Below are 72,089 nucleotides of genomic sequence, written 5' to 3'. Positions count from 1 at the left end.
TTGCATGTCAAATCTGTTTAAATGCTCTATCAAGTCTTGTCTCACACTTCAATAGCAATTTTTAAAGCTATCTACTCCAAATTTTACCACAAGAGAGTTCCAAATTTAAGCTACAACTTACCACAATAAATTTGTACTACTAACACATGAATATGAAGATTGATTTTGCATTAAATTTTATTAAAATGGCCATGTAATTCAAAAATTGAAAATATTATTCTTTTTAGGGTAAATTTTAACAAGTTTTTTCCTTACCCTTACACTAGTTAATGTTTTGTTAAAATCTCACCCTACACATTCCAAATATCATGAAATTTCATAGGGACAAAACCAAGGCGGTTGTGCATCACTTTTCTATTGGACAGGCTGAGAAAAAACGTAGTTTTCATGCACTAACAATTATTTTAATGAAAATAGTTAAAATCTCACATTTTCGATAGTGCTACCCATTATGAAATGTGGCCCGGACCCATCTTGAATTTTTTTGGCACTAGTCACAGTAAATTCGTACTACTAAAACGTGAATATGAGGACTGGTTTCTTGTTAATTTTTTTTAAAAAAGCCTCCTAATTTAAAAATTGAAAATATTCTTCTTTTCAGGTTAAGTTTTAACAAGTTCTTTTCTTACTCTTACACTCTTTAGTTTTCTGTTATAATCTCACCCTTCACTTCTCGAAAAATCGTGAAATTTCACAGGGATGAAGCAAAGACCGTTGTGCGTCACTTTTATAGTGGACACATTGAGAGAAAATGTAGTTTTCAGGCACTTACAATCATTTTAATCAAAATAGTAAAAATCTCACATTTCTGATAGTGGTACTGTAACGCCCTAATGCTAAGGCACGCTACAGTGCTTTTTCAATTATAGTGCAATCTTTGCTAATCAAAGAATTTTCTCGAAAAACGTGTCAAATTAAAACTTTTGCATTAAATAATAAACTTTGAAATATAATAAAATATTTACAAGTGTCGGGATCCCGCTTTCAAACTTTTTAAAATTCTTATTCCAAAATACACAAATTTACAGGTCGCACAGCGACTATCAAAATCTAATTCCCAGATGTCTCGAGACCGAACACTCTAGGTCGCGCTGCTTGACATGTACAATCTCACCCGAGCTCAGGTTCACTCCTGTTCAGCCTTCGCCTTTCCTTTACCTACACATGGAAGCAGAACTGTGAGTCGACAGACTCAGTAAGAAATGCATATAACATATCATATAATTTCCGACCTGTAAATAGGCGCCCATACACCTATTTACAGAGCTTAACAGATGAGTATGAACATTCAATACTAGGGTACAACCACTATACCACATACACAACGTACCTCACTGTACGAGTGTTGGTAGGGTTTATTCCGTACCCTGACTACCACTGAGTGATATACCACACACCTTAGCACTTTCCCGTGCCCGTGTTTGTATCACTGTATCGTACTCAAAACAACAATACTCACTATACCAATGCACTCTGTAATATATTCATACAAGTGTTGGTAGTGCAAATCATAATTTAAGCATGCATATACAAATACATATACACACATTCAGATAATCACATCACATATTATATTCAGTTCTTACCTGTTTTCCGAATTTAAGTGTGCTGGCCGACCTGAACGGAAATCTCGTGCTAGATGGATGCCCTAATCACATTTTGAAATCGGGTAAGTCACATGATTAAAACCCTAATCCCGGGAAACCTAAAACCAAAACCCTAGGTTCTGCTATGCTTTTAATGGGTTATTCTAACTCTGGAAATAGGGAAACACCCATCTGAGGCACTGAAATGGACAAAAATTGAGAAAACAAAGTGTTCGGGAATCCTGCCAAAACCGGCTAGCCGGTTTACACCAGTATTCCCAAAACACTTCATCCTTTGCTCAATTTTCCACCTAATGTTACCAAACTTTCCAGAGTATCTATCCAATGTATTAACAACATAATCCAACCAGTATTTCACAAAAAAACACACCAAATCAATTTATGCCATTAAAGCTCAAAGCTTTGAACTGAATGTTCAAAGTTGCTCAAAACCTAAACTAATCAACAAAACCAGCAGCTAGGACCTAAAATCAACTCAAATAACCTCTAAAATTAGAACCCTAAGCATTTCAAAACCCAACAACCACTAAACCTAGAGATTTCATAATGAAACTAAATTACAACTTCAAGAACTTAAGGGGAAAAGAAACTAGGGTTACCTTGTCTTGATTTCTCTTGAATCCCTTGCTGATAATACAAACATTCAGCAACAAATCCCCCTTAATCTTGCTGATTCAAAAAGAGAGAGTAGAGAAGAAAGAGTTTCTTCAATTTTGATGTTTTCTTTAATTTCCCAAAATGAGATAAATGAGCTTGACAAAGTTTAATTCTTTGCTGAAATAAAATGCTAGGTGTCACATTCTTAGGGTAGCCACCTATCCTTTTCCAAAGGAAATGACTAAAATGCCCTGCCACTTAAAACTTAGGTGCTCCACCAAACTAGGGGTAAAATTGTCAAATCCCATAACCCCGCTCAAACCCGATTATTTATTTTCTTTAAAATATTTCCCACTAAGAAATAAGGTTCTAAACTTACCCATGTGATTAATCTAGCCATCCATCGCATTTTCCGTTGTCGCCGAGCAAAAATTACAAAAATAACATAATTTCACATATAAGCTAAATAATGCCCCTAGAGTTTAATAAAATCTCCAGAATTGAGAAATTATAACTCTAATATTTATTTCTAAATATTGGGGTCCACAATTAAATTAATTCACAAATAATAATAAAATAATAATAATTAGTGCTAATTGCCTTTACTAATCCAAATTACTAAAGCGGTCATTACAGGTACCCCTTTGTGAAATGTGGCCCGGACCTATTTCGAAATTTCTTTTGGCACTAGTCATAATGAATTCGTACTATGAAGAGGTGAATATGAAGATTGGTTTTGCAATAAATTTGGTCAAAATGGCTTGCTAATTAAAAAATTGAAAATATTCTTCTTTTTAGGGTAAATTTTAACAAGTTTTTTCATTACTCTTACACTCGTTAGTGTTCTGCTAAAATCTCACCCTTCACATCTCAAAAAATCGTGAAATTTCATAGGAACGAAGCGAACACTGTTGTGCATGACATTTTCATAGGACACGTTGGGAGAAAATTTAGTTTTCATGCACTTAAAGTCCTTTTAATTGAATTAGTGAAAATCTCACATTTTGTAAATGTGGCCCCTAATCTCAAAGAATTCGTACTACTAAGAGGTGAATATGAAGATTGGTTTGGCATTAAATTTTTTTAAAATGGCCCCTTAATTTAAAAATTGAAAATATTATTCTTTTTAGGGTAAATTTTAGCAAGTTCTTTCCTTACTCTGACACTCGTTAGTGTTCTGTTAAAATCTCACCCTACACAGCTTCAAATATCGAGAATTTTCAGAGGGACGAAGGGAAGACTGTTGTGCATCACTTTTCCAATGGACACGGTGAGAGAAAACGTAGTTTTCATGCACTAACAATTATTTTCATCAAAATAGTAAAAATCTCTCATTTCCGATGGCGGTATCCCTTTGTAAAATGTGGCGTCGACCCATCTTAGATTTTTTTTTGGAACTAGTCACAATGAATTTGTACTACTAAGACGTGAATATGAAGATTTGTTTTGCATTAAATTTTGTTAAATTGGTCACCTAATTCAAAATATAAAAATATTCTTCTTTTCTCGGTAAATTTTAATAAGTTTTTTCATTACCCTTACACTCGTTGGTGTTCTGTTAAAATCTCACCCTACACATCTCGAAAAAATAGTGCAATTTTGTATGGACAAAACAAAGACTGTTGTGCATCACTTTTCTGTTTAACACGTTGAGAGAGAAAGTAGTTTTCATGCACTAACAATCATTTTAATCGAAATAATAAAAATCTCACATTTTCGATAGGGATACCCCTTTGTGAAATGTGGCCCGGACCAATCTTGGAATTTTTTTGGCACTAGTCACAATAAATTAGTACTACTAAGAAGTGAATATAAAGATTTGTTTCGCATTAAATTGTTTAAAAAGGCCCCCTTATTCAAAAATTGAAAATATTATTCTTTTCAGGGCAAATTTTAACAAGTTTTTTCTTACTCTTACACTTCGTTAGTGTTCTGTTAAAATGTCGCCCTACACTTCTCCTAATTTCGTGAAATTTCACAGGGAAAAATCAAATATTGTTGTGCATTACTTTTCTATTTGACAGAAAACGTAATTTTCATGCACTAACAATTATTTTTATTGAAATAGTAAAAAAGTGCAAATTTCCGATAGTGGTACCCCTGGCCCGGATCGATCTCGGAATTTTATTTTGAACTAGTGACAATGAATTCATAGTACAAAGACGTGAATATTGAGATTTATTTCGCATTAAATGTGTTTAAAATGGCCCCCTATTTCAAAAATTAAAAATATTCTTTTTTTCAGGGTAAATTTTAACAAGTTTTTTCCTTACTCTTACACTCGTTAGTTTTCTTTTAAAATCTCACCCTTGACATCTCAAAAAATCGTGAAATTTCATAGGGACCATGCGAGGACCATTGTACATCACTTTTCTATTGGACATGTTGATCAAAAATGTAGTTTTCATGTACTAACAATCATTTTAATCGAAATAGTAAGAATCTCACATTCTTGATAGTGATACCCCTTTGTGAAATGTGGCTCGTACCCATCTCAAAATTTTTTTTGGCACTAGTCATAATGAATTCGTACTACTAAGACGTGAATAAGAAGATTGGTTTCGCGTTGAAATAGTGAAATAGTGAAAATCTCACATTTCTGATACTGGTATCCCTTTGTGAAATGTGGCTCGGACCCATCTCGAAAATTTTTTGAAACTAGGCACAATGAATTCATACTATTCAGACATGAATACGACGATTGGTTTCACGTTAAATTTGGTTAAAATGTCCCTCTAATTCAAAATTTTCAAATATTCTTCTTTTCAGGGTAAATTTTAACGAGTTTTTTCTATACTCTTACACTCGTTAGTGTTCTGTTAAAATCTCACCCTACACATCGCCAAATATCCAAGATTGTTGTGCATTACTTTTATATTTGACTCATTGAGAGAAAACGTAGTTTTCATGCACTAACAAACATTTTAATTGAAATAGTGAAAATCTTAAATTTCCGATAGTTGTACCCCTGGCCTGGACCCATCTCGGTATTTTTTTGGCACTAGTCAAAATGAATTCATACTACTAAGATGTGAATATCGAGATTTGTTTTGCATTAAATTTGGTTAAAATGCCTTAATTATAAAATTGAAAATCTTCTTTTTTTCAGGGTCAATTTTAATAAGTTTTTTCTTACTCTTACATTCGTTAGAATTATGTTAAAATCTCACCCTACTCATCTTGAAAAATTGTGAAATTTCACAGGGAAAAAGCAAAGACCGTTGTGCATCATTTTTCTATTGAACATGTTGAGCTAAAATGTAGTTTTCAAGCATTAACAATCATATTAATCGAAATAGTGAAAAACATCACATTTCTGATAGTGGTACCCCTTTGTGAAATATGGCTCGGACCCACCTCAGATTTTTTTTTTGGGACCAGTCACAATGAATTCGTACTACTAAGACATGAATATGAAGATTGGTTTTGCGTTAAATTTTGTTAAAATGCCCCCTAATTCTTAAATTGAAAATATTCTTCTTTTTAGGGTCAATTTTAACAAGTTTTTTCCTTAATCTTACCCTCGTTAGTGTTCTGTTAAAATCTCACCCTACACGTCTTGAAAAAAATTGTGAAATTTTAGAAGAACGAAGCCAAAATCGTTGTGCATCAATTTTCTATTGGACACGTTGAGAGAAAACATATTTTTCATGCACCAACAATCATTTAAATCGAAATAATGAAAAATATCCCATTTCTGATAAAGGTACCCCTTTGTGAAATGTGGCTCGGACCCTTTGTGAATATGAAGGTGGGTTTGGCGTCAAATTTGGTTAAAATGCCCCCTAATTCAAAAATTGAAAATATTCTTCATTTTAGGTTAAATTTTAACAAGTTTTTTTCCTTACTCTTACGCTCGTTAGTGTTCTATTAAAATCTCACCCTACACATCTCGAAAAATCATGAAAATTCACATAAACAAAGCCAAGACCGTTATGCATCAATTTTTAATTGGACACGTTGAGAGCAAACGTAGTTTTCATGCACTAACAATCGTTTTAATCAAAATAGTGAAAATCTCACATTCTGATAGTGGTACCCCTTTGTGAAATGTGGCCCAGACCCATCTCAAAATTCTTTTGTTACTAGTCACAAAGAATTTGTACTACTAAGACGTGAATATGAAGATTTATTTTGCATTAAATTTGGTTAAAATGGTTCGCTAATTCAAAATATGAAAATATTCTTCTTTACTGGGTAAATTTTAACAAGTTTTTTTCTTACTCTTACACTCATTAGTGTTATGTAAAAATCTCACCCTACACATCTCAAAAAATCGTGAAATTTCACAGGGACAAAATCAAAACTATTGTGCATCACTTTTCTATTTGACATGTTAATAGAAAAAGTAGTTTTCATGCCCTAACAATTATTTTAATGGAAATAGTGAAAATCTAACATTTCTGATATTGGTACCCCTTTGTGAAATGTGGCCCCGGTCCATCTCAGAATAATTTTTGTCAGTAGTCACAAGGAATTCGTACTACTAAAACGTGAATATGAAGATTTGTTTCGAGTTAAATTTTATTAAAATGCCTGCCTAATTCAAAAATTGAAATTATTAATTTTTCCACGGTAAATTTTAAAAAGTTTTTTTCCTTACTCTTACACTCGTTAGTGTTCAGTTAAAATCTCACCCTACACATCTCGGAAAAATTTTGTAATTTTGTATGGACTAAACAAAGACTGTTGTGGATCACTTTTCTGTTTAACACGTTGAGAGAGAAAGTAGTTTTCATGCACTGACAATTATTTTAATTGAAAAAATGAAAATCTCACATTTTCGATAGTGATACCCTTTGTGAAATGTGGCCCGAAGCCATCTTAGAATTTTTTTTGGCACTAGTCACAATAAATTAGTACTACTAAGAAGTGAATATAAAGATTTGTTTCGCGTTAAATTAGTTAAAAAGACCCCCTTATTCAAAAATTAAAAATATAATTCTTTTCAGGGTAAATTTTAACAAGTTTTTTCCTTACTCTTACACTCATTAGTGTTCTCTTAAAATCTTACCCTACACATAATCAGAAATCGTGAAATTTCAAAGGGCGAAAACCAAGACTGTTTTGCATCACTTTTCGTAGTATTCATGCACTAACAATCATTTTAATTGAAATAGTGAAAATCTTATATTTCCGATAGTGCTACCGTTTTGTGAAATATGGCTACGACCCACCTTAGAATTTTTTATAGCACTAGTAAAAATGAATTCATACTGCTAAGATGTGAATATCAAGATAAGTTTCGCCTTAAATTTCGTTAAAATGCCTTAATTATAAAATTGAAAATATTCTTCTTTTCAGGGTAAATTTTAATAAGTTTTTTCTTACTCTTACAGTCGTTAGAATTATGTTAAAATCTCACCCTACACATCTTGAAAAATTGTAAAATTTCTTAGGGAAAAAGCAAAGACCGTTGTGCATCACTTTTCTATTGAACATGTTGAGCAAAAATGTAGTTTTCAAGCACTAACAATCATATTAATCGAAATAGTGAAAAATATCGCATTTCTGATAGTGGTACCCCTTTGTGAAATGTTGTTCGGACCTACCTCAGATTTTTTTTTGGCACCATTCAAAATGAATTCCCACTACTAAGACATGAATATGAAGATTGGTTTTGCGTTAAATTTTGTTAAAAATGCCCCCTAATTCAAAAATTGAAAATATTCTTCTTTTTAGGGTAAATTTTAACAAGTTTTTTCCTTACTCTTAGCCTCGTTAGTGTTCTGTTAAAATCTCACCCTACACATCTAGAAAAAAATTGTGAAATTTTACAAGAACGAAGCCAAGACCGTTGTCCATCAATTTTGTATTGGACACGTTGACAGAAAACATAGTTTTCATGCACCAACAATCATTTAAATCGAAATACTGAAAAATATCCCATTTCTTATAGTGGTACCCCTCTGTGAAATGTGGCTCGGACCCTTTGTGAATATGAAGGTTGGTTTCACGTTAAATTTGGTTAAAATCCCCCTAATTCAAAAATTGAAAATATTCTTCATTTTAGGTTAAATTTTAACAAGTTTTTTTCTTTACTCTTACACTCGTTAATGTTCTATTAAAATGTCACCCTACACATCTCGAAAAATCATGAAATTTCACATAGACAAAGCAAGGACCGTTGTGCATCAATTTTTAATTGGACACGTTGAGAGAAAACGTAGTTTTCATGCACTAACAATCGTTTTAATCAAAATAATGAAAATCTCACATTCTGATAGTGGTACCCCTTTGTGAAATGTGTGCCAGACCCATCTCAAAATTCTTTTGTTACTAGTCACAAAGAATTTGTACTACTAAGACGTGAATATGAAGATTTATTTTGCATTAAATTTGGTTAAAATGGTCTCCTAATTCTTTTCTTACTCTTACACTCATTAGTGTTATGTAAAAATCTCACCCTACACATCTCAAAAAATCGTGAAATTTCACAGGGACAAAATCAAGACTATTATGCATCACTTTTCAGTTTGACACGTTGAGAGAAAAAGTAGTTTTCATGCCGTAACAATTATTTTAATGGAAATAGTGAAAATCTAACATTTCTGATATTGGTACCCCTTTGTGACATGTGGCCCCGACCCATCTCAGAATAATTTTTGTCAGTAGTCTCAAGGAATTCGTACTACTAAGATGTGAATATGAAGGTTTGTTTCGCGTTAAATTTTATTAAAATGCCTGCCTAATTCAAAAATTGAAATTAGTCCTTTTTCCACAATAAATTTTAAAAGTTTTTTTTCCTTACTCTTACACTCGTAAGTGTTCTGTTAAAATCTCACCCTACACATCTCGAAAAAATTGTGCAATTTTGTATCGACAAAAGAAAGACTGTTGTGCATCACTTTTTTGTTTAACACGTTGAGAGAGAAAGTAGTTTTCATGCACTAAAAATTATTTTATTCGAAATAATGAAAATCTCACATTTTCAATAGTGATACCCCTTTGTGAAATGTGGCCCAGACCCATCTTGGAATTTTTTTTGGCACTAGTGACAATAAATTAGTACTACTAAGAAGTGAATATAAAGATTTGTTTCGCATTAAATTTGTTAAAAAGGCCCCCTTATTCAAAAATTAAAAATATTATTCTTTTCAGTGTAAATTTTAACAAGTTTTTTCCTTACTCTTACACTCATTAGTGTTCTCGTAAAATCTTACCCTACACATAATCAAAAATCGTGAAATTTTAAAGGGAGAAAACCAAGAATGTTTTGCATCACTTTTCATAGTATTCATGCGCTAACAATCATTTTAATCGAAATAGTGAAATCCCATATTTCCGATAGTGGTACCGTTTTGTGAAATATGGCTAGGACCCATCTTAGAATTTTTTATAGCACTAGTCACAATGAATTCGTACTATTAAGACGGGAATATGAAGATTGGTTTCGCGTTAAATTTGGTTAAAATGGCCCCCTAATACAAAAATTAAAAATATTCTTCTTTTAAGCGTAAATTTTAACAAGTTTTTTCCGTAGTCTTACACTCGTTAGTGTTCTGTTAAAATCTCACCCTACACATCTCAAAAAAATCGCAAAATTTCACAGGGAAATAGCCAAGTCTTTGATGCACCATTTTTCTACTATTACTGAAAACATAGTTTTCATGCACTAATAATTATTTAAATTAAATAGTAAAATTCTCAAATTTTTGATAGTGGTACCCCTTTGTGAAATGTGGCCCGTAGCCATCTCGAATTTTTTCGCGACAAGTCACAATGAATTCATGCTACTAAGACGTGAATATGAAGATTGGTTTTAAGTTAAATTTGATTAAAATGACCGTCTAATTCAAAATTTTAAAATATTCTTCTTTTCAGGTTAAATTTTAACAAGTTTTTTCCTTACTCGTACACTCGTTAGTTAAAATGTCACCCTACACTTCTCCGAATTTCGTAAAATTTCACAGGGAAAAATCAAAGATTGTTGTGCATTACTTTTCTATTTGAGAGAAAATGTAGTTTTCATGCACTAACAATCATTTTTATTGAAATAGTAAAAATTGCAAATTTCCAATAGTGGTACCCCTGGCCCGGACCGATCTCGGAATTTTATTTTGCACTAGTGACAATGAATTCATACTACTAAGACGTGAATATGAAGATTGATTTCGCATTAAATGTGTTTAAAATGGCCCCCTAGTTCAAAAATTGAAAATATTCTTTTTTTCAGGGTAAATTTTAACAAGTTTTTTCCTTACTCTTACACTCGTTAGTTTTCTTTTAAAATCTCACCCTTCACATCTCAAAAAATCGTGAAATTTCACAAGGACCATGCGAGGACCATTGTGCATCACTTTTCTATTAGACATGTTGGTCAAAAATGTAGTTTTCATGCACTAACAATCATTTTAATCGAAATGGTAAGAATTTCACATTTCTGATAGTGGTACCCCTTTGTGAAATGTGGCTCGTACCCATCTCCAAATTTTTTTTGGCATTAGTCACAATGAATTCGTACTACTAAGACGTAAATATGAAGATTTGTTTCGCGTTAAATTTGGTTAAAATAGCCTCCTAATTCAAAAATTGAAAATATTCTTCTTTTTAGGTTAAATTTTAACAAGTTTTTTCCTTACTCTTACACTCGTTAATGTTCTGTTAAAATCTCATCCTACACATCTCGAAAAACTATGTAATTTTACAAAGACGAAGCCATGACCGTTGTGCATCAATTTTCTGTTAGACACGTAGAGAGAAAACATAGTTTTCATGCACCAACAATCATTTTAATCGTAATAGTGAAAATCTCACATTTCTGATACTGGTACCCCTTTGTGAAATGTGGCCCGGACCCATCTCGAACATTTTTTGCAACTATGCACAATGAATTCATACTAGTCAGACATGACTATGACGATGGGTTTCACGTTACATTTGGTTAAAATGTCCCTCTAATTAAAAATTTTAAAATATTCTTCTTTTTAGGGTAAATTTTAACAAGTTTTTTCCTTACTCTTAAACTCGTCATTGTTCTCTTAAAATCTTACCCTACAAATCACAAATATCCAAGATTGTTGTGCATTAATTTTATATTTGACACATTGAGAGAAAACGTAGTTTTCATGCACTAACAAACATTTTAATTGAAATAGTGAAAATCTTAAATTTCTGATAGTTGTACCTCTGGCCTGGACCCATCTCGGTATTTTTTTTGGCACTAGTCAAAATGAATTCATACTACTAAGATGTGAATATCAAGATTGGTTTCGTGTTAAATTTGGTTTAAATGCCCCCCTTATTATAAAATTGAAAATATTCTTCTTTTCAGGGTAAATTTTATTAAGTTTTTTCTTACTCTTATAGTCGTTAGGATTATGTTAAACTCTCACCCTACACATCTTGAAAAATTGTGGAATTTCACAGGGAAAAAGTAAAGATCGTTGTGCATCACTTTTCTATTAAACATGTTGAGCAAAAATGTAGTTTTCAAGCACTGACAATCATATTAATCGAAATAGTGAAAAATATCACAATTCTGATAGTGGTACCCCTTTGTGAAATGTGGCTCGGACCCATCTCAGGTTTTTTTTTGGCACCAGTCACAATGAATTCGTACTACTAAGACATGAATATGAAGATTGGTTTTGCGTTAAATTTTTTTAAAATGCCTCCCTAATTCAAAAATGGAAAATATTCTTCTTTTTAGGGTAAATTTTAACAAGTTTTGTCCTTACTCTCACACTCGTTAGTGTTCTGTTAAAATCTCACCCTACACGTATAGAAAAAAATTGTGAAATTTTACAAGAACGAAGCCAAGACCGTTGTGCATCAATTTTCTATTTGACACGTTGAGAGAAAACATAGTTTTCATGCACCAACAATCATTTAAATCAAAATAATGAAAAATATCCTAATTCTGATAGTGGCACCCCTTTGTGAAATGTGGCTCAGACCCTTTGTGAATATGAAGGTTAGTTTCGCGTTAAATTTGGTTAAAATGCCCCCTAATTCAAAAATTGAAAATATTCTTCATTTTAGGTTAATGTTCTATTAAAATCTCACCCTACACATCTCGAAAAATCATGAAATTTCAAATAGACAAAGCCAAGACCGTTGTGCATCAATTTTCAATTGGACACGTTGAGAGAAAACATAGTTTTCATGCATTAACATTTGTTTTAATCAAAATGGTGAAAATCTCACATTCCGATAGTGGTACCCCTTTGTGAAATATGGCCTAGACCCATCTCAAAATTCTTTTGTTACTAGTCACAAAGAATTTGTACTACTAAGACGTGAATATGAAGATTTATTTTGCATTAAATTTGGTTAAAATGGTCCCCTAATTCAAAATATGAAAATATTCTTCATTTCTAGGTAAATTTTAACAAGTTTTTTCCTTACTCTTACACTCATTAGTGTTATGTAAAAATCTCACCCTACAAAATCAAGACTATTGTGCATCACTTTTCTGTTTGACACGTTGAGAGAAAAAGTAGTTTTCATGCCCTAACAATTATTTTAATGGAAATAGTAAAAATCTCACATTTCTGATAGTGGTACACTTTTTTGAAATGTGGCCCGAACCCATCTGGGAATATTTTTTGCCACTAGTCACAGTAAATTCATACTTCTAAGATGTGAATATGAAGATTCGATTCGCTTTAAATTTGGTTAAAATGGCCCACTATTTCAAAAATTTAAATTTTCTTCTTTTTAGGGTAAATTTTAACAATTTTTTTTCTTACTCTTACACTCATTAGTTTTCTATTAAAATCTCACCCTACACATCTCGAAAAATCATGAAATTTTATAGGAACGAAGCCAAGACCGTTATGCATCACTTTTCTAATGGGCATGTTGAGAGCAAATGTTGTTTTCATGCACGAACAATCGTTTTAATTGAAATAGTTAAAATCTCACATTTCTGATAGTTGTACCCCTTTGGGAAATGTGGCCCGGACCCATCTTGTAATATTTTTTAACACTAGTCACAATAAATTCGTACTACTAAGACGTGAATATGAAGATTGGTTTCACGTTAAATTTGGTTAAAATGCCCCCTAATTCAAAAATTGAAAATATTCTTCTTTTCAGGGAAATTTTTTAATAACTTTTTCCTTATTCTTACACTGGTTATTGTTCTATTAAAATTTCACCGCACACATCTCAAAATATCGTGAAATTTCACAATGACAACACCAAGAATATTGTGCATCACTTTTCTATTATTCACGTTGAGAGAATAAGTAGTTTTCATGCACTAACAATCATTTTAATCGAAATAATGAAAATCTCACGTTTTCGATAGTGGTACCCCTTTGTGAAATGTGGCCCGGACCCATCTTAAATTTTTTTTGGCACAATTGATAATGAATTCGTACTACTAGAAAGTGAATATGAAGATTATTTTCGTGTTAAATTTGTTAAAATGCCCCCCTTATTCAAAAATTGAAAATATTCTTATTTTCAGGGTAAATTTTAACAAATTTTTTTCTTACTCTTACACTCGTTAGTGTTCCGTTAAAATCTCACCCTACACATCTCGAAAAATCATGAAATTTTACAGGGACGAAGCAAAGACCGTTATGCATCACTTTTCTGTTGGGCATGTTGAGAGCAAACGTTGTTTTCATGCACGAACAATCATTTTAATTGAAATAGTGAAAATCTCACATTTCTGATAGTTGTATCCCTTTGTGAAATGTGGCCCGGACCCATCACGTAATATTTTTTAACACTAGTCACAATAAATTCTTACTACTAAGACGTGAATATGAAGATTGGTTTCACGTTAAATTTAATTAAAATGCTCCCTAATTCAAAAATTGAAAATATTCTTCTTTTTAGGGGAAATTTTAATAAGTTTTTCCTTACTCTTACATTGGTTATTGTTCTATTAAAATTTCACCCTACACATCTCAAAATATCGTGAAATTTCACAATGACAAAACCAAGAATGTTGTGCACCACTTTTCTATTATTCACGTTGAGAGAATAAGTAGTTTTCATGCACTAACAATCATTTTAATCGAAATTGTAAAAATCTCACTTTCCGATAGTGGTACCCCTTTGTGAAATGTGGCCCGGACCCATCTTAGAATTTTTTTTGGCACAATTGATAATGAATTCGTACTACTAGAAAGTGAATATGAATATTATTTTCGCTTTAAATTTGTTAAAATGACCCCCTTATTCAAAAATTGAAAATATTCTTATTTTCAGGGTAAATTTTAACAAGTTTTTTTCCTTACTCTTACACTCGTTAGTGTTCTGTTAAAATCTCAGTGTACACATCTCGAAAAATCTTGAAATATCGTAGGGAGAAAACCAAGACTGTTGTGCATCACGTTTCTGTTTGACTCGTTGAGAGAGAAAGTAGTTTTCATGCACTAACAATCATTTTAATCGAAATAGTTAAAATCTCACATTTCTGATATTGATACCCCTTTGTGTAACGTGGCCCAGACCCATCTCGGATTTTTTTTGGTACTAGTCACAATGAATTAAAACTACTAATTTTGACTTGAGTCTAAAATTGCTATTCTAATTATGACTCATTTTACAAGTTTGTATCCACCTTTGATCCATTTGTTCTTGCTATGACAAGATAACTCTCATAAGTGTAACTCTAATAGTTCACTTTCTCATCTCATAAAATGATATAAAAACTACTGATGAAAAAAAAATTCCAAAACTCCATTCAAAAACTGATGAGTACATTTTCTCCATCATTATCACTATTATTTTTATCATATACACTAAATATGATTAGTTACACATATATTATTATATACCAATAATATATATACCTCTCATGCATAAAATTACAACTCCTAAATATTCTCATATATATATTATGCTAATTAATATATTATGTATGTTACTATCATCTCATATATAACATACACATAATATTAATATACATTACAACTATATATTTACGTATCTCATATATATATTATATGTATTTTAACATGCATAAATATTCTCATCATAAATATATTTTATCATAAGTTCAACATATTTAATATATATAACTCATATACATGTTATATATTATGTATATCTCACATATAATAGCATAAAAAATCTATATATCAACATAGAAAAATATGTTAATATATATAATTTACTATATAAAAAATAGTAAACCACATAATATCACAATGCTCACCCTTGTATTATCACAAGCTAATTTCTTACCATCCATTGAAACAAAGTAGGAAATGATAAGCTTTTGATTGTTGGAAATTATTGTGCTCCAATAGAAATACCAAACCAACAAGATTACAAATCTATGATAAATAATACAAAGGACAAAATCATAAATTAAATAATGTTACAACACTAAACAAAACATACACATAAAATAGAGAATAGAGATGAAGAGAAAAATTATAACTCAATGCAATAAGCTACACATAAAACACTATATAAATAGCATATATATATATATATAAGAGATGTGAGAGCAATCTCAACACCACATACACCACAATTGTATAATAGAATAATCACTAAACTTGAACAAGGTTACACCTTTGTCCAAAAGTTTAGTTCTCCTACCACAAGCACTTAGGAAAAAGGAAAGAATGTAAATAACTTTCTTAATTTATCAAGCTTATAGTTTCTGGCAAGGTGCTCTCTTCGATAGAAACTCACAAAAAAAATATGTCTTCACAAGTGAACCAAAGAGCTCTACTTATAGTGTTTAAGCTCACACACTTTGAAATTGAAACTCATAACCCCTATGGATGTTATGTAACTCATGCAAACACCATAACTCCTATAGCATTAAGAATTACAAATTAAAATGTGTAAGACCTTTTACACACTTAGTATTGGTGATAATTATGGAGGTTATAAAATGTAAGTAACTCCACCTCTATGTTAGAACTTATGTGAATATTAGATGTATGTAACTCTCAATCACATTATATACATTAATCTCATATTAATATATAATGTGTCACATTTTAATATTTTAATCTATCTTACATTATAACTATATAATATAACACATTGGGAGCACCCATGTAAGCATTAAGATCTAGTGAAGTCAGTTCTAACTGCTATCTTTCAACAAATAGGTCGCCATGACCCTAAAATGATGAGACATGAAGTTGAGGATGTCACGTGGACATCCCAGGGCTCTACCTAGGACCGGAAACAATGTTGGGCAACCAAGTTGACGTCCTGTGCGCCATCTCACATTAGTTTTTCTTCCCAGCAACTTCCTATGAGAAATCTGCTTATCCATATTCTTGTGTTAGAATATTTGCTATATATTAGTTGTAAATAATTAGGGTAATTGTATTTGTTGTCCCGGTTTATTCCCAATATATGTGGCAGCTGTCGTGTGTGACATGTGATCAATATAGGCTGGTCACCCGGAGATGAGTTGGAAGTTGGACTAAAGAAACAACAAGTATGGCTCATGATACTAGCTCCCGGACTTGAACAAAAGACCTACCTTCTCCTCTGGGAGTCAAGATATAGATAGGCGTCTCCAGGCCAGAAAGGCTTGAGTTGAATAGTCACTTTGCATTTAATGCATTCTGGGAACGCCTATAAGATGACGTGTTAGACTTCATAAACCTGATTTAGGGCGATTACACGATAATCAAAGGAGCTAGTGACGACTCCATCATGAAGAATCACATCGATCAAGATGGCATGAAGGCCAATCTCACCTAACATCTACGCTGCCTACTACGTAGTTAATGCATGCCCTATTTTGTACCTTTTGGGAACTTGTGCTTGCCCATAGTTGGCTTTTAAAGACAAGTTTCTCCTTTTCTTCTACCCACGAATCTCTATAAATAACCCTGATAAACAATTGAGAAGGGGAGAAAAGAAGAGTAAGGATCACAAAAAATATTCTCTGTAAGAAATACTCTCATTAATAACAGAGACTCGTGGACTACGACTTATTAATGCCCGAACCACGTAAAAATCTCCTGCATTAATTATCCCTAAGCTCTCATTATTATCTTTTAATTAGTAGTCGAAAATCTCAGTCAATATTTTGGTGCTTTCATTGAGAGTTGTGGGAAGCATTGTTTGAAAAATGACAACAAAAGATCTCAGCTACAATGGTGGAAACTCGAAACCACACACGCCAACCTTGTCCGCCCTAGGATCCTTGGAACCCAGAGGACGAAGAAGCAGCCTCACGAGTAAATGTGGGTTCTGAGGAACAAGACGAATCAAACGACGAAGAATATAAAGAAACCCAGAAGGGTCATATGCCTATGATGATGGTAGCTATACCGAGTTACTGGCCCTAAGGCAAAAAGCAACTGATCATGAGGCCGAACTGGCCGCTCAAATGCAAACAATAGTAAATCCAGTAAATCCACATGTTTTGGTGGTACTGGTACTAGTAGTGGTGTCAATACTCATACCCTCCTTCATCCCCAAATTCACTATGACAATAAAAAGCAGTACCTATATCTTCCCCTAGAAAGCATGCATCATCTGAATTACACAATAAATTATTAATAAATCTCTAGATTTATAAAAGGTACCTTTATATACATGTTGTGTTTTGAATTTGAACCCAAACCAATGACCCAACCATTGAAGATGGTGAGTTGTGAGAGAGAGGATACCGATTTAATGATTGGGAAATTGAAAAGTTCTTAATAGTTGCCGACTGGAGTTAGCAGCGAAAGTGGTTGAGGCAGAAAATTGGATCGTGGTTAGTTTGGGTTTCAGGAGAGGGAAAGAGAGCGAGAGAGATAGGTCGGTGGTTCAAAAATAAGAAATTACAAAATACGGTATTTCAAATCTTGTTTATAAAATATAGCGTAGACTAACCCATAAAAATGCAAAGATTGCTAAAACTCCATAACCTTAATAAATTAAAAAAATGTCATAAAAAGGTAAATCCTTAATTTTTTTTCCATAATTTATGCAATTTCTACTACATTTTTTTCCCTTATGTTTGTTTTGCCTCTGAATACACTTTTCTAACAAGTATTTTTACTCTGAATTTTTGAGTACAAATTTCAACTAATTTATTAAATAATAGCAACAATGTTCATTATAAGGTAGCAATAACCACCTGTCCTAGTAACAAATATGTGGGGTTTTTTCTACATCAGCCAACACTATGAACATTAACAACCATATTAAAAACACTATGAACTGTACATATTAAAAACTATTCGAGCTAAGTTATAAAAAGTAAAACAAAAAGGGATTCATGGATATATTCCATAACAAGTAGTGACAATATTGAAAGATTACGTACAAAAGATTTTCAATTATGACCCACACAAAATAAATACATCACCAGATTAGCTGCTCTTAAAAAATTGGATCTTGACCACCCTTTCCTTGCATTGGAAACAGAACCTGCAATTAGCAACCTAAACTATCAGAATTCTAGGCAGTTTAAGATTAAGTATTGTTTAAAATTTATTGTATCAAGGACTTGGTTTTGTTTAGTGTTTAAGCTTCCAACTATTAAGTTACTAATCTTATTACTTAGATCCAATAGTTTTAAAGTGAATGGGATGATGTTTTTTAACACCAATTTCCATGACTCATTGTGTATATATATATATATATATATATATTAATTTCTAGAGCAATAATATATTTTTCTAGTAAGAGAAATGTATATTGATCACAAACAAAATAAATACAAAGGATTAAGATAGTCTCAGGTGAGAACGAGTTTGTTGAACTGGTACAAGGTGAGAGTATGTGAGTGACCGAGTATACGATCAAGTTTGATCACTTGGCCAAGCTAGCCTCAGGGATTGTGCCGATAGATTTCAGTAAAAAGAAAAAGTACTTGGCGGGGTTGAATGCCAAGATCAGGCACGATCTAGTTATCACCACCAACGACACCACGACCTATGCTGAAATGGTTGACAAGGCTCTTCGAGTTGAAAGAACAATAAAGTTTCTGCAAGAAACCTGAGGGGCTCCTAGGGCTGGTGGAACCCCTACTCTCTCTATTTCTAGTCTTGGCAAGGAGAGTGGTGATTCCACTATTGAGCAGAAGAAGAGAACTTTCCCACCTATAGGGAGTTCAGGCAAAGCAAGAAGTTTTGTAGAAATCATGGTAAAGGGGGACGCCAGACCTACTCCTATCCTGAGTGCCCGCGCTGCAAGAAGCATCACCCCGGACCATGTAACCGGTGGGCTTGTTTTCAGTGTGGATCGGTTGGGCACCTCAAGAAAGATTGTCCCCAGCTGAAGAAAGAGGAACCCAAGTCAGAAACTAAGCCTGTACCAGCGCGTGTGTTTGCCATAACTCAGGCGAATGCTGCTGCTAGCCCTTCAGTGGTCACAGGTCAGCTCTTTATTAACGGCCTTACTTATACTGTATTATTTGATTCGAGGGCTACACGCTCATATGTAGCAATGAGAGTACTTAATCAGCTTGGTAGGCCTAGTGATGTTTTTGAAATGGGATTTGGAACCCTGTTGCCTAATAGGGAATTAATTATTTCAAGAGAGTGGGTTAAATCTGTGTTAATCAGAATTGAAGGTAGAGAACTAAGTGCTGATCTAGTGGAGTTACCTTTGACCGAGTTTGATATTATACTCGAAATGGACTTTTTGTCCAAATACTCTGCCAGTATTGATTACAAACAGAAAATGGTAATTTTCCAACCAGAGAATGAGGAATCATTTGTTTTTTTTTTTTTGGTTCGGTTCAAGGTTCTTGTGTCTCAAGAATTTTAGCGCTGAAGGCTAGGGATTTACTACACAGTGGGTGTGTAGGATTTCTAGCAGTTGTAATTAATTCTAGAAAACTTGTGTTACTCGGACCTGAGGAGGTTAAAGTGGATAAGGAATTCCTGGATGTGTTTTCAAAAGAATTACCAGGACTACCACCACAATGGGAGATAGATTTTATTATTGACTTGATACATGGGGCAAAACCTGTGTCAAAGGAACCCTACCGTATGGCTCCTGTAGAATTAAAAGAGCTGAAGATACAACTTCAGGGGATGCTGGATCTAGGATTCACTCGACCTAGTGTGTCGCCTTGGGGAGCTCCAGTATTATTTGTAAAGAAGAAGGATGAGACTGTGCCCATGTGTATTGACGATCGGGAGCTGAACAAGTTAACAATTAAAAACAAGTACCCTTTGCCTGGAATTGACGATTTGTTTGATCAACTTCAGGGTAAGATGATATTCTCGAAGTTTGATTTGAGATCTAGTTATCATCAATTGAGAATCCGGGAAGAAGACATACCGAAGATAGCTTTCTGGACTAGGTATGCGATTATGAGTTCCTAGTTATATCGTTCGGGTTAATGCTTCGGCACCCTTTATGGATCTCATGAATAGGGTATTCAAAAATTTCCTCGATAACTTTGTAATTATGTTTATCGATGATATTCTTGTGTACTCTCGATCGGAAGCAGAACATGAGCAGCATCATCGTATGGTGTTGCAGCGGCTTAGAGATCATAAAATCTATGCAAAATTCAAAAAGTGTGAGTTTTTGCTGTCACAAGTGTCTTTTCTGGGACACATTGTCGCAAAAGAAGGGATTATGGTAGACCCAGGGAAGAATGAAGTAGTGAAGAACTGGCCTAGACCGAAAACGGTTACTGAGGTACGAAGTTTCCTCAGTTTAGCGGGCTACTATCCACGATTCGTAGAAGGATTCTCCAAGATTGCAATGTCGTTGTCTGAGTTAACCAGAAAGAATCAGCAGTTTGTGTGGTCAGATAAATGTGAGAAAAGCTTCCAAGAGTTGAAACAACGGTTGATTACAGCTCCAGTTTTAACTCTACCATCTAATCAAGAGAAGTTTGTGGTGTATTGTGATGCATCCAGACAGGGTTTGGGCTATGTGTTCATGCAAGTAGACAAGGTCATAGCCTATGCCTCATGTCAACTGAAAGATTACGAGCGGCATTATCAAACACATGACTTGGAACATGCAGCAGTGGTGTTTCCCTTGAAGATTTGGCGACACTACTTATATGGCGACACTACTTATATGCAGATCCCAAACGCCAGGATATTATATTTCAGCCAGGAGATCATGCTTTCCTGCGTGTATCACCAATGAAAGGAATCAGGCGCTTTAGAATAAAAGGCAAGCAAGTCCTAGGTTTATAGGACACTTTAAAATACTTGAGAAGGTTGGACAGGTTGCTTACCGGTTAGCCTTGCCTCAAGCATTGTCAGCTGTGCACAATGTATTTCATGCCTCAATGTTGAGGAAGTACGTATCTGATCCAATGCATATCTTGAGTTATGAGGCATTGAAGTTACAACCAGACCTGTCTTATGATGAACAACAAGTGCAAATTCTGGATAGAAAGGAGAAAGTTCTTCGAAACAAAACTATAGCATTGGTTAAGGTACTCTGGAGGAATAGCAAAGTGAAAGAGGCCACTTGGGAGCTGGAGTTTGATATGAGGACTCAACATCCAGAGCTATTCAGGTTAGATTTCGAGGATGAAATCCTTTTAACGGAGGGATAATTGTAAAGATCGCTTAAGATCAATATATTGGATTATTAAATAATTATGGTTAATTATGATATTGAGCTATTAATTATGATTTACATGTTTGTGGAGATTTATTTAAATTCAGAATGTATTAATTATGCTATATGTGAATTTCTCAATTTTCTATGTTTGTGTTCGGTAGCAGTGGAAGACGACGTTGGGCCATTAGAGAGTCACGTTTCTTTATGGTTTAGAATATTATAGATAGCGAGGCATTGTGGTTAGGCATTGAAAATATAGGGTAATTGACGGGGTTTGGAAATTTACTGAATTCCCCTTATAAGGCATGTTTTGTTTTATGTCAAAGGGCATATTAGTCTTTTTCTATGGACTTTTGTCTTTTGTGGACATAAATGAGCTGATTTTAGGTTATATTTAATAATGCTTAATTCATAATTTTCCTAAAGCAACTAAGTAATAGAAAGTGGAAGAAAAACCTAGAAGAGTCTCACCTATCCTCTCTCTTTCTGTCGAGCTATCAAAGACCAGCAAGGAGCTGAATTTTTCTTAGTTTAATCTAGTGAATCTTGTTGATTTAGTGTACTTCAAACCAAGGTATACAATTTAACCTCTTTCCTTTCTATTTTCTTTAACTCAAGTTAGGTTTAGGTGTATGATTTTGGGGAATTAGGGTTCTATGGTATTGAAGGTGTTTAATTTTGTATTTTGAAGTTATGTTAGAGCTATTGGAGGTATTTTGAGCTGGGTTTGGTGCTTGAATTGTGTTTGGGTGAAATTTGAGTTTAAGAACTCAAATCTTGCCCTTTAATGGTGTTTTCAATTTTTGAGCCATTTATTGTGTTTTATTGTTTGAATTAGTTGTGTTGGAGTGTATACAAGCATTCTGGAGAATATTGAGAAGTTTGGGGTTGATTTGAAGTGTTGGGGACATTTTTAGTGGTTCCTGCACTGAATCGGTTGAGCGGTTCAGGGGAACCTGTAGCAACCGGTCGACCAGTTGGTCCCCAGGAAACCCCATCAAACTGGAATTCTGGTTGGGGAACCAGTTTACAAGTTAGGACAGTTTTGCCAACCCTAGTTTTTCGCATTTTTGTGATCTTTATGGTATTGCCATCCTATTCATCGATAGGGATATTTCTAGTTTTGATTTTAAGTCCCCGAAAAGTATTTTAGTGTGTCTCTCAACAGAGTTACAAATGTTGTGATATAGGGCCCTGTAAAATGTCGAGCTGCAATTACACTCAGGCTGAAAGGCACACCTGAGCACAGAAACGAGGTAAGATAGCATAAATATATATGTGAATGTATGGATGTTAGTAATTGTTTGCACCACTAACACTAACAAAAAAAGTAGTTTTAAGGGTGTTAGTGCAGTGTAGGGTTCTAGGGTAGTTATAGTGTTACCAACACGAGTACCAGGGGGTACGTCATGCATGTGGTACAACACTCACTAACTCCCGGAAGTACAATAATGGCCCTACCAACACAAGTACGGAGTTGGTACTCTAGTGCATATGGTACAGTGGTCGTACTTCTATTGAGAACGTTCTTAACCATTTGGTGAGCTTAACAATTAGGCTCACGACAGATTAAGCATAAAGTCGGCATAATATTGCTTATATATATGTTATGCATATCTTATTGAGTCTGTCGACTCATTAGTTTGCTACTTTGTGTAGGTAAGGGTAAAGCTAAGCTGGAGGAGCAGTGAGTTGGAGCTTGGCAAGCATTGTACATATCGCAGCAGTGCAACATGGAGGGTTTCGGTCTTTTAACATTTTGAGTTGTATTTTGTAGTTGCCCTGTAAAATCATGGTTGTCCTGTGATTTTGTACTGTGTATAAAAAAAAATTGTGTAACTTTATATACAATATATGTATTTTAAACAAGTGGTTTTAAACTCGGGATCCCGATTTACGAGGTTATATAATTATATTATAATTGAATTATTTTTCGAATTAGCAAGTTTTAAAAGCCGGGCGTTACAAACACACAGTAACTCATCAATCGACTTGGTCTTTTTCACAAGATCTGATGATGTTGGGTCTCATTTCTTCTTGATCTTCGTTGCCTTGGTCGTCTTCATCCCCAACGCCTTCAATTTGGTCACTGGAGCCTTGGAGCCTTCGTTGACTTAGTAGTTCTAGTCGATTTTCTCAGTAGTGGCCTCCTCGCCATGGCTAAGCTCCAGCCGAGGAGAGCAAATTTGAACATAAATAAACCATCTCAAATGTTGCTAAGGTGGAATGACTATTTGGAACACCTCCAAACAAAGTAAAGTTCCATGTAGAAAATTACTCAATATGAAGGGAAAAACTAAATTGTGGTTTTCGAAGGAATAATGTATGTTGGCTACAACAATAATATAAAATACATAGACAAAAAGAATCAAATGCTAGACATAATGATGTCAAAAGATGCTAGTTGTTGAAAAAAGGTTTTGTTCATTAGCTTGAAAGATTGAAGATAATACATTTTAAGATACTGATGTTCAAATAACTGAACACTCAACTTAGATCACCAAAAAAAGTCTGCTCCACTGGGAATATTAATAGGGAACTAACATCTGATAAATGAACTCCAAAGTTGAACATAGACCATAATTGAATATTCACCTTGCCAAAAGATTAACTACTTGAACTAAAAGATAAAAGGTAAAGGGCAACAGAAATTTGTCTGGTTCAAATTTATAGAAGGATCAGAATCCATAAATGTTCCTCTAATAGCTACACTTACTGAAATGATAAATTTTAACGAACTCCGGTTGAGGATTTAAGTGTTGAACACATGGGATGCACTAAGCCTGATAAAGAGTATATCCCACCAACGAAAAGCCCATGATTCTTTAAGAAAATCATAATTAAGAAAAGTTGCAATAATGGATAATTTGTCCTAAACGGAATGTCCTCATAATTGATAAAATAATAATAAAAATAATGTTAACTATAACAAGTATCAACTATGAGGAAATGGAAAACAGAGTCACATGACATACTCACAAGGTGAAGCTACTGCCGACGCACGCACACAACCTATGTCAACTAACCTCTAACCAAATAGACCCTAACATCAAATGGCCCCATACCCCTAATCTCCACATGGTGGTCATTGACTTTTTTTAAAGTTTTTGTAGGAAGACTGAGCAATTAAGCAATTAGGAGAAAATGAAGTGAAAAACAGCGTGGGAAACGAAGAAAAAACAAGTGAGAAGATAGAGTTTATATGATGTTAATTAGTTTTCATGCAATTACGGTCCCACATAGTTTAAGATTTTATATATATCAGTGGTACTAGACTGCACACGATATTATGGAATGGGATATTTTAGGATATCACTATTGACTAATGTACAACTTGACTTTACACCCATTCAGAGTAAAGCTTCTAACTTGGACCTTTTTTTTTAAGTGCTCAGTTACAAGCTACAAACCTAGAGAGGTAAACATCATTCACTAATTACCCATTTGAGTTAGTTTCAATTTTCTAATAATATTTCAGACATTAAAACAATATTTTAATAATATAGGAATGCACAGTTTTTTTATAGAGACGGTCTCATGGAATAATGGGGTGAGAATTTTCCATCTAAATGGAGCACAGGGCAAGAACAGAAACCACACTCACTGGCCCCGAGGACCTGGGACCTGTATTTTTTCTTATATTTTTAGTAATATATTATAATTCATAATTTATGTTTGCTTGTTTAAGTATATTAATATCTTTTTATAAATTTTAAGTTATGTTTTGGATAATAACTAATTTATTAAATAATAATTAATGTGTAATATGTTTTCATTTAATTTAATATTTTTATATATTTAAATTTTTATTATAAATTTTATTTTTTATTAGGAGATTTACCATCTTCTCTCCGCCCCCAACCTCAATAAAGAATAAGCAGAGATTGAATTAAAATCTTTAATGGAAATGAGGATGGCCGCTAATTACTCAGTGGGTCCCTAAATATAGACCCGTCAATCATGCATGGTCATAATAGCAGTTGTAAAAGATAAATAAATAAAGATTGTTTACTAATTCTATGTATATAACATCTCTATTACAAGTCTATAACAATAACAAAGAAAGTAAATCATTTGAGATCTGATGTAAAAAAAGAGGTATATATATTTCACTAAGCCAGTAACTAAAACCCAAATAGTTCCACATGCTCTTTCTCAAGCAAAAATAATGACAATATATTTATTTTAATCTTGTAACAAACTACAATAACCAAAGTTCTGTGACTTGTAAAATAATTTTCCTAATCCTTACTTGGAAAAGTTGGGATACTTTGTTCACTCCTGAAGAAATTTTGTGGATCGACAGCAGTCTTCACCTTCACCAACCTATCAAAATTCTGACCAAAGTACTTGACTCCATAAACCTTTCCTTGTTCATAGCTGTCTTTAACAAAGTTATTAACACCAATATCTAAGTCCCTGTAATTCAAGAAAGCACTTCTGGGATTTTTGGACACAAATGGAGTCATGTAACTGAAAAGTCTCCTGACCTCAGTAGTATAATTCTTCTGTAACTCTACACTAGGGTCGTTCCAATTCACCGAGTACTGAATCTTAAACAAGTTCCCAGCTCTGTGTGGGAAAGGAGTCTCAGAAGGTGAGAATTCGTTCATTTTCCCACCATATGGATTGAAAACAAACCCAGTTTTGCCTAACTCGATCATCTTCTTCCATATCCATTCAAGCCCATCTTTAGAAATCGGAGTCTGAACATAATCAGATTTTCTCAGGCCAAAACTAGCTTTGTTAAGATTTCGATCGAGGAGCACATTTGGTGAGGTTCCAACATCAAAATTAGCCCACCAAAGAACAGAATCTATCCAACTCATTTCCATACAATCCTTCTTCTTTAAACCCAACAGAGGAAACTCCTTACCCAATAACGACACCAATTCATTTGCATTTCCAAGATACTCAGTTATGATCGAAATTCTAATCGTTTTAGTACCTTTCTTCACTTTGGAACTGATGGGTTGTACCAACATTCTCATGAAAAGGTTGTCGTCTGTCGTGGGCGCCACTTGTTGCCACTGAGAAACGACATCAGTCACGTTCTGGCCTTGGTCCAATATTTTCTCCACTCTGAAAACCGTAACGGTTTCAGGAACTGGAACTAATTTCAAAGTGTACGACAAAACGACACCGAAACTCCCAGCCCCACCTCCTCGAATGGCCCAGAAAAGGTCTTCCCCCATTGATTTTCTGTCAAGAATATCTCCATTAACGTTGACTATCTGAGCGTCTAGGACGTAATCAACGGCCAACCCATACTTCCTTATCATGTTCCCGTACCCACCGCCGGTGATGTGGCCACCGGCACCGACCGTGGGGCATATTCCGGCAGGGAAACCGAGGACTTTACTCTTCTCCCAGACTCTGTAGTAGAGTTCGCCGAGTGTGGCCCCTGCTTGAACCAAGACCGTCTGGTCGGCAACGTTGACGGAGATCGATCGGAGTTGAAACATGTCGAGAATGACGAACTTTTCGTCGGAGACGTAAGATCTTCCGGCGTAATCATGGCCACCACTTCGGGTTTTGAGTTGGAGGCCAATCTGTTTGGTACAGAGCACCGTGGCTTGCACGTGCGACACGTGCGTGGCCGTAACAATGAGAAGGGGTTTGTTGGTGGAGGAGGTGTTGTAGAGGGCGTTTCGAATGTAGTTTTGGAGAACTGAGTTGTAGGACGAGTTGGATTGGGAGTAAACTGAGTCGGAAACTCGGTCGCTGAGTTGTGTATGATTCTCTAAACAATTGAGGAAAGTAGTGTAGAGAGAATCTGAGGCTGTTGATAAGGCAAAGACACTAAGAACCAAAAGGATAGGAATTTGAAGCATTCTTGGTTTCCCCATTTTAGCCCTTTTTGGTCAGTTTTGGGAGTTTGTGATGTTTTTTTGGTTCTATATTGGAGTGGTTTATATAAAGGACAATTGGGCATCTATGTTTATTAGGTTTTATTTTTCTTTTGAGTACATAGGTTTCTTAATTAACTTTTCTATGTTCAAAGTTTTTGACTCAAAATTTTCAATGAACCTTCCTTGTCGATTGTAATCCACTAATCATTTCCTACTTTTCTTACAATGCTTTAATGGCATGTTTACTAATAAGTAATGGGAATCAATAGTAAGGTAATCATTCCCTTACATTTGTTTACTTACATTATTAAAATTAAGAAAGGGAGAACTTGATTAAATAAAGGAGAAAAGAAAGGGAGAACTTCCCCCACCAATTTTATAAGGAATGCCATTAAGGGTAATGGATTTTAATTATTTTTATTTTATTTTTTAATATTAAATATATAATGACAATTTTATCCTTTAAAATATGTCTTACAAAATAACTACCATATAATATAGTTTAACTCAAAAGGGTAATTTAGTCAATTTAAGCATTCCGATTACGTTTCCTAATAAAGTAAACAAGATAAATCACTGTCATTCCATTTCCAAAAAAATTTAGTAAACAACATATTACAAATATTGATTCCGATTATTTTTCATTTATTCCGTTACATTTCTCCTTTAATTTATTCCGATTCTGAATACTGTATAGTAAACGTGCCATAAGAGAATATTATTATGCATGTGCTGCCATCATCTTAAACATCATCACGGAATGAAAGTGAGAAAAGAAAAACCAAATAAGAAGAAAAATTAACTTGAATTGATTTATATTTTTTTTACTCATAATGGTAATAACTACATATTAATGTTTCGTTCTCATCCTATTAATTGTTTTTTTTTTTTTTTTTTTTTGTAAGGGTTCTTATATCCTACTAATTATTTACTAACAAGTGGTACTCAATTATTCAAAGTATATTTGATAATTTTATTTTCTTTCCTTGCATTAAATTTTTAAATAGTATTTACATATTATATTTTTATATATTTGTTATTTAAATAAAAAATATGAGAAAGAAAGAAAAGATCAAGAATAAAAAAAACAAATATAATGAAAAATAATGTATAGCTACGTTTAAAGAAAAATATTGTTACTTGACACTAAATATACTCAACATCACTATGAGATAGTACATTACTACTAATTAGTCATTTTTTATAATAGCAACTATATTGAAATAAGTAAGATTCAAGATTATATTACACTAATACTAATAGGAAGAAAAATACATTACTAATACATTTTAATTTTAGTGTAATTTAAAGTGTTTTTATTGGGGTGCTCTTTCGATTAGGCATCAACTAAACAGCTCTTGACTCTTTTTGCAATAAAATAAACAAATTTAATAACTGGTTGACCTGTTCAAGAAGCGGTCGTACTCGGTTGTACTATGCTTCATTTTTCTTTATTGTTTTTAGCAACTATGTTTCATTTGCTTATTAAGTTATCACTTCATATTTAATATTAAAAGCTTAATATTTTATATTAAAAATATTTATAGCAATACTACTTGAATTATACTATTTGTTAAATAATTTTTCTTTTTTTTTTCCTAATTTCTTTTTCTTTTTCTTTCTTTTTTTTATTGAAAATGTGTAACATATATTGAGAATTCATTAAGCTCTCTGTTCTTGAAAATTTGGAATGTTACCTTTCTAAACTGAACTTTTTGTTTATCTAGCCTTAATGCATCTTTCCTACATTGTGTGCTCTAACATTTACATCTCGAGTAATATGATTGACAGCTTCATCAAGGGTATAAGATAAAAAAGTTTTGATACAGTTGATAACATCCAAAAGAGTAGATAAATTTGTATAGAAAGAATTTAACCAATAAACTACTTTTAGAATTTGTCTCAATTTTCTCAATGGGCATCTTCACTTGAGAACACCACTAAGCTAAGGCTTTAGCCATAGTCGAATCCATGGTGTCAATCATTGGGATAGCACATCCAAAAACTACATTACTAACTGAGTCATGAACGAGAGCAATTCTAAGGTTGTGGTCAATTTGCTAAACGGAAAGGAGTCTTGCTGGAGGCTTGTCATTTATGCCTCATTTTGTAAAAGTTCTTTTTCTCTTTTTGTGAGTTATATTTTGACTAATATTAGTAGAACTTATAATTTCGCTGCACAGAATATGGCTAGGTCGGCATTTACCTTTAAGCGGTATGGAGGGATCCCTGTCTCCTCTATTCCGACTAATTTATTTTGTAATCACCACGAGATCTAACTCCTATTATTAATACACGCTCATTTTAGAAAAAAAAAAAAAGAAAAAGATTATTACTTATCTAGATAAGGCAGGATATGAGGGATATTAAACGTGATGTTCATGTCTTACTACACAAAAGTCAAAACAATGGGCACCGTACCTTTAGTTGACCAGGTCCAACCTGGACCATTACGCGTTCTGTTATAATTTTATCATAGAGAGATCACTCACTTTTTTCTTTTTTATTTTTGAAAGGAGAGGTCCCTATATATAATTACCAAAATATCTAATATGTACAACAAAATCAAATGTCTTAAACAGCTTCTTTGAAAAAAGAAAAATTAAATATTAAAATAAGAGTGATAACTATAATCTCTTATTATTTTTTCATCAAATTTCATATAGAAAATTTCATGTTGAAATAGTTCTTTTAAATTTTTTTTATAGTGGTATTATTTATAGTTATAATATCATCCTTGTAAATTTTTAAAAAATTCTGAATAGTTTACAATACTTAAAAGTAGATATCTTGATATTCAAATTTACTAAGTGAATTCAAAAAACTTCAAATCTATTTTCGACACTATCAACTATTTAAAATTTTTCAAAAATTTATAAGGATGATGTTGTAAGCAAAACGAACACCGTCATGAAAAAAAATTTTAAAAAAAATAATACCAGTATGTGTTTTTGGGTACGAATATTAACTAAAAAATCGTAATTAATAAGAAATTGACAGTAGCACTCCTTTTACTATAAAATAAGCAGACCAAGTGTACAATATATATTTTAATCCGTAATTTTTTGTTGACTTGTCACTAATTAATGTGTTTTATCACTAAGGTACAAAATAATAATAATAAAAGATTAATATATATATATATATATTTGAAGGAAAGGAGAGAGTAATAGTTGAATCATGTAAAAATTTGTGTTTGCTTGTGATAGAGACATCACTAGCCATGGGTTACTATTAAAGATTGAGCATTGCTATTAGACACCAGTGGTGCCTAGTACTTTCTTGATATGTCGCGTTGCGATTGGCTAGCGATACTCCTTAAAAGCTATTATATTAAACTCTATAAGACCCGATACTTAGTTGGACTAATAGCGATATTGACACATAAGAGGGTGCTAGGCACCATTGGTTCCCTTTAGCATTTCTCTTAAAGATTAGTTTTCTTTTTTTTTTTTTTATTGTATAAGCTGATTAGAGTCGGTTGTTTTAATGCTACTAAAGTGACTTTTATTCCTAAAATTCCCAACTCAAAGAAAGTGTCCCAATTTAGACCAATCTCCCTGTGCAATGTTATCTATAAGGTAATCTCCAAAATTATTGCGAACAAAATTAGAGTGATCCTCCCGAGACTGATTTGCCCTACCCAAGCTGCTTTTGTTCCAGATAGGAGCATTCAGGATAATAATGTCTTAATCCAGAAGATAATCCACTCTTTCAAGAAAAAAAAAAGGGAGAGAAGGCTTTTTCGCAATTAAAACTGACCTGGTTAAAGCATATGACAAGTTAAGCTGGTCATTTATCAACCATGTTCTTTGCAGCTTCAGGGCCCCTGAGAAGTTCTGCCAGTGGGTTTGTCAGTGCCTCACTACGACATATTTCAACCTTTTCCTTAATGGTAGAAAGATTAGTAGTTTATTCCCTGAGTGTGGCATACGTCAAGGAGATCCCCTTTCTCCATACATTTTTATCTGTGCTGCAAAACTTCTTTCCCGTATTCTTGAGAATGCCTTGAGTTGCGGAACCATTAAAGGTATCAAGTTGAGCAGAGATGGCCCAAGACTATCCCACCTTTTCTTTGCAGACGATCTGATTTTGGTGGGAAGGGAAAATTTGGACGAAGCTAAGGGGTTGTCGCAGTGTTTAGAGAAATTCTGCAATTGGTCGGGTCAAAGAATTAATAAGCTCAAAACGTCCATCTTCTTCAGCGGTAACATGAGCAACGGTATGAAAAGGGGTATCAAACAGGCTCTGGGGCTTAACTGTGTGATGGGTAATATAAATTATCAGGGACTCCCGCTGTTTAGATCTCGCCAAAAGGATGTCGATTTCAATTTTATTCTGGATAACCTGGTAAATAAGTTGCATGGGTGGAAACTAGAATCGCTTTCTAAGACAGGTCGTGCCACTTTGATCAAATCTGTAGGGTTTGCCTTGCTAGTTTATACGATGTAGACGACAAAGCTCTCAAAAAAACTCTCCTCTAGAATTGATGAGATGGTAAGAGATTTTTGGTGGGGCTATGAGCAAGGTAATCGAGAAATCTGCCTAAAGGCCTGGGATCATCTGTGCTTGCCCAAGTCTCATGGTTGTCTTAGTTTCAGAAAATCCTTAGAAATGAACCAAGCCCTCTTAGCCAAATGGGGCTGGGATCTTCCCAATGATGAGCAGTCGTTGTGCTATAATGTGCTTAGAGCCAAATACCTTCGGGGTAGACAGTTCTTTGATTGTGCGTTAAGAATTTTGACTCCTGGTTTTGGAAGAATGTGGTGAGTACAAAAGAGATTTTGAAGAAAGGGGCTTGCAAGCTTATAGTTATGAGGGATACGAGCATTTGGAACGACCCTTATATTATCCATGGGAGAGATTTCTACCCTAGGCCCATGCACAATCCCCAGGGGGAGATTGAACTTGTGGAAGATTTACTTTTACCTGACGGGAATTGGGACATCCGGAAGCTTAATGATCTCTTTGACAAGGAAACAATTGATTTTATATTGAGCGATGGTAAATCGAGTGGTCAGGGTAAGGATAGATGGGTCTGGACTAAAGAATCTAGTGGTGTGATCTCAACTAAGTTGTCGTACCTCATCCAAGCCTTGGGACGGGCTCCTTTGTGTAATGTTGCTCCGACTTTAGTCATAATAAAACTAAGCGGTCATTACACCTGATGTTGAGTGAGAGCTGTAAGTCGGTATGAATATTATTTAGAAAGGAACATTAGAAGATAATCAAATAAATCTTAGAAAGGACCTATATGTTGAGAAGGATGGTGTTTTAGCCCTTTAGGCTGCACGTACTCAAATTTCAAGATTTGAATCAATATTAGAAATTTACATCTGAGATGGTAATTACTCTGGGTGAAATAGTTATTCTAGAGAAGTATAATAACCTATCTAAAATTTTCTAGACTTTGCGAGTAAAGCTAATGACTAAATTACTTTTAAGCCTTTTTTTTAAAAAAAAAAAAAAAAAAAAAAAAAACTACCTTTAAGCCTACTAGAAAGTTATTCAAGAAAGTTCTATACTGACTTTTACTCTATTCCCGTTACATCTTGATAACATAGATATACTTGTCAAAATTTGATATCCCCAGAGGGTAATACATATAGATTGGTAAATTTTACAAAATCATAATACAAGTTAATACAAATAATTTGTTATGTATTAAATAATTCAATATAAATTGTATTAAAATTTATTGTCATAATAATTAATACAATATAATATTTTATCCAAACATAGTGTTACTTATTACTTAACACAATACGACTCTTTTACAACATACCAAATGAGCCCTAAAAACAAAACTATGAAAGATAATAAGGTAATGTTCTAGTACGTCTTATTTATTACTGTCGTTGAATTTATAAAAAAAAAATTATCGCACATATTATAATTAAATGGGTTAGTTCATAAAATAATATTAAGAATTTAAATTAAAAAAAATTATAAATATTATGCTAAAAGGGTATTTTTAAATATTTTAATTAAAAAATTTATTTATTTTTAGTATATAATTAATTATTATCAATTTAATTTAAAAAATTAAATTTTTATCTATTAACAATGTTAGAGCATCTCCAATAGCGGTTGTAAGACAATAGTCGTATGAATTTTTTTTTTTTATCTAAAAAATTATTAACTTAATGTAATGTGAGATGATGGTGGACAACTTTTAGATTTTTTTAAAGAAAATTTGACAAATCTTATTTGAATGATAGAAAAAATAAAAAAAAATATGTATATTTTTTAGAATGATATGTATATTTGCCAACTATTAATGTTTGCATTGAAATGCTCTTATAGCCAAACATAAAAGTTACATATGTAAATAATCACCCATGTATATAAGATATGCTAAATATTGGGCAAAAGTTATGGTATTCATCTTGTTCCCCAACTAGTATAATGCTCTATTGTAAAGTTTTTCTATAAGCTTTTGCAGGAGAAATTAGAACAGGGATACTCTGTTCACTCTTAAAGAAGTTCTCTGGATCAACTGCACTCTTCACCTTCACCAGCCTATCAAAATTGTTGCCAAAGTATTTCACTCCATAAACCTTTCCTTCCTCATAGCTATTCTTACCAAAGTTATTGATACCAATGTCCAAGTCCCTATAATTCAAGAAAGCAGACCTTGGATTTTGGGACACATATGGAGTCATAAAACTATAAAGACTCCTTATCTCTTCCAAATATTTGCTCTCGGCTTGAGCCTCGTCTTCTTTCCAACCTACTGAGTATTGAACCTTAAAAAGATTCCCAGCTCGATGAGGAAAAGGAGTCTCCGTCGAAGGAACCTTGTTCATTTTTCCTCCATAAGGATTGAAAACCAGTCCTACTTTGCCTGGAGTCATCTTTTTCCAAATCGATTCCAACACAGTTGCAGATATTTCTTTCTGAACGTAATCCGACTTTCTTATGCCGAAAATCGCCGAGTTAACATTCCGATCCAGCAAAACTTCGGGGGTAGCAGTGTCGTTTTTCAATTTAAGCCACCAAAGAACGGAATTGATCCAACTCAATTCCTTACAATCCTCCTTCTTCAATCCCAACAGTGGAAACTCTTTTCCCATAACAGAAACGAGTGTGTCAGCATTGCCGAGATATTGGGCAACGATGGTTACTTTCATTGTCTTCTCTCCTTTTGTGACAGTAGAAGTAGATGGTTGTACGAGCATTCTCATGAAAAGGCCTTCATCTGTGGTTGGGGCAACCTTTTGCCATTGGACAACGAAATCAGTCATGCTATCATTCTTGTTTTCTAAGGTCCTTTCAGCGTTGAAAACAGTCACGGTTTCCGGAACCTGTAAAGAAATTAATTTGAATTTAATACAAGCTAGCAATATGCTTCATTTTAAATTCAAAACATTACCTGAACGAGCTTGATCTTGTAAGACAAAATGACACCAAAACTGGCTCCGCCACCACCTCGGATGGCCCAGAAAAGATCTTCCCCCATTTGTTTTCTGTCAAGAATGTTACCTTTGGCGTCCACTATTTTAGCATCAATGACATAGTCACTAGCCAAGCCATATTTTCTAATCATATTACCATAACCTCCACCACTGATGTGTCCGCCTGCGCCAACAGTCGGGCATATTCCGGCCGGGAAGCCAAGTACCTTGCTTTTGTTCCAAATGTTGTAGTAAAGCTCACCGAGCGTAGCGCCGGCCTGAACCCAAGCCGATTGATCAGCAACATCCACGGTGACTGATCGGAGCTGGAACATGTCAAGGATGACAAATGGGACGGTAGAGGTGTACGATACGCCGGCATAGTCATGTCCGCCGCTTCGAGTTTTGAGGCGGAGGCTAGTGGCTTTGGTGCATAACACGGCAGCGGCCACGTCGGACTCGGTGGCGGGGGTGATGATGAGGGAAGGCTTTAAGGTAGAGGAAGTGTTGAAACGAGAGTTTCTAATGTAGGCTCGGAGAACAGAGGTGTAGGAAGGGTTGGCTTCGTTATAGATTATGTCCTTCACCTTAATGCTTTTTGTGCTATTTTGCATACATTGAAGGAATGGTAAGTAATATGATTCATTTGCTGGTGTTGATCCTGCTAACAATGAAGATGAATAAAAAATGTTAAGAAGAACAAAAATCAAAGTTAGAGGAATCATTTTGATAATCTCTATATGATAATTAGGTGGAGGACAAGCCAACCCAACCCCTTAATATTGGACAGTTAATAGTTTCATGATTTTACAGGTTTATATATAAACATAAATTTTTTCTTATTTTTGGTAAGGATTACAGATACACAAGCTATATAAAGTAAAGGGTGAGATAATTGTGGACCTTTCCTCACAAACTGCCAGGGATAGATATATATCTATATATATTTATGGTGTACTAAATTTGTATAATATACCAAATTTGGTACAAAAGATTTATTGTGTCAAATTTAATACACAATTAATACATATCTTTTTTATATAATATTGTTATTTTATATAATGGGTCCCTTAAATACACTTTTTCTAATTAACATATTTAATAATAATCAATAATAATTACTTTTTATGTGTATATTTAAAGCACAATTATATGCTAAATATAGTATTTACCCATTTTTTTTCATACCAAATTTATGATATCTTTTATATGGGAGATGTCTTAAATATTACAGATTGCGGAAATGGATAATTAACTGATAATTGTCATGAAATAAAATTGGTAAGTAATGAAGTTCTTTTAGTGCTCTGCGGTAGTTGCACAGTTATATGTTTTTTCCAACTTCATCTTCTAAAGTTTTGTATGTACAATATAATTCTTCACTGGAATTGGATTGTTAAACTAAATTTCCACTTAAGGCAACTAAACATTACTTTTTATATATAAATTGAAATTGAATATAATTTTTAATTGAAATTGGATTGCTAAAAGAAAAAAATCATTCAAAATACGTGATAGAGAAAAGATGTAAAATCATTAGAGTTTCCTTGAAAAGGGGAATTACCCTATATAATTTTCTTTTAATTTTTTTTTTTTTTTTCAAATTTACAGTTTGGATTTCTAAAGAGGTTACAGCGCTAGTTGGAATAAGGTTTCTATATGATTTTTTTGTTGCGATTTAGGTTGCAGCACTAGTTGCAATAGGGATTTCTATGTAGAATTCCGTAAAAATATATAAAAAAAAAACCCTTTTGAAGTGCAAAAATAAAAAAGCTCTTTATTAAAATAGGTGAGTAAAATAATCTAATTCAAAATTTATTAAAAAGGCATAAATACATAAATTGTAGGATACAGATACAGATACGAGAAGATGACCAGATTTTTTATTATTATAAATTGGGATATTAACTTCAACTAAATTATATGATTTGTGATACTTAATTCTATAAATTAATTTTTTAACGGCAAAATTTATCAAACATACATTTTGTTTTGCTCTATATACTTTCATTCAAAAAAAAAATTTAAGTGCTAAGTAAGACATGTTACAATATCCACAAATACAATGTGATATATTTGTAGTGGTAAACGTAACATTAATTATTTAAATATAAATAAAAATATGAATGTAATAACTCATTTAAAAATTAAATTTTTTATTTTTTTTTCTCTTCATTTTCTTTCACTGTAACCATCTTCACCCATTTTCTCTCAACACTACCTCCAAACACCCACCACCAGTCTTCATTGGAACCACCACACCAGCCCCAACTAAACCCACTACCACCACCACAACTTAACATATTTTTCATATCCAAATCATACCAAAAATTAACACAAAATCAACCTATTTTGAAACCACATTTACCTCAATCTATTTTCAAATTTTTTTCTTCACCTTCTTCATCTTCTTCCAACCACCTACACACCAGAACAACAACTAATTTTTAGATCCAAATCACCAAAAAAAACATGCACCAAAGATCAAACAAATAAATAAAAAGAGAACAATTGAATAAACAATAAACAAAAACCATATCAAGGAATTAAAGAAAAAAAATCAGATATGGCCTTGTGAGATGCTCAAAGTTGACGCCTGGGACCAATGTAGTTGGGTTTTCGAAGAGGCTCTTGAGTGGTTTTCGAGCAGGCTCTTAAGTGGTTCTACTTTAATTTTAATTTTAATAGAATATCCTATTAATTAATAGAATATCCTATTAATTGACATTTTTTATTAATTTTATAATATTATTATATATATTTAAAAAAAAATTATGTAGATATTTTATTTAAAGAAATTTTAATTTAAATTTAAACTATTTAAAATGTTATAAATATTTTTAATCATATTTTAAAATTTATTGGATTAACTTTGAATTAAAATAAAAAAAATTATACAAATATTTTATATAAAGAAATTTAAATTTATAATATTATAAATATTTTTAACCATATTTTTAACTTTATTATTATTTATTTTATATTTTAAATTGAAATATTTGTAATAAAGAACTAATTGCTTTCCATTTTAGTTGTGGTAAACCGATTTACACACCATATTTTTCATAAAGTTTGGGAATAAAAAATTTTTATATCAAATTTACAAATACACTCAAATTTGGTTATGTGAGTTTTGGTTAAGAATATGATAAATTACAATATATGCATTTTCAAATACGTTACCTAATTAAAAAAATTTAAAAATTTAAAAACTCACTAGAAAAAACTGTTACCTTTAGTGACAACTTCTTAGTCACAACATAAATTTTTTGTGACTAAATGTGACTTTTAGTCACAATAAAAAATTATTTGTGACTAAAACATTCCATTTAGACACAATTTTAGTTTTAGTCTCAACAAGTATTGTGACTAAAAACACATTTAGTCACAACAAATTTTAATTTGTGACTAATACCTTTAGTCACGGACCTTTTAGTCACAACATAAGATAATAATTTATAATTAGTCACAACTTTATTATTTTTAGTCACAAATTTTATTGTGACTAAAAATAAGAATTTTTGAAATGAGTACGTATATATATAATTATATCCAAATGACACACCAATGCAACAATAGCTAATTTTTTTTCTTAAAGATCAAAATCTCAAATCCCATTTAAAAATTAAAAAAAAAAATACATTACCTAATTAAAAAAAATTAAACATGCATGTATTGCACTTAACATCAACTAATTGAACCTAATTAAAAATCCTAATTATACGTGTGTTGCCCCTAATTTTTTCCAATATACGTGGACCAACCAAACAAGGACACGTGGATCAAGCAATGTACAATCCAAAATATTTGCTAAGTCTTTGTGCTATAAGGTGGCTTCCAGGACGTAGCTCCCGGAGAAGGCATATGGAACCCCATATGCTCCTGGAAGCTCGAAGTAACGTTAAGGCATCTCCGTGACGTGTCAGGTTTTTCCTGAGCAATCAAGTCGCATTTAATGCCGCATGGGAGGAAGCGTGTTGGGACTGCTACACGCAATAAAGTCTGACGGCACAACCTCCAACCAGCAGCTACAAAGTAATGATCATTTAAGTCTAGCGACGGCTACACTGTGAAGAGTCACATCAGTCAAAAGACAATAAGGACATTCCACATAAAAACCCTACAGCACCTAGGAATTTGACCATGCAATACCCATGGTATATTCATTGGGAATGCCCAACTTTATGGATACTTACAGATACGCTTGTAAGGATAATTCTGGGGATCACCCCACCAAAAACACTATAAATACCCCCTCAAAGCTCATTAAATGGGATCGAGAATCTTGGGCTGCATAAGAGCAAGTAGAGTAAATACTCACCAAGAACATTCTCTGTATTTATAAGAGTGAAACACTCCCCAAATACATTCTCTGTATTAAATACATCCATAAATAACAAAGACTCGTGGACTAAGGCTCATTAACGCCCCAACCACGTAAAAATTCTTCTCTAATTTTCTTACAGCTCTCTAATTTTATAATATTTTATTAGTTGCCGAAAACCTCGGTCAACATTTTGGTGCTTTCATTGAGAGCTGAAGAAAGCTACTGTAAACGAACACTTGACTTCACAAACATGGTGGAGACTAGAAGTACTCGTCTGCCTCGCCCTCTAGAAGATGCTCAAGACCCAAATGAGGAAGATGTAGCCTCTAGAGCAGCTGAGGGTTCCGAGAAAGAAAAAGGAATTCCAGATGATGACTACGAGGGACACCTCGATGAGTATGCCTACGACGAAGGTAGTTACTCGGAGTTGGTGCTTCGCAGACAAAAAGCTATCGATCACGAAGCCGAGATCGAAGCTCAGAAAGCACAAAACCAAAAAATGCAAGAAGTGATTCTGGCCATGCAAAAAGCCATGGAGGCGGCTGGCATTCACGTGCATCCCAAGGCAATGACTGCTGGACTTGGCAAGGAACTAGAGACGTCCTCGCCTAGCCCTATAAGGTACCCTACTGAAGGGAACCAAACAAAAAACCCTACCTCTACCCCAGGGCGAAAGAAAAAGGCGCAGGATCCGCGAAAGGTCCGCTCAGATTTCCCTAAAGGGAAAGGTCCGCAGAGGGGTGTTGGAAGTTATTTTACCAGGATCTTAGATCTACTCACAAGTATGTTGATTTAACAACCTAAATATGAACTTCTAAAACGATAGGAAATTAAACACATAAGAGTATCAGAAATCTTACAATGATTGCAGCGGAATATATGTCTCTTCCCACTCAGATCTCTAACCCTTGATTCCTTTCTGTAGCAGAGTATAATCAAGATCTGAGCCCGATAGTCCTTCTTTGTTGTTTTCGAATTCTACACAGCCTTCCTCACTATGATTGAGGTATTACTTGATGTGTGTGGGCACTACTCTAGCACTTATACTTTCGAAACAGTGAAGGAAGAGAGAGAGAGGGTGGCGGCTCAGAGAGAATTTTCTGAGAGAAAATTCTTTCAGAATAATGTTGTGAAAACGTTGTACAGTTGTGTTCAACTCTGAAGCCTTTGCCTTCTATTTATAGAAGACCACCCAGGGCTATGATTGACATTTGGAATTGAAAAAATCAAAGAGAAAAGGAAGCTAAGTGGCCGGCCTAGGCATTGTGGAAACAAGGCTTGCCACTTTTCCAACTTTCCTTTTCCTACATTGATAGTTTCCTGTTTTGTCAAAAACTGCCAATTCCTTTGTTCAACCACATAAATGTCAAATCTAATTATTTAATAATTAAAATTAATTATCAAATAATATATTGTCATTTATTTTATTAATAATGAAACTAATTAAAGTTTCCTAATTAATAAATATGCCCTTCAAAATCTCTATTTACTGTTTTGCCCTTAATAAGTGATAAATTCTCAAATAGACAAGTCTATCTTGAGAATTTTTAATTGATTAATTAAAATCAATTAAATGAGTCTTACAAGTAATATCATCTCAACTAGTGAGGGGAATATGGGTCTATATATCCGAGCTTCCAATAAGCAGATCTAGAATTTACCACTTAAATTCACTGACTTATTAATTCTTCGTTGAATCCACACATAGAACTCAGAATTGCACTCTCAGTATATAGAATGCTCTATATGTTCCACCATATAGACACATTATTAGTTATCCATTGTTATAATCCTAATGTGATCAATGATCCTCTATATGGATGATTTACACTGTAAAGGGACTAAATTACCGTAACACCCTACAATGTATTTTATCCTTAAAACACTTAACCTTGTATAAATGATATTTCAACTAAGTGAAATGAGTACTCAATCATTTATCTCGTTTGGTTAAGCTCGAAGGAAATCACCCTTTGCTTACTATTCGCCAGATAGAAGCTATAGATTCCATATTTATGTTAGCGCTCCCACTCAATCGCACTACCGTGTTCCCAAAATGTATGTATTGCCCAGACTAAAGATTAGGCTTAACTAACAAATCAAAGAACACGAATAATACTCTTGAAATTGAGCCTAACCATATCAGGATTTCGATCATGTGATCTAGGATCAACTCATGATATTGAATTGAATAGATATTTACGGTAAGTTTCAAAATCTAATTCAAAGTTCAATATCGGTCCATTCCAATGCATACTCCACGCATCCAACCTGAGCTTTACTTTAACCTATGTTCTGGAAAGAACATAACATTTTTCCAAATGTAAGTAAACTCTGTTGTAGATTGTCATATCAGTAAAACCCAGTGTTCTGATAAATCTAGGAATACTTTATTCACATAGTCATGTTTACTTTCCACTGTGTTGACAACACAATAAACATGATCAAGTATGTGAAAAGGGGTTTGGATGAATTTATAAATCAAATAGACAAGTAATTGATTAAGTGAACCAAAACATACACAAGTGAATGAAAAATTACTTCTGTTACTTTATTGATATTGAATAATCTGGATTACATTGAAACAGAGTTTTATTTAGGGCATAAAACCCAACAAACTCCCACTTGCACTAATATAAAACAAATCAGTACATTTCAATTAATCCTAAATTCTGATGGTGCTTTTCGAATGAAGTTACTGCCAAGACTTTGGTGAATGGATTAGCTAAGTTATCCTGCGTATCCACTTTCTCCACCAGTACATCCCCTCTTGCCACATATTCTCTGATAATTTGATACTTTCTTTCTATATGCTTACTTCTCTTGTGGTTCCGAGGTTCCTTACTGTTGGCTATAGCTCCAGTGTTATCACAAAGCAGGATTAGAGGCCTTTCCATTCCAGGAATTACACCGAGACTGGTGAAGAACTTCCTAAGCCAGACAACCTCTTTAGCTGCTTCAGCCGCAGCTATGTATTCTGCCTCCATGGTAGAATCCAAAATCGCAGTTTGTTTAGCACTTCACCAAACCACTGCTCCACCCCCAAGAGTAAACACCATCCCAGATGTAGATTTCCTGTCTTCAAGACATCCCTGGAAATCTGAGTCTGTATAGCCTAAGGGATTTAAAGCACCACCCTTGTAGACTAATACATAATCTCTTGTACTCTTTAAGTATTTCAAAATATACTTAACAGCATTCCAATGTACCTGTCCTGGATTTGACTGATACCTGCTCACGATTCCAACTGCATAGCAGATGTCAGGTCTAGTGCATAGCATAGCATACATTAGACTTCCAACTGCAGAAGCATAAGGAATTTTTGCCATGTCTTCTATGTCTTGAGGATCAGTAGGACACTGTTCCTTAGATAGACGGATACCATGTCTAGAGGGCATGTTTGCCCCATTGGTATTGGTCATGGAAAATCTCTCTAGAACTTTGTCAATGTAAGCTGTTTGAGAGAGAGCAAGGGATCTGTTCTTTCGGTTTCTGACAACCTGAATACCAAGAACATAGGCTGCCTCACCCAAGTCTTTCATGTCGAATTGAGTGTCAAGCCATTCTTGATGTGAGTCATTTTCTTGACATTGTTTCCAATGATCAAAATGTCATCAACATAAAGGACCAGGAATACTACTACTTGGTTTTCCTTGAGTTGGTAAACACAAGGTTCATCTTCATTCTGATGAAAGCCGTAGGTTTTGATGATCTCATCAAACATTTTATTCCATGAGCGAGAAGCTTGCTTAAGTCCATATATGGACCTATTTAATTTGCAAACTTTATTCTCCTGCCCAGGAAGAACATAACCTTCTGGTTGCTCCATATAGATGGTTTCTTCAAGAAGCCCATTAAGAAAGGCTGTCTTGACATCCATTTGCCAAATTTCATAATCTAAAGCGGCAGCTATGGAGAGAAGAATTCGGATGGATTTGAGCATGGCAACCGGACTAAAAGTTTCCTCATAGTCCACACCTTCTCTTTGGGTATAACCCTTGGCGACCAGTCTAGCTTTGAAAGTTTCGACTTCGCCTCCAGCACCTCTTTTCTTCTTGTAGACCCATTTACATCCAATTGACGAAAATCATCAGGTGGTTCTACATATTCCCAGACTTTGTTCTTTTTCATGGAATCCATTTCTGAATCCATACCGGCTGACCATCGCTTCCGTTGCGGACTTGCCATTGCCTGTTTATAGGTTAATGGGTCGTCATCAATTCCATCACCAACGACCATATTGATTTAACCATCCAAGCCATAACGAGATGGTTTTGTAGAAACCCTCCCACTACGACGAGGAGCGGTGACCTTCTGAACAGGAGCTTTAGTAGTAGTTTTCTCAGTTGCTACAACTGAGGGAGTGGGATGTTCCTCTTCTTGAGTAGAAGAAGATGGTACATTTGAAGGAACAGTATCTGTGAGCATTTCCTCTAATACAATTTCACTTTTCGGTTTGTTGTCTTTCATATAGTTATCTTCAAGGAAAGTAGCATTTGTAGAAACAAACACTTTGTTATCCTTGTGACTATAGAAAAGTCCACCCCTAGTCTCTTTAGAATTTCCGACAAACATGCAAACTTCAGTTCGCGATTCCAGTTTGCCTTCTTTCTTTCTTAAGACGTGAGCAGGGCACCCCCAAATCCTATAATGGCGCAAACTAGGTGTGCGACCATTCCATAGTTCAACGGGTGTCTTAGGGACTGCTTTAGATGGAACAACATTTAAAATGTCGTTTGCCATTTGAATAGCATAACCCCAGAAGGACGTAGACAGAGTTGAATAACTCAGCATAGACCTAACCAGTTCTAAGAGAGTGCGATTTCTTCTTTCTGCAACTCTATTCTGCTGTGGAGTGCTTGGGGCAGTATATTGGGATTCAATTTCAAGTTCAATTAAATGATCTTTGAACTGCATATCCATATATTCTCCACCCCTATCAGTTCGCAAGATCTTTAATGTTTTACCTAATTGGTTTTGAGCCAAAGCATGAAATTCCTGAAACTTTTCAAATGTTTCAGATTTCTTTTGCATTAGGTAAAGAAAACTATATCTAGAGAAATCGTCAATGAAAGTGACGAAATACTCATAACCTCCTCTGGCTTTTACATTCAGCGGTCCGCAAACATCTGAATGTACTAACCCTAGGGGTTCTTTGGCACGCTCTCCCTTCGCAGAGAAAGAACGTTTGGTCATTTTTCCTTCTAGGCAAGACTCGTAGACTGGCAGTTCCCCTAAGACGACATTTTTCAATTGACCGTCTTTGGTTAGCCTATTGAGTCTATCAAAACCTATATGACCTAAACGTAAATGCCATAGATAAGTTTGATCATCATTATCAATCTCTTTTCTCTTAAGGCTTCTAGGTTTAGCTACATTGAAAAGTTCAGTATTTAGTGAGATTTGAGTATCAGGTCTTAAAACATAAAGCCCTCGTTCCATGTTTGCAACACATATATGAAATCCATTACGAGAAATTGAACAATTTGAACTCGAAAAATTCAATATATAAAATTGTGTCTGTAAACATGAAACGCTAATCAAGTTTCTACTAAAATTGGGAATATATAAAACATTCTCTAAAAGTAAAAACTTCTTAGAATTAAACTTGATTCGGGCTGTTCCTCTTGCTTTAACTGATACCAACTCCCCATTTCCAACTTTAAGCTTTAACTCATCTGGGTGAAGATTCTCCCAAGTTTCAAGCAGCTGCAATGAAGAACATACATTGTTAGTAGATCCAGAATCAACAATCCAGGTGGATTTGTCGTTCTCTAAAACACATGATTCAAATACAAAAGCATCACCTTCGTTTAAATTGTCTAGAAGCCTGGGACATTGTTCTTCTTTATGTCCCTTTCCATTACAATTCGCACATAGAACATGATGTCTGATAATTGTACTTGAAGGAGCAGCTTTGTTAGAGCCCTCATGCTTAATCTTCTTCCTCTGATTAAAGCTTGCAATACCAGGAGGTCCCATTGCAATCAGATTTCGCTCATGGGCCCTTAACTCAGACTCGAGTTTGTCCATGTCGGAGGAGTTAGGATTGTTCAATAAATAATATAGAACAAAACTGTTATACTCCTGAGGAAGACTATAAAGTATGAGTCTAACCCATTGTTCCTTTGATAAATCAATTCCTAGTAGATTTGCCTTTTGGAATTTCAGATTCATCAACAATAGGTGCGAGTTAATGCAACTACCAGGATGCATTTTCACACTATTGAGTTCTTTTGCAAAGATACTAACTAGGAGTGGATCGGGATGAGGGTTATTCATATTGGCACTACAACATATCAATAAACAGAAGTAAGGTTTTGGTTCTATAAATTCAAACACAGGTTCAGAAAACAAATAATCACATATGTTATAAAAATACTAAATCTAACATAGTTTATTTTCCAAGGTTTCCAACGAACTGATACAGTGTCCTGTTTAGGCGAGAGTCAAAGCATCATCCATTGAATAGAGTTGTCAATTCATCTAAAATGTCAAACATTCTAGCAACCTTTTATTCGATCAAGATTGGAATCCAGCGTTGTCCCGTTTAGGTGAGAGTCAAGGCAATTCTATCTTATGAGCTTCTACTATTGTTTCGCATTCTTGTAAGTCTTATACAGTCGCCACCATTACGGTGGTCATGAACCATATAAAAATAAACTTATAAGAATACTTATCTTTCGAGATTAAACGGCGCTAACTTGCTAATGAACGTTCCTCCATTAGGGAGGATTACTCACTAAAACAATAGCTATGTAAAACCAACAATGGAGATTGAATTTCTCTTGATTAAAGCTCATTATTTAACAATGTATTTTGTTTAATCATTTATATTCCATATCTCAATAATGAAATATTACAAATTAAAGTAAAAACTTTAATTAAATTTCAAAAATGGAATAATTTTGAAAAATATATTATTTAAGTTGTTTAGAAAAATCTAAATACCCAACTTAAATATTCTTCAATCAATGACTTAAATAAATATTACCAATTAAGTAGTAACCACTTAATTTAGAAGATATTCCATTTTAAGTTCCCATATTTATAAAATATCAACTTAAAAAATATCTAAAGAATCTTAATAACCAATTCCTAAAATTCCTCAACTTAATTTATAATAGGAAATTCAAAAATATTCAAATCTAAGTTGATTTGATAGATTTAACTAAATCTCAACTTAAATAGGAATATTTAATGAAATTATAAAATTAAGATTCAGAAAGAATTTATATGGTTATAATTCCATATTTAATTAAAAAACAAGAAAAATACATATAGCTTTCCAGAATATAACTATTCAAACTATGTTTTTCTTAAATTAATTTCAAGGAAGAATGAAATTAATTATGTTGCTAATCAATTTTTTATTAGGTCAAACTAATATAATTAACCTAGCACAGTTATCCAAATCAGGCAAATGGGTCTTCACAATTTGGGTTGTTCATGTGAGGGGGGGCTGGGTCCAGTATGTCGTACCCACTTCTAAGGCTCCCAACTCTCACACAAGGCCCAAAAGAAAGGAATTTAACCTTAAAATGAATAACTGTAATTAATTGAATAGGCTCACTACTAAATGAGCCTAAATAAAATCTATCAGTTATGATATTTTATTTAGCAACAACAACCTATATGTATCTATAATAGAAATTAAACATATAGGCTCACACAGGCATACAAATTTGGATGGATCCTATCATGTTACTAGGTCATACACAGATGAAAGAAGTTTGTAAAAATTACCTGTTACAAATTATTTACTTGATCTATCATCAATTGAACCATTGGTTAAAATTAGATCATTGGATCTATCATCAAGTTAACCAAGGCAATTTAGATCAAGCAATAATAGGTTTTAGAAAACTTACAAACAATCTAAAACACATACTCCTGCAACAAGGTTAGATTTGGATAGTTGGATGTAGGATTTATTTAATTTTAAACATTTATTTCGAAAATAAAATTAAAATTAAACCTACCATTTTGAAAAATTAGGTTTTGGGTAACCTAAATGTCATTTCAAAATTAAATTGCTAACTTTCCTTTTAAATTTCATGTTATTTAATAAATTAAATAATAAAATAGAAAATGGTAAATACATACCCTTTTCTTGTTTTACAATTTAATTTAATTAAAAAATAACAAAATTTAAAAGTTAACAAAAATACCTTATTTCCTCTTTTAAAATTATCATGATTATTTTGATCTTATTTTAATTAAGGTCAAGTTACCAAAAAAAATAATATCTGACCTTAAAAAAAATAAAATAATCAAATTTTAAAGGAAATAAGAAAAGAGGTAAGCAAAACTTGATTTTTCCTATTTTCAAAATCAAATTACAGTAATATCTAAAATTAATTTTAAAAAATAAAATTAATTTATTTCTGATAATTAGATTTGAAATTTGAAAAACAAAAATCAACATTCAAAACTACACAAAAAATCGGAATTTAATTCCATGAAATAGCATGAAAAATCGAAAAAATTGGAAAATTGGATGAACTGTACAGATGGCATGCCATGCATGCCCATCCGCGCGCGTTTCAGGGGGTGCATGGCCGAGAAATCACGGCGCAGGAAGGCTGCAGGCAGCCATTCCGCGCGCTTGATGAGGTTGCTCGTCACCCCGATTTTTCCAATTTTCAAAAATTCATAACTAATTCAAATTAAATCGAAATCGAGTTCTGTAAAAAAGTAAATTGCTTAGAATTTTCCAAACTATCCAACAAAAATAATTACAGAATCAGAACAGTAACCATTTTTCCCAGAATTCACAAACAACAATCAAACATCAATATGACACTCAAAGCAACATGATATCATCCAAAAAACAAGCAAATCGTTTTAAGTCCAAATTTCTTGCAAGAAAATCAATTACCATGGCTCTGGTACCAATTGTTGGAAGTTATTTTACTAGGATCTTAGATCTACTCACAAGTATGTTGATTTAACAACCTAAATATGAACTTCTAAAACGATAGGAAATTAAACACATAAGAGTATCAGAAATCTTACAATGATTGCAGCGGAATATATGTCTCCTCCCACTCAGATCTCTAACCCTTGATTCCTTTCTGCAGCAGAGTATAATCAAGATCTGAGCCCGATAGTCCTTCTTTGATGTTTCTGAAATCTACACAGCCTTCCTCACTATGATTGAGGTATTACTTGATGTGTGTGGGCACTACTCTAGCACTTATACTTTTCGAAACAGTGAAGGAAGAGAGAGAGAGGGTGGCGGCTCAGAGAGAATTTTCTGAGAGAAAATTATTTCAGAATAATGTTGTGAAAAGGTTGTACAGTTGTGTTCAACTCTGAAGCCTTTGCCTTCTATTTATAGAAGACCACCCAGGGCTATGATTGACATTTGGAATTGAAAAAATCAAAGAGAAAAGGAAGCTAAGTGGCCGGCCTAGGCATTGTGGAAACAAGGCTTGCCACTTTTCCAACTTTCCTTTTCCTACATTGATAGTTTCCTGTTTTGTCAAAAACTGCCAATTCCTTTGTTCAACCACATAAATGTCAAATCTAATTATTTAATAATTAAAATTAATTATCAAATAATATATTGTCATTTATTTTATTAATAATGAAACTAATTAAAGTTTCCTAATTAATAAATATGCCCTTCAAAATCTCTATTTACTGTTTTGCCCTTAATAAGTGATAAATTCTCAAATAGACAAGTCTATCTTGAGAATTTTTAATTGATTAATTAAAATCAATTAAATGAGTCGTACAAGTAATATCATCTCAACTAGTGAGGGGAATATGGGTCTATATATCCGAGCTTCCAATAAGCAGATCTAGAATTTACCACTTAAATTCACCGACTTATTAATTCTTCGTTGAATCCACACATAGAACTCAGAATTGCACTCTCAGTATATAGAATGCTCTATATGTTCCACCTGTTGGGTTTTATGCCCTAAATAAAACTCTTTACAATCTGATTAGTTATCAATATAAGAAATTTGAAGTGATTGATGTTTGCATGAATTTTACATGTTAATGGTTTAATATGTTTAATATGTTTATTACATTCATACACACAAAATCAGTTAAATCCAGATCATATGTTTATTCACAATTACAGTATCGTCAACACAGTGGAATGTGATTGTGATCATATGAATCAAAAGTTTTGGTCCCTGTTTCATCAGTGTTATTGGATTTACACTAATGTGATAATCATCGATGATGTGTACTTACACTTGGAGTAAGTGTTATGTTCTTTCCAGGACATTAGTAAAGTATACTAGTTTTCGAATGTATGGAGTATACATTGGACTGGACCGATATTGCAACTAAGTTAAGATATTACAAACTTACCGTTATACATATCTTTCCAAGTCAATATCAGTAGTTGATCTTAAGATTAAAAGAATCTAAATCCTGATATGCTTAGGCTCAACTCAGGAGTGCTATTCATGTTCTTAGATTTATTTGTTAAGCCTACTTTCGGGTTAGGGTGATACGTATATTTTGGGAACATGATAGTATGATCGAGTAGGAGTGCTGAACATAAATATGGAATCTATAGCTTCTACTGGTGTATAGAAGTCAAGTGATGATTCCCTTCGAGCTTAGCAAATAGAAGTAAATGGATGAGCTCTTGTTTAACTGACTAATTATTAGATCACTAAACACCATTTACAGGTAGCTAAGTGTTTTAAGGGGCAAAATACATTGAGGGGTGAGAACGGTAAAGAAATCCCATCTCGATGTAGATCATCTATATAGAGGATCTTTAAATCACAATAAGATTATAACAATGGTTAAATGAGATAGTATATTGATATCGTGGAACATACAATATGCTCTATATAAGTCTGAGAGTGCAATTCTAAGTTCTAAGAGTGGATTCAACGAAGAATTAATAAGTAGGAATTTACTTGGTAAATTTGGTTCACTTATTGGAAGCTCAGCATATAGATCCATGGTCCCCATTCTAGTTGAGAACATTCTGCTTGTAAGACTCATTAATTGATTCGTGATTGATCAATTATAATTCTAAAGTTAGACTATGTCTAATTTTATGAATTTTCACTAAGCAGGGGTGAAATTGTAAGGAAAAGAGTTTTCTAGGTTTATTTATTTATTAATAGACTTTATATGTCTAATTAATAATTAAATTAAATGACAATATTATTTAATAATGTATTTTAGTTATTAAATAATTAGTTTTGGCATTTAAAAGGTTAGAATTGGAAAATTGGCATTTTTGAGAAAATAAAGATAAAATTTGATAAAATTGCAAAATTAAGTAAGGCCCAATAACACCATATGGCCGGCCACTTAATGATGATTTTTCAAATTATTATTTTCATTATTTTAATGCCAAATAATTCTAAACCTAGACCTAGTAGTTGCCTATAAATAGAAAGTGATGGCTCAGTCAAATCATAAGTTTTCATTTAGCTTTCTGACAGAAATTTCTCTCTTCAGAAAACTGAGCCTTCCCACTTTCTAGCCTTGGCCGAAATACCTCTCTCTCTTTTCCCTTCATCTTTTTCGTGACCCTAGTGAAAGAGTAAGTGCCCACACACAGCAAGCAGTAACTCAATCATAGATTGGAAGACTGTGAAGGATCAAAACTTGAAGAAGAAGGACATTCGGGCTCAGATCTTGATTATACTCTGCTACAGAAAGGAATCAAGGGTTAGAGATCTGAGTGGAAGGAGACATTTATTCCGCTACATCAATGTAAGGTTTTCTTAACTTTATATGTGTTTATTTTATCGTTTTAGAAAGTTCATATTTAGGATGTTAATAAACATACTTGTGAGTAGATCTAAGATCCTGGTAAAATAATTCCCAACACCACCATATAGACACATTATTAGTTATCCATTGTTATAATCCTAATGTGATCAATGATCCTCTATATGGATGATTTACACTGTAAAGGGACTAAATTACCGTAACACCCTACAATGTATTTTATCCTTAAAACACTTAACCCTGTATAAATGATATTTCAACTAAGTGAAATGAGTACTCAATCATTTATCTCGTTTGGTTAAGCTCGAAGGAAATCACCCTTTGCTTACTATTCGCCAGATAGAAGCTATAGATTCCATATTTATGTTAGCGCTCCCACTCAATCGCACTACCGTGTTCCAAAAATGTATGTATTGCCCAAACTAAAGATTAGGCTTAACTAACAAATCAAAGAACACGAATAATACTCTTGAAATTGAGCCTAACCATATCAGGATTTCGATCATGTGATCTAGGATCAACTTATGATATTGAATTGAATAGATATTTACGGTAAGTTTCAAAATCTAATTCAAAGTTCAATATCGGTCCATTCCAATGCATACTCCATGCATCTAACCCGAGCTTTACTTTAACCTATGTTCTGGAAAGAACATAACATTTCTCCAAATGTAAGTAAACTCTGTTGTAGATTGTCATATCAGTAAAACCAAGTGTTCTGATAAATCTAGGAATACTTTATTCACATAGTCATGTTTACTTTACACTGTGTTGACAACACAATAAACATGATCAAGTATGTGAAAAGGGGTTTGGATGAATTTATAAATCAAATAGACAAGTAATTGATTAAGTGAACCAAAACATACACAAGTGAATGAAAAATTACTTCTGTTACTTTATTGATATTGAATAATCTGGATTACATTGAAACAGAGTTTTATTTAGGGCATAAAACCCAACAAGGGGTAAGCCCCAAAAAGGGAGCTTTGGCCCTCAGGATCGAGAGGACTGAAAAAGCGTTTCCGTGCACCAAGAGCCCGGGGGTAGAGGAAGAAGAGGACAGAGGTGTCCTCCCGTTGATCTGAGGAATCAAATCAATGGGAACCAAGGTGACCTCCGGGATCACCTTGACCAAAAAAGATACGGACCCGCGGTCTCCACGGGTACGTTAAATGAAGGAATTATGGCGGAACTCGCCGTACTTCGAAAAGACATTGCCCGAGTCTCCCGAAGGCAGAAAGGGGACGACTCCGACTCAGATAGCGAGGACCGGGAACCATGTGCTAAGCACATCCTGGAGGCGGAACTCCCTAAGAACTTCAAGATGCCCGAAATGGCAGCTTATACCGGGAACTCTGATCCTAGCGACCACTTATCACGGTTCAACTGTGTCATGACGGTCATGAGAGTAAGCAATGACGCCAAATGTCTGTGCTTCCCACTTACTCTAAGTGGGTCCGCGGAGGAATGGTTCAAGAAGTTGGAACCAGGATCCGTGGGCTGTTGCAACAAGCTACAGACCAATTTCAGGAGACAGTTTGTCGCCGCAAGAAAGGTCAACTTGGAGGTTAGTGCCTTGACTAATATCAAGCAACTGCCCACTGAGACCTTGAAAAACTATATAAAGAGGTTCCGAGAGGAAGCCTCGAAAACCCAAAAAGTTGACGACGGACAACAGCTTGCGCTTCTCCAAGCAGGCATCCGTACGGGGACTCCTTTCTGGAATGAACTACAGCAAGAAGGAGCTGCTAGCCTTTAGGACTTCCAGAAGAGAGTCCAAAAATATATCAACCTCGAAGAAGCCCAAATAGTGGCTTATGGAGGATACTATCCCACCGGGATAGCAGGGTACATGCCCGGAGTATCGCCCTCGGGTACTGCCCCGACCGCAACTCCACAAACAAGCGGCATACAATTCTCTGCCACCCCCGGATACAGCCAGGGACAGGCCTTGGCGCCAGCGTCATCCCATTTCGGCAACCCGTCCGGAATGAATGGACAAACTCCTTCGCACTCTGCTCTGACTGCTAGCCTGGCAGGCCCTTCCCAGGGCTCGAGGAGTAAAAGGTCCTCCAAGAGCAGCACCGGGACAGGGGAGAAGCGCCAGAAAAGGGGGTACACTCCCCAGTACACCCAATACACGGAGCTGTCGGACTCCCAAGAGCGTGTGTACTTTGCTACTAGGCAAAATACGCACTACCGAAGACCACAACCATTGTACAAGGATAGCTCCCGGAGAGATCCGAGCAAAAGATGCGAGTACCACAACGACATTGGTCATAGCACTAATGAATGCAAGAATCTCAAGGACGAGATTGAAAACCTAATCTGGTTGGGCCACCTCTATGAGTGGATCAAAAATAAGCTGCCTCACCTTAATCCGAACCAGGCGACTGTGGGTGTGCCTCAGGGAACACTGGGGAGTACAGCAGGAGCGTTAGCTCCAACTGCTCCCGCGGGCGACGCCCAGCACATCCCGGGTCTGCCGCCCAAACCTAACGGGAGGGTAGCCATGATCTCCGGAGGTCCCCATATCGGAGGAACTACTCGCAAGGAGCTCAAACAATACGCAGGGGTCGTAAAACACAATGAGGTTTGGGAGGTTACTCAACTCCCAGCTCAAAGGCCCCCACTTATTGGCCAACCCATCACGTTCACGGAAGAAGACGCCAAGACGGTGTGCTTCCCTCATCATGACCCATTGGTCATAGAGACCCCCATCGCTAATAAAGTGGTGGCCAAAGTCTTAATTGACAATGGAAATTCCATGAACCTACTCTTCAAGGAGGCCTTCACCGCAATAGGCTTGACGGACCGAGACCTCTCGCCCAGTGGGTCCCAACTCACAGGGTTTAATGGGACAACACTTATCCCAATGGGAAAAGTAAGGCTCCTAGTCACCTTGTGCCCGGACACCCCCAGAGCACATTTAAATACTGCACTTTCGTGGTGGTGGACTGTCCAACTACTTACAACGCGATCCTCGGCCGACCGGACTTGGTAGATTTTGGCGCAGTCACATCCATTCGGCACCTGTGCCTGAAGTTCCCTACCCAGGAAGCTGGGATCGGGACGGTGAGAGGAAACCAGGGGGAAGCAAGGCAATGTTACAATGTCGCAACCCACCTGCCCGTACTGATGGTCCGAGAATCCATTGAGCCAGAAGTGGCTGAAGAAGATGAGTTAAACCCCCGTGTGGGGTCCGAAAGAATTGTGGAACCAATGGAGGATGTCGAGGAATTATCAGTGTGCGACCTCGACTCCACCAAAGTACTCCGGCTGGGAAAGAACCTAGATCTGGAGGAAAAAGAGAAAATAATAAAAACAATGAAGGGCGCCATCGACATCTTTGCATGGCGCCAAGAAGACATGACTGGCATAAGCCCTCATGTCATCACCCACGTACTCAACGTCAATCTGGACATGCCGCCAGTCCAGCAAAAGCGACGCCCGCTCGACTCGGTGAAAGCTGAGGCTCTGGAGAAAGAGGTGGATAAACTTTTGACCAACGACATGATCCGCGACGTATACTATCCGGAGTGGCTAGCCAATCCGGTCCTGGTACCCAAGCCGAACGGGACTTGGCGAGTTTGTATAGATTTCACTGATCTAAACAAAGCTTGTACGAAGGACTGCTTTCCGCTCCCCAGGATCGACCAGATGGTAGACGCCACTTCTGGATTCAAGCTACTATCCTTCATGGACGCCTATGCTGGGTACAATCAAATAAAGATGCATACGGCAGACCAGGAGTGCACTAGCTTCAGGACCGATAATGGGGTATACTGCTACCTAGTCATGCCCTTCGGACTGAACAACGCCGGAGCAACCTACCAGAGAATGGTCAACCGGATGTTCAAAGGCCTCCTGGGACGAAATATGGAGGTTTATGTAGATGACATGCTCGTCAAGTCCAAAGCATGCAACAGCCATGCAAGCGACTTAGAGGAATGTTTCAAAGTAGTCCGGAAATACGGCATGAAGCTCAACCCAAAGAAATGCACCTTTGGGGTCAAGTCAGGGAAGTTCCTGGGCTTCATCGTCAGCTACAGGGGGATTAAGGCAAACCCGGAAAAAATCCAGGCTCTCCTGAGCATGCCATCCCCCAGAAAGCATAAAGATGTGCAGAGCCTGACCGGAAAGGTAGCTGCCCTAAGCCGCTTCATCTCACGGTCCACGGACAAGTGCATACCCTTCTTCAACATACTGAAGAAGTGTCAAAAGTTTGAATGGTCGAACGAGTGCGAGGAGGCATTCAAAAAACTAGAAGAGCACATGGCCAAGCCTCCTATCCTGTCAAAACCCGTTCTCGGAGAAGACCTATTTCTATATTTGGCTGTCTTCGAACACGCGGTCAGCGCTGCCCTAGTCCGGGAAGAAGAGAAAACTCAGCATCCTGTGTACTATGTCAGTAAGCGCATGATAGGAGCCGAAATGAGGTACCCCACCATCGAAAAGCTGGTCTTTTGCCTCCTGATGGCCTCGAGGAAATTGAGGCCATACTTCCAAGCACATCCGATCAAGATACTAACCAACCACCCGCTCCGTCAAGTCCTCCAAAAACCTGAAGCATCCGGAAGGCTCCTCAAGTGGGCAATGGAGCTAAGTCAATTTGACTTGCACCACATGCCCCGAATTTCTATAAAAGGCCAAGCCTTGGCGGACTTCATTACTGAATGCAACGAAGCCGAGGCAACCGCGAATATGTCGGTACCGCCAATCCCCACATGGAGAGTATTTGTGGACGGAGCCTCCAATGAAAATGGATCCGGAGCCGGAGTGGCGATGATATCACCAACCGGACTGCGACTCCAGGCGGCCTTACGGTTCAACTTCGCAGCTTCAAACAATGAGGCCGAATATGAAGCCCTAATAGCAAGGCTGAAATTAGCAAAAGTTGTAGGAGCCAAAAGAGTGGAAGTCTATAGTGATTCCCAACTGGTCGTAAACCAGATATCGGGAGAATACCAAACACGCGGCGAGCGAATGGCCGCGTATGTAACAATAGTCCGGGAGCTGCTCCACGAGTTCACGGACTACAAAATAGAAAGGATCCCCCGGGAAAAGGGTGCTCACGCGGACTGTCTGGCTAAGTTAGCTTCAGATAGCGAAATCGAAGAGTTGGGGGTAGTACCAGTGGAACGCTTGGCAGAGCCAAGCATCAAAATAAAAGAGGCCACAATAACGGTTGGGCAAGAACCCAGCTGGATGGTCCCCATCATAAAATACATAACAAAAGGTGAGTTGTCCCAAGAAAGGGCACTGTCTCGGAAGATTCAGTACCAGGCTCATCGTTATGTAATGATGGATCAAATTCTCTACCGAAGAGGACTCAGCATGCCTTATTTAAGGTGTGTATCGGACCCTGAAGCTAGACAAATCATGCTAGAGGTCCACGAAGGGTTCTGTGGAGATCATACGAGAGGACCCAGTCTCTCAAAGAAAATATTGAGACAGGGATACTTCTGGCCAACAATGAAAAAATATTGTATAGACTACGTCCAAAAGTGTGATTCGTGTCAAAGGTTCACGAACATACCGAGAGCTCCTCCAAATGAAATCACCCTGATGACTAGTCCCTGGCCCTTCGCGATATGGGGAATAGATCTTATTGGGTCCTTGCCAACAGGAAAAGGAGGAGTAAAGTATGCAATAGTAGCAGTAGACTACTTCACCAAATGGACGGAGGCTGAGCCCATGAAGACCATAACTGCTAAAAAAGCACTAGACTTTGTTATCAAAAACATAGTGTGTCGATATGGCCTGCCTCACAAAATAGTCTCTGACAATGGAAAACAATTCGATTGCGAAGAATTTACTGACTTCTGCAACCAACACGGAGTAGTGAAAAGCTTCTCCGCGGTGGCCAGACCTCAAACAAACGGTCAAGCGGAAGCAGTCAACAAAATCCTAAAGGTCACCCTGAAGAAAAAGCTGCTAGCCTGCAAAAAAAACTGGCCTGAAGAGTTGCCAAGAGTGTTATGGGCCTACCGGACGACCCCCAGAACCACGACCAGTCACTCGCCTTTTTCAATGGCGTACAGTTGTGAAACCATGGTCCCGGTAGAAATGTTATTCCCGTCCCACAGGAGAACGACTTACGATCCAGTCGCAAATCAGGCTTTGCTTCAAGAAGCCCTGGATCAAGTTGAAGAACTCCGGGTGGAATCTCAAATACGGATGGCAGCTTATCAAAAGAAGGTGACCAAGTATTTTAACTCCAAAGTTAAAAACAGAAAGTTCGCTATTGGGGATATGGTCTTAAGAAGAGTCTTCCCAGCCACCCAAGAACCCGGAGTGGGGGTACTTGGGCCAAATTGGGAAGGACCATATGAAATCGAGGACGAAATCAGCTCAGGCACTTACAAGCTAAAAAGAATGGATGGAACCATTGTGCCAAGGGCCTGGAATGCTGATCACCTCAAAAAATATTACCAATAGCCAAGAATGTAACTTAGACTTTGTTTAAAGAATTTGTACCGTCTAAATGTATACAGCCTACGCATGTTAAATAAAACTGAGTGCCTTAAAAACAAAGTTTCTATGCCACTCAGGGGGGTACTAGGGTATACCGCACGGACAGACAAAAAACAAACTAAGTAAAATATCCTGACCCAAAGGGCAGGTCAAAAAGAGTATGCACAAAAATAAAAAAGCATAAGTATAAACATCCTGATCCGAAGGACAGGTCCAAAAGAGAAATATGTGCATCAAAAAAGATCACGTATAAATATCCTAGCCCTAAAGGGCAGGTCAAAATATATACAAATAGCCCGGGGACAGGCCTTAGAAATTGTCTCCCCTTTAAATAAAACAGCTCTGTAAGATATTGTCTTAAATAAAAGAAAAATAGCTGTAAATAAACATATATAAAGAAAAAAAAAAGAAGTAAGTGAAATCCTGGTTGTACTGGGTCAAACTCGGAGCGGCCAAATCGATGCGCGGAGGGAGACGAGGTCCGATGCGTGCCTCCACCATGCATCAAGCTTTTTCTTCTTCTCCCAGAATTTGGCGATCATCTCCTCAGGTTTGGGGTAGAAGGTAAGCTTGATGTTCTGGTCGTTTGTAGACCAAGCCATGAAGACGCCATCGTCAAAACGCTTGGTGCACCGGCTGCAGGAGACGGGGGAAAGAAGCTCATCCCTTTTTGCCTTCTTTGAGGCTTGTTCCTTGAAGTCCCTGAGCTCCTTCAGCTCTGCGGCCAGGGTGGCCCTGGATTCTAAGTTTTCCTGGTGAGTTTCCTCTAAGGACCTCACCTTGGCAGCCATCTCATCCAAGGCTTCCCTGGCCTCCCGAAGCTCCCACCTGGCCTTCGCGGTGGCTTCACCTTCCGTCCTCAGCTCCTCCTGGTGTCTGGCCTCCAGCCTATCTCTCCGTAGGGCCTCCTCCCGGATCATTGCCTCCGCCTGCGCTTCCCTCCGCTTAGCCTCTTCCTCATTAGCTTTGGCAGCGGCCTCCCGGCGCTCAGCAGCCTCCTGATAAAGCTGCCTCTCAGCAGTAAGATCTTGAAGAATCTTCCTGACTTCGTCCATGTCCCCAAAATCGGACAGAACTAAGCCATGGTTGATTATGTTCTCGGAGAGACGGCCGGCTTCAGCAGCAAGCTAAAAAATAATGCAAGTATAAGTAAGAATCTCCAGAAAAGAAAACAATAAGGGGAAAGGCAAACTACAAAACACTTACCACAGTGAGGGAGTGGCTGAGATCCTGGACTTGGTAGATGGAGTTCAAGGATGCACAAGCAGCGAACCGCTTAGGTGCACAACGGGTAAGCTGGGACGCAAACTCGCCAGTCATCTCCGCAACAAAGGGAGCTAAGGTGGGCCCAAGGAAGCGACCGAACCAGTTCGACAGGGGGTCCAAATTTAGGTCCCACAGATTCTGGTATTCCGGGTTGTTGAGAGTGTTTTGCATCTCAACTCGCAAGACCCTCCTAAGGGCTTCCACCTCAGCATACCCCCGGGAGTATTCGTCCATGTCGTAGTTGTGTTTAGCTATCCGGAGCTCCTGTCTCGCCTCATCTCCAGGAACCGGAGTCAGCACAATATTGGGAGGGGCAGTATGTTCTTCCATGGGAGAGACCCTGCCATCGAGACCGTGGGCCGGAGTATCAGCTCTCCGTGGCCGTTTGGGCTCCTCCTGGGCAATCATTTTACATTTACGTTTGCGAATCAGAGCAATTTCTTGCTCTTCTTCACCTCCTTCAACTTCCTCAGGAAGAGCCCGGTGCCCTCCTGCACCTTCTTCAACTTCCTCAGAAAAGTTCCATTGCTTTTCTTGACCTTCTCCCGGGAGCACCTCCTCGTCATCCACTAAGTCAATAGTGTCTGGAGGAGCACTGGAAGAAATCTTTAGAGGGGGGGCCATCTGGGAAGAAGTAAAGGGAGGAGGAGCCTCAGGAGTGTGAACCCCGGCAAGTTCGGCTAAAATGGCGTCCATGGAAGCACCTGCTACAACAAAAGAAAGAAAGCAAGTGTTAGAACATCCGTGGGAAACCACCAACACTCAGATATGACAAGCAAGCTAGTCCTACCCTGACTCTCTAATTCGGCCCTAGCAAAGTTCCGAATTTTGATGCTGGCAGCATCATCTCCGAGATAGCTGTCTGAAGGCCGGAACCAGCTGGATGTAATATAAGCTGAAGGGCCTAAGGGAACGGGCTCCGGAGGACCAGAACCCATCCGGGACCGACCTAGGAAATCTCCTAAGTTGGAAAAATAAAACTCCTTCAAATGGTCTCCCCACCGGGTCGAGGGCATCCTAAACCTATAAAGACGCTCATCGAACCCTACAGGCCTAAGACTGGCATACTCGCCAACAGAAGGGACATAATGAACTGCTAAAGGAGACTTACCACCGGAGCCGAAAGTGCTGGCACCAGGAGCCCCAGTGTTCGGCTCCTGAGCTGAAGGCTGTGGCCTGGGAGCCCTTCTCTCCGCTGAGTCCCCAATATGAAGGGGCTTCCCGGCGATCGCCTGGCGAAGTGGCCTCCCGGAAGCTGCCTGGGCCTTAGAGTATGCCTTCTCGTGAGCCTTCCGGTAGAGATATTCCTGATACTTCTTATCGGCAGTGGCGATGATCTCATCCCAGAAGGTTTTCTCCGCGACCGGCGCCCTCACGTTGGGACAGATAACCCGGGAAAGGTTAGAGTCCTCCACGGATTGGTGCGGAAGGATGATTTTTGCCTTCCTGCAGTTCTCCGTAGTGACCAGGCCCCCGACGTCAAGATCAGCCCGGTCATAGGGGGGAAAGGCCTGGGCTCTCCGAAGAAAGACCTGAGTAGGTGCAGTCCGTTCGTAAGGAGGAATCCTGACCCACTCAGTGAGGAGCTCCGGATGGTCCACTGCCCGGAACTCAGAGGAGAAGAAAAAACGATGGCGATACTCCTTAGCATGAGTTTGCCTATTATACGGGACCACCCCTTCATTGGCAGGGTGGGCCCGGAACCCATAAAAACTGTCCTTAAGTTTGTCCCCCTTCTTGGGGACGGAAACAAGTTCGAAAAATACAATATTTCCGCCGGGCGGGGAGAGCCCCATCCCCGGGCGGAATAAAAAATAAATAAGCCTGAAAGTAGGCGGTATGCTTGGGGAATAAGTTGGTATGGCGCAAGGCCGACAAAAACTAAGAAATTAACAAAATAATCTTGGAGAGGAAGCATGGCCCCGGCCATCAAATGCGTTTGACTCCAGGCCCCAAAGTCGCCGTAGTTATGATTGGGCATCTCCGCGTCACGAGGTGGCCGGTGGTAGGTCCCTGATGTGGAAGGCTTGATTCCAGCTACCTCCACGATGTTCTCCAACTGATGGGGACAAGTTAGAGTGGAGTGAAGCTCGGCCGCCTCCCATCCGGTCGCCCGAGACTTGTACCCCTCCTGGGCAACAGGACCTAGGGAGACCTCCTCGAGGGTAGCCAGGCGGTTACCGCTCTTCTTAGATGATTTTCAGCCAGAAGCAGACATGTTTCGATTCTGTAAAAAGAGTTAAGATTCCAGCAGTTAGGCCCCATACCAAACCCTAAACCAAGAGAAAGGGAATGGGGGTCCCCTAACCGCTGGAAAGAGGCCCCCTCCGGACACTGGTCATACAGGAAACCCTAGGAGGATTCCTGTTGCGATATTTTTGCACACGCAAGTGTACGTATCGTTTAAAGTAGTAGACTCACTAGGAGTGAGGTCGATCCCACAGGGAGTGTAGTTAAGTACGTTAAAATTAAACTTTTACTTCTATTTGGTTAAATAAAAAATAAAGAAAGAATTAAGAATAAGAAACTAGTAAGAAACAATTATACAAGAAAATTTAAAGTTAATAAAAACTAGGGTGTCGATTTCAATTGTTTCTATTGAATATGGTCTAATATGATTATTTCCCTAATATTAATTCCAATGCAATAGCAGGTTTACTAAGGTAATTTATAGTCTTCTCAGATATATAAACCTCAATTACATGCAAACTTTCTACTCTCGTGATAAATTTAACATGCAACAGGCATTAAACACAGAAACAATATAAGCTATCTAAACCATATAGGTACTCTCGTCCTATATCGAAATTCAGTTCTATTCTACTATAGCATATTTGACACTCACTTCTCAGATCTCGCATCAAAATCATAGACAGTTAATTGGTGATCAGGCAATTAAAAGTAATTAAGCACAAATAAAATAGAATACATAGAAATTAGGGGGAAAATTAATCATATTAAAACCATAAACAATGTTAAACAATATCCATCTAACCCTAATTAAAGTGTTTAGCTACACATGTTCATGAGAGCACAATCACACATATTAACTTTAAGAAAAGAGATAAAAATAGAGAAGAGAAGAATGCTGAAAACCCTCTGAAGAATGCCTCCAATATTGCAGTTGATATCTCCACTTTCCATCTGTATTCTCTCTGTTTTTCTCTCTAAAATTGCTTGATGAAATCAACTCTCTTCTTCCCTTTATATAGGCATTGAAGGCCTAAAAATATGGAAAAAAACGCAATATTTAAATTCCCACTCGAATTTAAATTTTTGGGAAACCTCAAACGAGATATTTTTTTCTGCTGCGTCCACTGATAGTATTTGGACCATAACTCTCTCAATATTGCTCGAAATTGAACGAATCAAGATGTTCCGGAAAGATAAAAGAGAGATCTAGAACTTTCATGTTTTGACTTTTTCCAAAATCCAATCAGAAAACCGTCGAATTCAGGCTTGAAGTTTCGGCTTCCACAATTTTCTCTATTTTAAATATCATGATATTTTTTATCTTTTTCCCATCTTTTTCTCTGATATTTTTCTAATCTTCTTCTATTTTAAATCTGTAAAAATAAAAGATAACAAGCGTAAAAATGCTCCAAACACGATTAAAACTTAATTAAAAATATACTAAACTTAATCTAAAATTAATACTAAAAATAACCTAACAAATTCCCCCAAACTAAGCTTTTACTCGTCCTCGAGTAAAACACTAAATAAACATTAAACAAGTCAATCTCCAAAACATGAGTAATTTTCAAGTAGGTTCAATAATATGATTATGAAAAAATTCACTTATACATACAATCCAGAATTTCAGTTCAATTACACCCTTGACATATTTCAATTTATTTTCATTTAGCTCATCAAACCATAGAATGCAATTAACTAACAATTAAACCACTTTATGTATGCCAATTACAATCATCAATCCACTAACCAAAAATTCCATATGCTTGCAATACTTACTATTCTCCACTAATATAGATTAATGCACAACCAAGAATCAGAAGGTCTTTCTAGGCTTGTAATGTTAGGCTTAGGGTAAAGGTAGTTGAAATGGTCATTTAGGCTTTACTATACCATAAGCTTCTCCAATCATGTCACCCACAATATTTTTCACACAATCCCAATACCCTTTTTTCTAATTACATGAGAGATATATTCTTCAACAAGGGTGCAACAACTTTATATTTATCTTTTTTTTTTTTCTAGATTTGACACTAGTTGTCAGATTTTTCTTTCTTTTCTCCTTTTTTTCAAGTTGTTGTCAATCAATTTTTTTTTTTTTTTTTTTTTTTTTTATATTCTCTCAATTTTCACACTTTTTCCACACACATACAACAAACTTCCCATCCAAATTCCCCCAAACTAAAGATCTACTTATGGTATGATTAGGGTCAAATTGTGGATATTCATGGGTTTATCTTTTTATGCTCAATATGTGTAAAACAAAGAATAGGTTAAGGCTCAAAAAAAAGGTAACTAGGATAAAAATTACAAGGATGGCTTGAAAGGTACAATCGATCCAAAAAATTGCCTAAATCACTTTCCTAATCATGCATAATTTATTATTTCGCCTCAAATAGCAAGCAAGCAAGTTCTAGAATTTTCCAAACAACTTTCCACATTCCACAATCAACATGCATAAAACAATTCAATTACTAGCAAATTACCTAATATGATTCCATGCTCAAAATTGAAATTAGTCAAGAATGTAATATCACCAAGCACACGGATTTTTCGAAAATAAGTGAACTTTTTAAATCATGCTATCTACCTACTTTTAAATTGGCTCACATTAAGAAAATTGACTCAAAACAATTAAAACTAAAAACTAAAAATTAAAAGACATAAAACTTAAAAAAAAAACTCAAAATAAAAATTAAGTCACTGCTCCCCCCAAACTAAAGTGACACATTGTCCCCAATGTGACATTAAAGAAAAAAGAAAGGAAACTTACCTGGGTGCCACATCAATAAGCGGTTGACGCCCATAATAAGCGTCATGCAAGACAACTTGAAAATTGTTGTTGTACTTGCCTTCAAGCTTGGCAAGTGATGAGTTTGAATCAAAGTCAGTACCAACAACACAAGACTTTGGATGATGAGCTTGGGGAGAAGCCTTTCGTAGCTCGCAGAGGATGTAATATGGTGTTGATGAAATATATAGATTTATTGGTGGTTTATTAGTCAATATCATTGATGAAGTCGAATCGGTTGATGCCATGTTCTTCCTCATCCCCCAATGTCACAGTATCTACTCTTTCATCTAACAAACCTTCTTCTTGTTGCTCACTCTCCACGTGGCTATTCATACCCTCACTTGTGATTTCATATTCAATGAGTTCCTCTTCACAAGGATCTTGATCTTCAATTGTAGGCTCATTATCTTCCTTGTACTCAACTAATGACCCTTCTTCATTGTAGCAATAACTCTCATAACTTTCATCATTGGAATTATTACATTCTGAATCATGAGCCATTGAATTATCACATAAGGATCTCACCATGTCAGTTAAGCGATTAATCTCTCCTGGAAGTGATTGCATAAGTGCTAGTAGTTGTTCCTCTTTTTCAGATTGTTGAGATGAATTTGGGCAATAAGGTGGGTATTGGTGACTCCAACCCTGAAGTGATGGATCCCAATGCCAGTCGTAATCAAAATCTGCCATATTATTCAATAGATCTATTATGCCATAGCCTCTCATTAATAGAGGCGCTCCAGTGACCTCTGCTCCATAATTAACCCAGCTTTTTGTTTCATCATTAAGTCCATTATAAAATAGCCACGTAAAACACCCACTTGAGAAAGTGGGATAACATCTCTCTCCATACTCTTTAAATCTCCTCCAAGCAGAATAGAATGGCTCATTGTGTTGTTGGGCAAAATCCTCAAGGTATAGCATCTGGATTTACCTTGCAGGTCAAGCTCATCAATAAAACATTAGTAAAATAAAATAAAACTAAATTAGTACTAAAAAGATAAAAATTTGAAACAACAAAATTAATACTAAAACTAAAAAGAAAAACCAAATTAGAAAAAAATTTAATTTTTAATAATATTAACTATCACTCCCCGGCAACGGCGCCAAAAACTTGTTGCTATATTTTTAAACACTACGCAAGTATACGCAATCAAGTAGTAAATCTCACACAGGTGAGGTCGATCCCACAGGGAATTGGATTAAGTACCACTAAATTATACTTATGATTCTATTCGGTAAATCAAAAGCAATTATGATTTAAAAACAGTAAAATATGAAAGAAATTCAGAAAACTTAATAACACAATTTAAAGTTAAGCAAGATGAGACAATAGGGAGGAGAATCCTGTTGTTGTTTACCCAAATCGTTAATGATTAATTACTATCCTATTCTTGCAGTGAATGACAGATTATGAAATAACCTAGCTCCTTTCAGATCTTCTAGATTCTAAATCACATGTTATCTAATTAATTCCTTAATTAAACTAACATGAAATCAGCATTAAGCAATAATCTACTCGTCACATAAGTCATGCAAATACTTTCGTTTCACATAGAACATTGATTATCTTAATTTTAGCATTCTCAATTCTCACTTTTCAGATTTTGAATTGAGATCATAGAACATGCACAAGGTGATCAATCTTAAACATGAAATTAAGAACAAATTAAGATAATTTCACACGCAAGAATTGAGGAATGGTAATTAAACATTAACTAGGCAAAACATTAAACAACAATCATCATCCTCCCTAAATGGGAAATTTAGTTCAGAAATAAATCCATAACCATTCCTATGACAATATTCAACATAAATAAATTAAAGAGGAATAAAGAAAAGAACTGTTGGTGGATGAATTCTGGATCTTCACTTGAATCTCTATGCTCTTCCTGCCGCTCTCAGCTGTGTTTTAGGGTTCCCAATCGCTCTCTCTGACTTCCAATCGCAGTTTTCTATTTATACTTGAAATTTAGGGTTCGATGGACGAAATTGCCCCTGGTCCGTACGGGATCTCGCCGCGGCCAAGCTTCCTCTCGCCGCGGCGAGAATTTGCCAATTTTAGGTGCTTTCTGTAAGTCGAATCTCGCCGCGGCGAGCCTCTTCATCGCCGCGGCCAGATATGCAAAAACTCAGAAATTAAGTTTTTCTTCGGCTCAGCACGTCTTTCAATGAATTTCTGCACCCGAAACCTCTTTTACTCCAAAGAACCTGAAAACATAGAAAACAAGCGTAATTCCGTCCCAACACAGCTAAAAATGCACATAAATTGGATCCAAAACATAGGCTAAAAATAGCCTAACAATTCCCTGGACAAGAGTCGGGTGCAATAAATTCACAGAAGACGGTATTACCCACTAAAGAAAGAGAAAAGGAAAAAAATAGAAAGAAAACAGTCTGTCCTATGCCCTAAAGCGACCATTATACGAAGAACGTATGGTCTTCTACAAAAAATAACGACAAATGCGTGACAACAGTAATCCTATCACTAGAGCAGTAAACTCAAACCGATTATATGAAGGATCTAAACATTTGCATTCCCAGAAACTTCGAATACAAACCCAGAAAAGAACAAACAGATAAGTAACAGCATGGCATGCATATTAATAATGAAGCAAAGGGTGCAAAGAACTTACAATGAAGTGTTGAGACTGGGGGTCCTGCTGTGAATCAAATGAAGACAAGAAGGACTGACAGTAACAACGAAGAAGAACTGGAGAAAATTGCAAAGTGTTTAAAGGTGTTTTTCTGGGTCTGAGAATTTTTTCTCTCTGGAAAATTTGAGCAAAGTTGGCAAGAAATGGGAAGTAACCGAAATGAAGGAAAGGTGGTGGCTTTTATAGGCAAAGCTGCATGAGGAACATGCGTCATCACCTACCAATCGAACGGTGGGGGAAGCGCACGATTCGAATTCTCAGAAATAACCGAACCAGATTGGTTTGAAATTAAGGCGGTGGAAACGTTTGAGTATCCGTCTGACACCATTAATGCGCCGTATCAATCAATGGGCGTGAAACGAATCGACCTCTGCAAAAATTGAATCGCTGCATTAAAGGCCATCATAAAATACACCCTCACGCGCTCAAAGCTCGTGTCAGGAAACAGAGGAGTCAACCGGAAGCACTTGAGCAAGCCTTGTTTTATTTTTTCAAATAAACAAGGCTTGGGGGGTAAATGTTGCCCCTAATTTTTCCCAATATACGTGGACCAACCAAACAAGGACACGTGGATCAAGCATTGTACAATCCAAAATATTTGCTAAGTCTTTGTGCTGTAAGGTGGCTTCCAGGACGTAGCTCCCGGAGAAGGCATATGGAACCCCATATGCTCCCGGAAGCTCGAAGTAACGTTAAGGCATCTCCGTGACGTGTCAGGTTTCTCCTGAGGAATCAAGTCGCATTTAATGCCACATGGGAGGAAGCGTGTTGGGACTGCTACACGCAATAAAGTCTGACGGCACAACCTCCAACCAGCAGCTACAAAGTAATGATCATTTAAGTCTAGCGACGGCTACACTGTGAAGAGTCACATCAGTCAAAAGACAATAAGGACATTCCACATAAAAACCCTACAGCACCTAGGGATTTGACCATGCATTACCTATGGTATATTCATTCGGAATGCCCAACTTTATGGATACTTACAGATACGCTTGTAAGGATAATTCTGGGGATCACCCCACCAAAAACACTATAAATACCCCCTCAAAGCTCATTAAATGGGATCGAGAATCTTGGGCTGCATAAGAGCAAGTAGAGTAAATACTCACCAAGAACATTCTCTGTATTTATAAGAGTGAAACACTCCCCAAATACATTCTCTGTATTAAATACATCCATAAATAACAAAGACTCGTGGACTAAGGCTCATTAACGCCCCAACCACGTAAAAATCCTTCTCTAATTTTCTTACAGCTCTCTAATTTTATAATATTTTATTAGTCGCCGAAAACCTCGGTCAACAACGTGCATTGACGTAACATCAATCTATTATATATATAAAGTAACGGCCAGTTTCAGTTTATTTGGTCGGTTTGTTACCCAAAAAAAACTGACCATCCAATGGCGATGTAAATCGTTGGTGGTTTTTTCACTTTTTTAGTTTTGGCAGTTTTGGTTTTAGCGGTGTTCGGTAGGTCGATATGAACGATTTTTTCGATTTTCTAAATTTTATGCTCAGCCCTAGCTGATAGGACGTTGGCTGTGTGACTTTGTTTAGGCTTTTGGAAAAGAAATAGAGAGAGAACATGCTAAGAAAATGAAATGAAAAAGGGGGAAAATTATTTTGTAAGTTATTATTTATTTTTTGTAATTTTTAAATGATTTTATTATTTTTATATTTAAATAATTAATATTATGTGCACTACTAAACCATGCTAGGTGTGTACCTATGTACATTGTGGCATGTCATGCTTGACACTTAACGAATATTTTTGGATGGAAGTGTATAAGCAAAACATAATGTGAGTTTGGTAGGTTTTCCCATCAAAAAAACTAGTTTATGAGGTTAAATGTCACAAATCATATAGTTCATGTAGTTTTGCTGCTAATATCCCTTATAAAAATTTGGATAATTTGCGACCAAACTCCTTGGACTTTTAAGTTTGGTATAATCTAACTCCTATACTAGATAAAATTGTCATTATAAATTTAATTTTACAAAATAAAATAAAAATAAATAAAAGCCATTACTTTTAAATATGACATTCCTTAGAAAATTGGTGGGGAAATTCTGCCTTTCTTTTCTCTCTTATTCAATCAAGTTTTTATTTCTTTTAAAATCTTATAAATTAAATAAACAAATATAGGGGATGACTCCCTTACTATAATTCTCATTGTTTAACAGTTAACATGCCATGCAACCAAATAAAAGAATAAAATGAAAATTGTTTCATTTTTATTCTATTACCTTTACCTCTAATCAAACGCTGCCTAAATTTCTCTTTTGTAATAATTATGTGAACCGCTTAGTTCACAATGTTGCAAAAGTGTGGCGGCTGGACTATGCTTGTGCTTTGTACCTTTTAATGAAAAATTCATTCAATTTAAAAAAAAAAAAAAGGATTTTACTAATATTCTTATTCTTTGTAATTGTTTTAGGGTACTAATTTCCATTTTTATAAATACATAAAAAATTCAACCAGGAAGTTCAAGTGTGATTTTTACAAGTACTAATCACTGAGCTATTTTACCCGTCCAAGCAGCTAACGGTGGAATACTTTGTTCATACTTGAAAAAGTTGCCCGGATCTACCTCAGTCTTAACTTGTACTAACCTATCGAAATTCCCTTTAAAATACTTGGTTCCCCATCTACTAGCTTGTGAATAATTTGCATTATATCCAACTCCATTGGTTCCTAAATCAACATCTCTGTAATTCAGATAAGAACACCTTGGTGATTTTGACACATAAGGTGTCATATGGTCATAAAGCTTTCTAATCCGATCAATATTTTGATCTAAAGTCTCACTATCTTCCTCTTTCCATTGGACTGAGTATTGGATTTTGTACTTGTTTCCTGCTCTGTGAGGAAATGGAGTTTCAAGCTCAGATATTTCACTCATTTTCCCACCATAAGGATTGAACGTTAGTGCTGGTTTTTTCAATTCTATCATTTTTTTCCATAGCCCTTCAAGGGCATCTCTTTGAATTGGCTCTTGAACATAATCTGATTTTTTCTTGAGAAACTTCTCTGACTTAGGTTGCCTCTCAAGTAAAACATTCATGGAAGTTCCAATTGGATAATTTGACCAAAAGAGAACCGATTCAATCCAACTCATTTCGATGTAGTCTTCTGGCTTCAGACCCAATTTGGGAAACTTTTTCTCCATCAAAATACCAATTTGTTCTTTATTACCAAGAAATAAGGCCACAAATTTGGCTTTAACTGTCTTCTGGGTTTTCTTGTTTACTGGCATCAAAACCACTCTAATGAACATTTCATGGAGCAATTGATCTGCAACATCTTGCCATTGCAGAACCATGTCTGTAGCACCTTCTTCCAAGGTCCTTACAACTCTAAATACAGTTACTTTTTCAGGCACAGAAACCAACTTGATTTTCCATGAAACAATCACTCCAAAACTAGCTCCACCTCCACCTCTAATAGCCCAGAAAAGATCTTCTCCCATGTCTGCTCTGTTTAAAATTCTACCATTAACATCAACTATAACAGCATCGATTATATTATCGACTGTTAATCCATGTTTTCTCATCAAGTTACCATAGCCACCTCCACTAAAATGGCCTCCAACTCCAACAGTGGGACAAACCCCAGCTGGGAAGCCATGGATTTTGCTCTTTTCCGCTATTCTGTAGTAAAGTTCCCCAATTGTAGCCCCTGACTCAACCCAAGCCGTTTCATCTTCAGTACTTACAGTTATATTTCGAAGATTGAACATATCGATTATGACAAAAGGGTCGTTGGAGACGTAAGAAAGGCCGTCGTAATCATGGCCACCGCTTCGAATTCGGACCTGGAGGCCATGGATTTTGCAGCAAACAATAGCTGCTTGAATGTGAGAAACATGTGTCGGTGCAACAATGAACTCTGGTTTTGGGGAAGTGGGAAGCATGAATATAAGGTTTCTTATGTACGAGTTTAGTACTGATGGGTATGAAGGATCGTTTGGGAAGAAAGTGACTGAAGATATGGGTAGTGGAGAGGTTGGAGAATAAATCGAAAGACATTGAAGAAAGCTTTTTTGGGTCTGATGAACTGAAAAAGCCATTGAACAATAACAAAGTAATGATAAGGAAAATACGAAGATCATTACATTTGGACTGTAGTTCCTCATTTTGTGAGTTCTATTGATGTATTTTTGCTATATATATATATATATATATAGAGAGAGAATTATATATTCATTTGAGATGGAAACAAAAACTTTTTCATTATTTTCTTTATTTTTACTTCTTAGATTTTAGGATCTTTCCTTGTCAATGGTTGAAATAGGCCATGGGAGAATTAATACGGAAGAAGATGTTCCAACTTGCAAGCTAAGATTGAAAGAATAGGTTGGCTTTTGATAATTGAAGAGAGAGAAATCTTCGGAATTGAATTAAACTCGTTAATAAAACAAACGATAAAATAATAGCAACTAATTAATTAATTTTCAATTAAAAAAAATAATTAATAAATTAATTAGAGCAATGTCATTAGCAAATTAGCGGAATTTGGTAATAGTTACTAAGTTAAAGTGTGTATAATTTATATTTAGTTGCAAAGTGAACTATGCTTAGACGCTTTGTAAAACTGCACCGATCTACGAGAGGAGCTGATGGATGAGTAGGCTTCCCCTTTCGATTCACGGAATGTGATCTGAGACACGATGGGAGTTTGCGTGCCTCGAAAGGAAAGAGATCACCGGAGTATAGCACAAGATCGTCTTTTCTTGCTCGCACAATTAACGATAGGGATGTTTAAAGAATTGCCAATCCAATTCAATTGTACGAACCAATTCAATTCAATTCGTAAACTTGTGTGGATGGGATTAGATTGGAAAATTCAAAATCTGCATTTGTGCAGATTGGATGTTAACTGACATGCAAAAGTAATCGATCTAATGCAATCTACACATATTTATAAAACATTTTAAAAATTATATATACAATTAAAATTTTAATGTAAACAAAATAATAATTTAAATATTTAATACATATATTACACATATATTTCAAAAATTATTAAATCTAATGTATATCTATTCTTATATATAATTTTTTTTACATATAATTTAAACAAAATTAAATATTTCTTGATACATATAATTTTTTTTTCTTTGAAAGACAACTTGAAAGTTGTTGTAATTGCCCTCAAGCTTGATATGATAAGTTTGAATTAAAAACAACACTAACATCACAAGGCTTTGGATGATGGGCTTGGGGAGAAACCTTAAGTAGCTCGTATAGGATATATAGTATGACGAATGTAACATTAATGGAAAATAAAGATCCATTGGTGATTCATAATATAGTGGTGCTGATGACCTCAAATCAACAACTACAAGTGATTCTTCTACTACCAATGACACATCTTTCTTGCTTTTCTCAAATAACCTCTCAATTGGTTGTTTAGTTTCCTCATGACCAGCCACATCTTTGACTGTGATTTGATCTTCAATAATTTCATCATTGAGGATGGACATTTCTTCATTCACTAAATTGAGATCATCATTTGTTGAGCAAGCATCCAATGTACCCAAATTTTCAGCCACTTCAAGGGATTCTTTTTCTTCAATTCCAGGCTCAACCTCTTCTACGTATTCATCTAATGGTGCTTCTACACTATTCAAACAACTCTCATAACTTTCTTTCTTTGAGTTATTGTCTTTAAAACACTCTGAATTATGCACCTTTAGATTATCACATAGAGATCTTACCATGTTTGGCAAGTGGTTAATTTCTTCTGGAAGTGATAGT

The 72,089-nt window shown here is 35.8% G+C and overlaps 3 protein-coding genes across 3 annotated transcripts; all 3 read right to left on the bottom strand.

Moving 5' to 3' along the window:
* Positions 1-25,719: 25,719 nt before the first annotated feature.
* Positions 25,720-27,692, bottom strand: LOC115697326 (berberine bridge enzyme-like 21). Its single transcript, XM_030624279.2, has one exon. It carries the CDS (start codon positions 27,479-27,481, stop codon positions 25,874-25,876), a length of 1,608 nt encoding a protein of 535 aa, XP_030480139.1. The 5' UTR covers positions 27,482-27,692; the 3' UTR covers positions 25,720-25,873.
* A 6,001-nt stretch (positions 27,693-33,693) lies between these two features.
* Positions 33,694-36,039, bottom strand: LOC115696994 (berberine bridge enzyme-like 21). The gene is made up of 2 exons (XM_030623890.2): positions 34,860-36,039; positions 33,694-34,791 (listed from the first exon to the last, which is right to left on the bottom strand). The coding sequence occupies exons 1-2, from the start codon at positions 35,604-35,606 to the stop codon at positions 33,898-33,900; spliced, it is 1,641 nt and encodes a 546-aa protein (XP_030479750.1). The 5' UTR covers positions 35,607-36,039; the 3' UTR covers positions 33,694-33,897.
* A 32,692-nt stretch (positions 36,040-68,731) lies between these two features.
* Positions 68,732-70,697, bottom strand: LOC115697895 (berberine bridge enzyme-like 8). The gene has a single exon (XM_030625065.2). It carries the CDS (start codon positions 70,463-70,465, stop codon positions 68,843-68,845), a length of 1,623 nt encoding a protein of 540 aa, XP_030480925.1. The 5' UTR covers positions 70,466-70,697; the 3' UTR covers positions 68,732-68,842.
* Positions 70,698-72,089: the final 1,392 nt, after the last annotated feature.

Source organism: Cannabis sativa, chromosome 7 (genome assembly GCF_029168945.1).
Source record: "Cannabis sativa cultivar Pink pepper isolate KNU-18-1 chromosome 7, ASM2916894v1, whole genome shotgun sequence".
Lineage (NCBI taxonomy): Eukaryota > Viridiplantae > Streptophyta > Magnoliopsida > Rosales > Cannabaceae > Cannabis > Cannabis sativa.
Note: the sequence above shows the minus strand (reverse complement) of the source record. Positions and strands in the feature narration are given on the sequence as shown.

What these genes read in the sequence shown, in the direction of transcription:
- LOC115697326 (XM_030624279.2), bottom strand. Translation starts at nt 27,481, where the DNA reads ATGGGGAAACCAAGAATGCTTCAAATTCCTATCCTTTTGGTTCTTAGT.
- LOC115696994 (XM_030623890.2), bottom strand. Translation starts at nt 35,606, where the DNA reads ATGATTCCTCTAACTTTGATTTTTGTTCTTCTTAACATTTTTTATTCA. An exon ending in ACAAGATCAAGCTCGTTCAG is followed by an intron (nt 34,792 to 34,859) that starts GTAATGTTTTGA and finishes ATTTCTTTACAG; the next exon opens with GTTCCGGAAACCGTGACTGT.
- LOC115697895 (XM_030625065.2), bottom strand. Translation starts at nt 70,465, where the DNA reads ATGAGGAACTACAGTCCAAATGTAATGATCTTCGTATTTTCCTTATCA.